The 54,266-nt window shown below is 35.3% G+C and overlaps 14 non-coding genes across 14 annotated transcripts; 7 read left to right on the top strand and 7 right to left on the bottom strand.

Annotated features, from left to right (window-relative positions):
* Positions 1–3,009: 3,009 nt before the first annotated feature.
* On the bottom strand, positions 3,010–3,081 carry Trnap-ugg (transfer RNA proline (anticodon UGG)). The gene has a single exon. It is a non-coding gene; the product is annotated as a tRNA-Pro (tRNA).
* Positions 3,082–4,513: 1,432 nt separating this feature from the next.
* On the top strand, positions 4,514–4,584 carry Trnag-gcc (transfer RNA glycine (anticodon GCC)). Its single transcript has one exon. It is a non-coding gene; the product is annotated as a tRNA-Gly (tRNA).
* A 6,520-nt stretch (positions 4,585–11,104) lies between these two features.
* Positions 11,105–11,176, bottom strand: Trnap-ugg (transfer RNA proline (anticodon UGG)). Its single transcript has one exon. It is a non-coding gene; the product is annotated as a tRNA-Pro (tRNA).
* A 1,433-nt stretch (positions 11,177–12,609) lies between these two features.
* Trnag-gcc (transfer RNA glycine (anticodon GCC)) lies at positions 12,610–12,680 on the top strand. Its single transcript has one exon. It is a non-coding gene; the product is annotated as a tRNA-Gly (tRNA).
* Positions 12,681–19,207: 6,527 nt separating this feature from the next.
* Trnap-ugg (transfer RNA proline (anticodon UGG)) lies at positions 19,208–19,279 on the bottom strand. Its single transcript has one exon. It is a non-coding gene; the product is annotated as a tRNA-Pro (tRNA).
* A 1,432-nt stretch (positions 19,280–20,711) lies between these two features.
* On the top strand, positions 20,712–20,782 carry Trnag-gcc (transfer RNA glycine (anticodon GCC)). The gene has a single exon. It is a non-coding gene; the product is annotated as a tRNA-Gly (tRNA).
* Positions 20,783–27,306: 6,524 nt separating this feature from the next.
* On the bottom strand, positions 27,307–27,378 carry Trnap-ugg (transfer RNA proline (anticodon UGG)). The gene has a single exon. It is a non-coding gene; the product is annotated as a tRNA-Pro (tRNA).
* Positions 27,379–28,810: 1,432 nt separating this feature from the next.
* Positions 28,811–28,881, top strand: Trnag-gcc (transfer RNA glycine (anticodon GCC)). The gene has a single exon. It is a non-coding gene; the product is annotated as a tRNA-Gly (tRNA).
* Positions 28,882–35,410: 6,529 nt separating this feature from the next.
* Positions 35,411–35,482, bottom strand: Trnap-ugg (transfer RNA proline (anticodon UGG)). The gene has a single exon. It is a non-coding gene; the product is annotated as a tRNA-Pro (tRNA).
* A 1,433-nt stretch (positions 35,483–36,915) lies between these two features.
* Trnag-gcc (transfer RNA glycine (anticodon GCC)) lies at positions 36,916–36,986 on the top strand. Its single transcript has one exon. It is a non-coding gene; the product is annotated as a tRNA-Gly (tRNA).
* Positions 36,987–43,511: 6,525 nt separating this feature from the next.
* Positions 43,512–43,583, bottom strand: Trnap-ugg (transfer RNA proline (anticodon UGG)). The gene has a single exon. It is a non-coding gene; the product is annotated as a tRNA-Pro (tRNA).
* A 1,433-nt stretch (positions 43,584–45,016) lies between these two features.
* Positions 45,017–45,087, top strand: Trnag-gcc (transfer RNA glycine (anticodon GCC)). Its single transcript has one exon. It is a non-coding gene; the product is annotated as a tRNA-Gly (tRNA).
* Positions 45,088–51,604: 6,517 nt separating this feature from the next.
* On the bottom strand, positions 51,605–51,676 carry Trnap-ugg (transfer RNA proline (anticodon UGG)). The gene has a single exon. It is a non-coding gene; the product is annotated as a tRNA-Pro (tRNA).
* Positions 51,677–53,109: 1,433 nt separating this feature from the next.
* Positions 53,110–53,180, top strand: Trnag-gcc (transfer RNA glycine (anticodon GCC)). The gene has a single exon. It is a non-coding gene; the product is annotated as a tRNA-Gly (tRNA).
* Positions 53,181–54,266: the final 1,086 nt, after the last annotated feature.

Below are 54,266 nucleotides of genomic sequence, written 5' to 3'. Positions count from 1 at the left end.
TTCACCGAAAGCATAACTTAGGAAGAAAATTATAATATATTCAATTGAATTCGAATCGCAATTATGCGACTATTTATTTCAATTGAAACCTTTAAAGGGAGGAAATCACTGGCCGCACATGGTGTCTGAAGCCATACACTGCATTATACTCCTCATCAAGAGCAGAAGACTTCTTCCAGGACATGGTGATTATCACAATTTTTGCACGATCAGTTGCGTTCAAAACATTTAAAAGAACGGAAACATGGTACTTATTGGAAATGTAACACGTGCAGTTACATACAAAGCCAGTGAATGAACAGGAGCCGTGGTGATGCATAGTTATAGCAGAAACAGTTGCATTTGAAAATCCGAGAAACAGAATAAACTCTCTAGCCGAAGATGTTACCTACTTATGATATTGATCAAGTGGTAGTCAGTATTTATCACCTTCAGACACACACAATAAGAGAACGGGAGTAAAATGAAATTTGTTGATTTTGAAATAAGGACAGACCAAGTTTCATGAAAATGTCTTACAATTTTAGAGCGAACTAACTGAAGACATTTTATTCTTAATTCTTACTGATTATATGGACAGACATACATTCGCAGAGTAAATGTGAATTTTTTTGAACATCAAAGTTTTCCTAATTTGACTTACTTGTTCATCTTTGAACTGCAACGATAAAACACTTAATTGACCATATGCCTTTTGTATGGTTTCGCTTTCTAATAAACCGAACACTTGATTGAAAATTCAGGCGTGAATATGCTTTGGCGCATCATCTTAAATTAGTATCATATACTTTCTTTAAAACATAATCTGGACACTAGAATAGTTTTAAAGGAGATTCATCAATTGTTACGTAAAATACTTTTCCAATAAGTCGTACGTTCAGGAGCATTGTCAAATTCCCAATACATATCTCCCACACGATTTGTAACAATCAACAACATTTAATGACGTTTGCTTGTTGCTTTTCGTGAAATAGGTTAGAAAATCAAGAAAGTGGGTAAACTGAGACTTGATGTTTTAAGAAGAATAAAGATTCTCAACAAGAAAAATCACAACCTACCAATTACGTTCTTTGCTGATCCCCGGTCGAGTCATACCAAAGACTTACAAAATGCTACTAACAGCTGCCTCGCTTCACGCTCAGCATTAAGAGGTTAGTGTTAGGACTGGTCCGCCTGGTGTCAGGATAATATGACTGGGTTGGACATCATGCTACATGTCTGCGGCATGATGCCCCAGTACTAGACATAACTATAATCTGTCGCACTGCGGACATCGTAGCGATATGACTGATAGATTATTAAAGCTACGTTAAAAATCCAAATCACACACACACACACACACACACACACGCAGACGCACACATGTTCTTTGCTGGTTTTAATCGACGTTCTTATTTTTTCTTCTTTCCATTCCTTACAACCTTACACAACAAAAGATAACAATTACGTTATTTGTTAGTTTCAATCGATGTTCAGCATATGAATCAAAGTTTGCAAGAGAATATTTGTGTGAATATTTGTGTGATTTGCAACAACAATTTCCTGATGCGTTTCAAAGTTACACTTTGAATAGAGCTTACAAAGGAAATGAAAATATAAGGAGCATTTTGGGCGAGATCCAGTCTTCCGAGTATCGACAAGCCTGGTTTTTAAAAGTGTAAATCGAATGGTAGTAAGTGGTGAATGTTTCTAATTAATTCAGACCTAGCAATTAACGTTAAAACAAAATCAAAATTGTAAAGTTAAAAATATAGTTCATATGATGCGTAAACCATGTTTTATGTGATGTATTGTTTAAACTGTATAAAGAGAATGCAGAGGAAACCAAAAGGCATTTAATTTATTTACTTTTAATGAACATTCTGCGGGACCATTATGGTACATAGATTCATTCGCATCTATCTGTCTGTCTCTATGTATAACTGTATGTCTGCTTCAATCTCAATCCATTGTAAACCTGTCTGCCTGTTTGTCTGCCTATATGTCTATTGTATTGCCTGTTCAAGTATTTTGATTCTCTTGATGGGTATCTTCCTTCGTTGGAATGATGAAATATATATCTATATATCAATCTATCGATTGACCGATAGCTTTATTCCGTCTATATATCTTGATGGGCATGCTCCTTTTTGAGAATGAGTACATTTCATACACAACTAGTAAAGTTTCAAAATCTTAGTCTTTCGTCATCATTAAACTATTCAATTTGTTTCAGAACAAGAAGACAGAATAACTTCAAATTACTTTTGTTTTTACATTCATCGCCAGGCTTTCTTCTCCAGTTACTTGTCGACATTATGTCCAAATAATGAAGATAATGACCCAAATATAAGTCCTTCCTCCAAGGACAAAAAAAGCTGTCGCAAATGACCAAAGGAAAAACTGATTTTAATGAATTTTAATCATTATTGCATAGGATAAGAAGGAACTTAGTGTCACTATAAAGTGTTTTTTATTTCTCTTAGTTTTCTCTGACGATGGTGTTTTCTGACATATGTAATTGTGGTTAAGATTAGTCTTTCTTGTATACATAAACTGGTTCTCTAAATTCAAGAATGAAACTATGCAATCAAAACTGGCAGAAGTTAAATAATTATTAGCATACATTTTGATAAGGATGTCTAAAACAAACTTTTTCTGTATGGGTGTGGAGGTTAATTTTGTTCAGAGGAAGATAAGAGTGCAATGAAAAACTATGCTAATCCACTGGTCCATACAGTAGTTATATTTGTTCAAGAATTTCAGTACATCCTCTGAAGCTGAAGTTGTAAATGGGGTTCTGGGAAGTTAACTTCCAATTAATTGTACTTGACTAACTATATGAAAACCTATTTCAAGTTTTGGAGAAATGACAATTCACCAGCGTTTCCGAAATGAATCCGTCAAAAGTATTGCATTTACACGAATAATTGAAAATGAAATATTTCACTCATGGCTGTCCCGAGAGATTGCTTCAACCATTTACCAGGATACTACAAAATGAGTATTAACTTTCATTTCCAAAATGGTGGGCTCGTCCGGGATTTGAACCCGGGACCTCTCGCACCCAAAGCGAGAATCATACCCCTAGACCAACGAGCCTCACATGGGAAATAATCGTGCCATTATCCGCCTTTATATTTGTCCTGCATACGAGCCGCTACCTTATCGACAGCTTGATATCAGTGCGCTGCTGTTACTCAGATCCTTGCACATGAAAAGATTATATCATAGATGAAACGTACATATTTCATTTCCTTGTGTACATTTCATGCACAAATAGTATTGTTTCGAAATATCAGTCTTTTGATATCATTTACTATTCAGTTTGCTTCAAAGCTAATCTCCCAAATCTATGAGACATACACATATAAGTCCTTCTTCCAAGGAGAAAAAACTGTCGCAAATGACCCATGATCAAACTAAATTTAATGAATTTTAATAATCTTTGCATCATTTAAGACCAGATGATAGGAAGGAACTTAATGTTCCTATAAAGTGTTTTCTTTTTCTCTCTTAGTTTTCTCTGAAGAGGGTGTTTTGTAATATATGTAATTTATGGATGACATTATTCATTGTTGTATACACAGACTGGTTCTCTAAATTCAAGACCGAAACTATGCAATCAAGCTGATTGTTGTTGTGGGTAACACATGAAAAGTAATTAGTTGACTTTGTTTAGACTAACATGCTTTAAGATAAAGTCGATTTCCGATGACGAAGACATATTTAGAATTAAAATGATATTTATTTGCATGCTTCTAAATGAAATCCAACTCATCTGAATTTTACTGTTGATAATAATCAAGAGTTTCAGATCTACATAATATTAATTGCTGCCGATAGACCCTTGGACAATCCGTTGATCAAACAGCATTCTCCATTCGCCGGCGTCCCCGTTTGACACTTGCATTATGCATGAAGATGAATGCATGCTGATGTATGTCGATGGAAGCCAAATTTGCCATTCTAGTCGACGGTCATACCATTAATTTGACAGTTGATTTTCACAACAACAAAAAAGATAATTCCAGTAGGCGGATTAGGCAAGGTTCGTTTTAGGTTCTCTCTAAGCAGCACATTCATCTTTCGTTAAAGATATGATAGGAAATCTGTACAAATATTATGAATTCGTCCATCAATATTTTGCTTAAAAACCAATTCCGGATAGACTTTGTTCTATTTACAACCTCCTTGAAAACGAATACCGTTTTCTACTAAAATGCATCTTGTGGATAGATGTGAGATGAAATTCAAGCAGACAAGACCTTTGAAGAGACTAGCAAGTGAGAAATCATGTGGCTGTCTCCAATTTAGAAAGTGCTTCAATCCAAGTAATCTACGCCGTTTCAGAATCAAATAAAGAGATGTGTTGTGTCGGTTTATTCTAACAGCATGCATTGTAACCCCATAGGCAGTCAATCAATAAATCAACGCCTACTGAATTAGATGACACAGACATGTAAATGACATTAGGCAGTTAAGGTAAAGACACGGTGGGGAGATAGGCCCTTACGAAGCAAGGGAATAATGTGCATCGGTGGTTCAGTGGTAGAATGCTCGCCTGCCACGCGGGCGGCCCGGGTTCGATTCCCGGCCGATGCAAATTTTTTTTATATAGTTTTAGAATGTTTGCATAATCCAATATTTGTAATAACTCTTTTTGCCCTAGTCTAATTTTCGCTCACTTTTGTGTTTTATGCCAACTCCACAACTGAAATCGGAACAGTCCTTGAATCAGAAGCTTGGATGTCTCACACTGAGTGTCCCTCGCTTCCCGGAAAAAAACATGGATGTTGGTGCAAAACAGCTTTCCATTACAGTGGGACAGATCCTTATCTTGTCTATAAGGAGTTTCTAATTGGAACTGTAGGAAGAGCGTAATAACCTTCATTTTTCAGTCAGAGGTTAATCTTTAAATCCGGATGACGATGCCTATCGCCCTTAATTATTTTAACACAAGAACATTTCAGTGTACTGAACGTGTTATTATCATTTACTTTATGACACTAGAATACTCTTTTAGAGATGTCTTCAATTTATTTCAACATTTATGTCTGTCTGTAAACCTCGTTTCACGTTTGACCTTCTCCAGCCAACTTTGACTCGAATTTCATTGAACTGATTTCAAATCCAGACTGAAAGGAATGATACTAAGTTCCCATTCACAATGTTTTTGTGTTATTTACAGATTACTGTATCAAACGATCATTGACCTCTCTCTCTCCCTCTCTCTCTCTCCCTCGCACTCTCTCTCTCTCTCTCTCTTTCTCTCTCTCTCTCTCGTTCGTTATCACACAAGAGTTCAAAGTTTATGCCTGCACAATGTCATATGTGGGAAAGTCATCATTGGAGATGTAAATGTTTAGATGATCAACCTGTCATGGGTTTCATTACATTTCAGAGGACAACAAATAGAACTATAATCAGCCTGCAATTTCAAAACTCTACAACGTCATTAAGAATAAATGTACGACATACTGTTATATCTACAATTACACCGTTTGAAAGATAAACTATATCCTCATGCGCAAACATGCACGCACGCAAACATACATATATGTGTAAACAACATACAATCATTTTTTTTAAAAAGGCAAACTGTTATCTATACTGTATTTCTACTGTGTGATTGAAGTTTCTCCTTAATTGCGGGTAGGAGATTGGGCCTATCTGAATAATGTCTTTTTTATCAATAACATATTGAAGGCTTATTGTGTATATGGTTGTAGATTATAAAGTAAGATTATTAATTTTGTATGAAAACATCTTTATTTGGATTTGAGCTCAGATCATTAGTTTTTCCTCAGGAAATCCTGGTGTACCAGATATTTGGCATGTTCTTTACTAAACCTTTAGTATTATACATGATCTTGCTGCCAGCGTTGAATATTATAGTAAACGAAACAAATATATTTGCAGTAGATGCATTAGGCAAAGTTGATTGCAGGTTTTATCTAAGCAATACACGAAACTTTAGGATAGGAAAACTGTACCAATAGTGCGAATTGCGTCCATTAATGTCTTGCTTACAAACTAATTCAGGAGGGATTTTATTTGATTCACAACCTCCTTAGAAATGAACACCATTTCTCTACTTGCATGTGTCTTGTAGAAAGATCTAAGAGCCATATATATACAGACGCTGGCGGCCTTCATTTGATTGCAAGTCGATGAAAGGGTACTTTTACGTTCAGAATGTGTGCATGGTCCTAAATTGTACTAGCGTTTCTCGCTGTAACCTAATTGTCGCTCACTTATGTTTTGTATGCCAACGCCACAACTTAAAGTCTTCCATCAGGAGATGGGGTTTCTCACACAGAATGTCCCTCGTTTGATAGATGCCCCGTGAATCCAAAATCAAAAGCAATTATTTTGTCATTGAGGATGTATTAAACTGCATGCCATAGCATTCATAGAACTGTAAGCCTGAGAATGTGCAGAAATGCATTTCTGTCTATCGAAACAAAAGCACACCTGATGTTTCTATCCAGAACTCAAACCTGAGTAAATCATAAAATAGGGAGTTGCAAAATTAATGCTAAAACAGTTCTCTGGCAATCAAGAAGTCTAGTAAAAGTAATGCCACCAATGTCTTTCATCAGTACATTTTGGAATTAGAGCTACAATGAAATGATTTTGCAATATTATCAGCCTATTACAAACCCAGTTTGAAGTGAGACAGAAATGTGACTCGGATTGAATCTTGAAAAGGTAAATAAAAGTCAGACGGAAACTTGCCGAAAACATGGAAGTCAGACGATATTTTTGAATAGTAAATGGAAATCAGACGAAGTCTTGGTAAAGTATGTTTAGGTAGATTTCTGAACACAAGGGAATTCGACTGCTGTATTCCGAATTCAATACCAAGGTATTGTTATATTTATCCGAAAAGTCACAAACGGGTCTAGAACTGGACTATGCCAAGCGAAGTTCGGACAAGTGGCACATTGTTTCAGATTGTTCAAGACAGACTGAGCGTGTTGCCGAGCGGATTTATTTTAATCGAAACACTTTGGCGCAGAAACACTATCCATATTTTAAAGATACAAATGATTTCCTGGAAAAAACTGACCAAACTTACAGCCTCTTAAAACTGTATACTTGGAGAAAGAAAAGTGTGCAACGGCCATAAATTACCATTTTTGTACGTTAGGTGTATTGAGGATAGTTTCCTCGTTTGGACCCATGTGGAGGAAAAATAGTTTCCTGACTGGATAAAACAACCAACATTCATCAATTAAAATTAAAACGAAAAAGAAATGGAATAAGGAGTAGATTTCCTAAATTTGACATTATACAACAGAATAAACTTGCAAACGGGAATAATCGGGACATTAGGATATATTTAAAGGAGATTCATCAATTGTTACGTTAAATACCTTTCCTGTAAAGCATGGGTTCAGGAGCATTGTTAATTCCAAACACATATTTCCCACACGATTTTGCAACATCAACAAGATTTAATGACGCTTGTTCGATGTATTTCGAGAAATAAGTTGAAAAATCAAGCAAGTGGTTAAACAGAGACCTGAAGTTTTAAGAAGAATAAATATTCTCAACAAAAGAAAACTAACAATTTCGTTTTTTGTTAGTTATATTCGACGTTCTTAGTTTTTCTCCTTTATATTCCATACAACTTTACAAAACAAAAAATAACAATTACGATCTATGTTGGTTTCAGTCCACGTTCTTTTTTTCTTTTACATTCCTTAAAAGCTTGCAAAACAAATGTAACAAGTACGTTCTTTGTTGGTTAAAGTCGATCTTCTTTTTTTCTTTCTTACATTCTTTACAAGCTTACAAATTAAAACTAACAATTATGTTCTTTTTTGGTTTCAATCGACGTTCCGCATCTGCAAGATGACTTATTGTTGTTACAGCTCTGTGAAGATAACAATTCCAAAATGTTGCACCGTATAATTGTAAATATAACTTTATCAAGCATATTTATTCTTAATAGGGTTGTCAACTTTTGAAAGCTGAGGCTGATTGAAGTCCTGAAGATTGATCTCTGAAAGGTAAAGAAATGCAAGACAGGTTGATCATCTAGCCATCTACAACTACAAATATAACTTCCCAACATATGTCACATACACAACGAGAAAACACCGATATTATTTTCACCGAAAGCATAACTTAGGAAGAAAATTATAATATATTCAATTGAATTCGAATCGCAATTATGCGACTATTTATTTCAATTGAAACCTTTAAAGGGAGGAAATCACTGGCCGCACATGGTGTCTGAAGCCATACACTGCATTATACTCCTCATCAAGAGCAGAAGATTTCTTCCAGGACATGGTGATTATCACAATTTTTGCACGATCAGTTGCGTTCAAAACATTTAAAAGAACGGAAACATGGTACTTATTGGAAATGTAACACGTGCAGTTACATACGAAGCCAGTGAATGAACAGGAGCCGTGGTGATGCATAGTTATAGCAGAAACAGTTGCATTTGAAAATCCGAGAAACAGAATAAACTCTCTAGCCGAAGATGTTACCTACTTATGATATTGATCAAGTGGTAGTCAGTATTTATCACCTTCAGACACACACAATAAGAGAACGGGAGTAAAATGAAATTTGTTGATTTTGAAATAAGGACAGACCAAGTTTCATGAAAATGTCTTACAATTTTAGAGCGAACTAACTGAAGACATTTTATTCTTAATTCTTACTGATTATATGGACAGACATACATTCGCAGAGTAAATGTGAATTTTTTTGAACATCAAAGTTTTCCTAATTTGACTTACTTGTTCATCTTTGAACTGCAACGATAAAACACTTAATTGACCATATGCCTTTTGTATGGTTTCGCTTTCTAATGAACCGAACACTTGATTGAAAATTCAGGCGTGAATATGCTTTGGCGCATCATCTTAAATTAGTATCATATACTTTCTTTAAAACATAATCTGGACACTAGAATAGTTTTAAAGGAGATTCATCAATTGTTACGTAAAATACTTTTCCAATAAGTCGTACGTTCAGGAGCATTGTCAAATTCCCAATACATATCTCCCACACGATTTGTAACAATCAACAACATTTAATGACGTTTGCTTGTTGCTTTTCGTGAAATAGGTTAGAAAATCAAGAAAGTGGGTAAACTGAGACTTGATGTTTTAAGAATAATAAAGATTCTCAACAAGAAAAATCACAACCTACCAATTACGTTCTTTGCTGATCCCCGGTCGAGTCATACCAAAGACTTACAAAATGCTACTAACAGCTGCCTCGCTTCACGCTCAGCATTAAGAGGTTAGTGTTAGGACTGGTCCGCCTGGTGTCAGGATAATATGACTGGGTTGGACATCATGCTACATGTCTGCGGCATGATGCCCCAGTACTAGATATAACTATAATCTGTCGCACTGCGGACATCGTAGCGATATGACTGATAGATTATTAAAGCTACGTTAAAAATCCAAATCACACACACACACACACACGCAGACGCACACATGTTCTTTGCTGGTTTTAATCGACGTTCTTATTTTTTCTTCTTTCCATTCCTTACAACCTTACACAACAAAAGATAACAATTACGTTATTTGTTAGTTTCAATCGATGTTCAGCATATGAATCAAAGTTTGCAAGAGAATATTTGTGTGAATATTTGTGTGATTTGCAACAACAATTTCCTGATGCGTTTCAAAGTTACACTTTGAATAGAGCTTACAAAGGAAATGAAAATATAAGGAGCATTTTGGGCGAGATCCAGTCTTCCGAGTATCGACAAGCCTGGTTTTTAAAAGTGTAAATCGAATGGTAGTAAGTGGTGAATGTTTCTAATTAATTCAGACCTAGCAATTAACGTTAAAACAAAATCAAAATTGTAAAGTTAAAAATATAGTTCATATGATGCGTAAACCATGTTTTATGTGATGTATTGTTTAAACTGTATAAAGAGAATGCAGAGGAAACCAAAAGGCATTTAATTTATTTACTTTTAATGAACATTCTGCGGGACCATTATGGTACATAGATTCATTCGCATCTATCTGTCTGTCTCTATGTATAACTGTATGTCTGCTTCAATCTCAATCCATTGTAAACCTGTCTGCCTGTTTGTCTGCCTATATGTCTATTGTATTGCCTGTTCAAGTATTTTGATTCTCTTGATGGGTATTTTCCTTCGTTGGAATGATGAAATATATATCTATATATCAATCTATCGATTGACCGATAGCTTTATTCCGTCTATATATCTTGATGGGCATGCTCCTTTTTGAGAATGAGTACATTTCATACACAACTAGTAAAGTTTCAAAATCTTAGTCTTTCGTCATCATTAAACTATTCAATTTGCTTCAGAACAAGAAGACAGAATAACTTCAAATTACTTTTGTTTTTACATTCATCGCCAGGCTTTCTTCTCCAGTTACTTGTCGACATTATGTCCAAATAATGAAGATAATGACCCAAATATAAGTCCTTCCTCCAAGGACAAAAAAAAAACTGTCGCAAATGACCAAAGGAAAAACTGATTTTAATGAATTTTAATCATTATTGCATAGGATAAGAAGGAACTTAGTGTCACTATAAAGTGTTTTTTATTTCTCTTAGTTTTCTCTGACGATGGTGTTTTCTGACATATGTAATTGTGGTTAAGATTAGTCTTTCTTGTATACATAAACTGGTTCTCTAAATTCAAGAATGAAACTATGCAATCAAAACTGGCAGAAGTTAAATAATTATTAGCATACATTTTGATAAGGATGTCTAAAACAAACTTTTTCTGTATGGGTGTGGAGGTTAACTTTGTTCAGAGGAAGATAAGAGTGCAATGAAAAACTATGCTAATCCACTGGTCCATACAGTAGTTATATTTGTTCAAGAATTTCAGTACATCCTCTGAAGCTGAAGTCGTAAATGGGGTTCTGGGAAGTTAACTTCCAATTAATTGTACTTGACTAACTATATGAAAACCTATTTCAAGTTTTGGAGAAATGACAATTCACCAGCGTTTCCGAAATGAATCCGTCAAAAGTATTGCATTTACACGAATAATTGAAAATGAAATATTTCACTCATGGCTGTCCCGAGAGATTGCTTCAACCATTTACCAGGATACTACAAAATGAGTATTAACTTTCATTTCCAAAATGGTGGGCTCGTCCGGGATTTGAACCCGGGACCTCTCGCACCCAAAGCGAGAATCATACCCCTAGACCAACGAGCCTCACATGGGAAATAATCGTGCCATTATCCGCCTTTATATTTGTCCTGCATACGAGCCGCTACCTTATCGACAGCTTGATATCAGTGCGCTGCTGTTACTCAGATCCTTGCACATGAAAAGATTATATCATAGATGAAACGTACATATTTCATTTCCTTGTGTACATTTCATGCACAAATAGTATTGTTTCGAAATATCAGTCTTTTGATATCATTTACTATTCAGTTTGCTTCAAAGCTAATCTCCCAAATCTATGAGACATACACATATAAGTCCTTCTTCCAAGGAGAAAAAACTGTCGCAAATGACCCATGATCAAACTAAATTTAATGAATTTTAATAATCTTTGCATCATTTAAGACCAGATGATAGGAAGGAACTTAATGTTCTTATAAAGTGTTTTCTTTTTCTCTCTTAGTTTTCTCTGAAGAGGGTGTTTTGTAATATATGTAATTTATGGATGACATTATTCATTGTTGTATACACAGACTGGTTCTCTAAATTCAAGACCGAAACTATGCAATCAAGCTGATTGTTGTTGTGGGTAACAAATGAAAAGTAATTAGTTGACTTTGTTTAGACTAACATGCTTTAAGATAAAGTCGATTTCCGATGACGAAGACATATTTAGAATTAAAATGATATTTTATTTGCATGCTTCTAAATGAAATCCAACTCATCTGAATTTTACTGTTGATAATAATCAAGAGTTTCAGATCTACATAATATTAATTGCTGCCGATAGACCCTTGGACAATTCGTTGATCAAACAGCATTCTCCATTCGCCGGCGTCCCCGTTTGACACTTGCATTATGCATAAAGATGAATGCATGCTGATGTATGTCGATGGAAGCCAAATTTGCCATTCTAGTCGACGGTCATACCATTAATTTGACAGTTGATTTTCACAACAACAAAAAAGATAATTCCAGTAGGTGGATTAGGCAAGGTTCGTTTTAGGTTCTCTCTAAGCAGCACATTCATCTTTCGTTAAAGATATGATAGGAAATCTGTACAAATATTATGAATTCGTCCATCAATATTTTGCTTAAAAACCAATTCCGGATAGACTTTGTTCTATTTACAACCTCCTTGAAAACGAATACCGTTTTCTACTAAAATGCATCTTGTGGATAGATGTGAGATGAAATTCAAGCAGACAAGACCTTTGAAGAGACTAGCAAGTGAGAAATCATGTGGCTGTCTCCAATTTAGAAAGTGCTTCAATCCAAGTAATCTACGCCGTTTCAGAATCAAATAAAGAGATGTGTTGTGTCGGTTTATTCTAACAGCATGCATTGTAACCCCATAGGCAGTCAATCAATAAATCAACGCCTACTGAATTAGATGACACAGACATGTAAATGACATTAGGCAGTTAAGGTAAAGACACGGTGGGGAGATAGGCCCTTACGAAGCAAGGGAATAATGTGCATCGGTGGTTCAGTGGTAGAATGCTCGCCTGCCACGCGGGCGGCCCGGGTTCGATTCCCGGCCGATGCAAATTTTTTTTATATAGTTTTAGAATGTTTGCATAATCCAATATTTGTAATAACTCTTTTTGCCCTAGTCTAATTTTCGCTCACTTTTGTGTTTTATGCCAACTCCACAACTGAAATCGGAACAGTCCTTGAATCAGAAGCTTGGATGTCTCACACTGAGTGTCCCTCGCTTCCCGGAAAAAAACATGGATGTTGGTGCAAAACAGCTTTCCATTACAGTGGGACAGATCCTTATCTTGTCTATAAGGAGTTTCTAATTGGAACTGTAGGAAGAGCGTAATAACCTTCATTTTTCAGTCAGAGGTTAATCTTTAAATCCGGATGACGATGCCTATCGCCCTTAATTATTTTAACACAAGAACATTTCAGTGTACTGAACGTGTTATTATCATTTACTTTATGACACTAGAATACTCTTTTAGAGATGTCTTCAATTTATTTCAACATTTATGTCTGTCTGTAAACCTCGTTTCACGTTTGACCTTCTCCAGCCAACTTTGACTCGAATTTCATTGAACTGATTTCAAATCCAGACTGAAAGGAATGATACTAAGTTCCCATTCACAATGTTTTTGTGTTATTTACAGATTACTGTATCAAACGATCATTGACCTCTCTCTCTCCCTCTCTCTCTCTCCCTCTCTCTCCCTCGCACTCTCTCTCTCTCTCTCTCTCTCTCTCTCTCGTTCGTTATCACACAAGAGTTCAAAGTTTATGCCTGCACAATGTCATATGTAGGAAAGTCATCATTGGAGATGTAAATGTTTAGATGATCAACCTGTCATGGGTTTCATTACATTTCAGAGGACAACAAATAGAACTATAATCAGCCTGCAATTTCAAAACTCTACAACGTCATTAAGAATAAATGTACGACATACTGTTATATCTACAATTACACCGTTTGAAAGATAAACTATATCCTCATGCGCAAACATGCACGCACGCAAACATACATATATGTGTAAACAACATACAATCATTTTTTTTAAAAGGCAAACTGTTATCTATACTGTATTTCTACTGTGTGATTGAAGTTTCTCCTTAATTGCGGGTAGGAGATTGGGCCTATCTGAATAATGTCTTTTTTATCAATAACATATTGAAGGCTTATTGTGTATATGGTTGTAGATTATAAAGTAAGATTATTAATTTTGTATGAAAACATCTTTATTTGGATTTCAGATCAGATCATTAGTTTTTCCTCAGGAAATCCTGGTGTACCAGATATTTGGCATGTTGTTTACTAAACCTTTAGTATTATACATGATCTTGCTGCCAGCGTTGAATATTATAGTAAACGAAACAAATATATTTGCAGTAGATGCATTAGGCAAAGTTGATTGCAGGTTTTATCTAAGCAATACACGAAACTTTAGGATAGGAAAACTGTACCAATAGTGCGAATTGCGTCCATTAATGTCTTGCTTACAAACTAATTCAGGAGGGATTTTATTTGATTCACAACCTCCTTAGAAATGAACACCATTTCTCTACTTGCATGTGTCTTGTAGAAAGATCTAAGAGCCATATATATACAGACGCTGGCGGCCTTCATTTGATTGCAAGTCGATGAAAGGGTACTTTTACGTTCAGAATGTGTGCATGGTCCTAAATTGTACTAGCGTTTTTCGCTGTAACCTAATTGTCGCTCACTTATGTTTTGTATGCCAACGCCACAACTTAAAGTCTTCCATCAGGAGATGGGGTTTCTCACACAGAATGTCCCTCGTTTGATAGATGCCCCGTGAATCCAAAATCAAAAGCAATTATTTTGTCATTGAGGATGTATTAAACTGCATGCCATAGCATTCATAGAACTGTATGCCTGAGAATGTGCAGAAATGCATTTCTGTCTATCGAAACAAAAGCACACCTGATGTTTCTATCCAGAACTCAAACCTGAGTAAATCATAAAATAGGGAGTTGCAAAATTAATGCTAAAACAGTTCTCTGGCAATCAAGAAGTCTAGTAAAAGTAATGCCACCAATGTCTTTCATCAGTACATTTTGGAATTAGAGCTACAACGAAATGATTTTGCAATATTATCAGCCTATTACAAACCCAGTTTGAAGTGAGACAGAAATGTGACTCGGATTGAATCTCGAAAAGGTAAATAAAAGTCAGACGGAAACTTGCCGAAAACATGGAAGTCCGACGATATTTTTGAATAGTAAATGGAAATCAGACGAAGTCTTGGTAAAGTATGTTTAGGTAGATTTCTGAACACAAGGGAATTCGACTGCTGTATTCCGAATTCAATACCAAGGTATTGTTATATTTATCCGAAAAGTCACAAACGGGTCTAGAACTGGACTATGCCAAGCGAAGTTCGGACAAGTGGCACATTGTTTCAGATTGTTCAAGACAGACTGAGCGTGTTGCCGAGCGGATTTATTTTAATCGAAACACTTTGGCGCAGAAACACTATCCATATTTTAAAGATACAAATGATTTCCTGGAAAAAACTGACCAAACTTACAGCCTCTTAAAACTGTATACTTGGAGAAAGAAAAGTGTGCAACGGCCATAAATTACCATTTTTGTACGTTAGGTGTATTGAGGATAGTTTCCTCGTTTGGACCCATGTGGAGGAAAAATAGTTTCCTGACTGGATAAAACAACCAACATTCATCAATTAAAATTAAAACGAAAAAGAAATGGAATAAGGAGTAGATTTCCTAAATTTGACATTATACAACAGAATAAACTTGCAAACGGGAATAATCGGGACATTAGGATATATTTAAAGGAGATTCATCAATTGTTACGTTAAATACCTTTCCTGTAAGGCATGGGTTCAGGAGCATTGTTAATTCCAAACACATATTTCCCACACGATTTTGCAACATCAACAAGATTTAATGACGCTTGTTCGATGTATTTCGAGAAATAAGTTGAAAAATCAAGCAAGTGGTTAAACAGAGACCTGAAGTTTTAAGAAGAATAAATATTCTCAACAAAAGAAAACTAACAATTTCGTTTTTTGTTAGTTATATTCGACGTTCTTAGTTTTTCTCCTTTATATTCCATACAACTTTACAAAACAAAAAATAACAATTACGATCTATGTTGGTTTCAGTCCACGTTCTTTTTTTCTTTTACATTCCTTAAAAGCTTGCAAAACAAATGTAACAAGTACGTTCTTTGTTGGTTAAAGTCGATCTTCTTTTTTTCTTTCTTACATTCTTTACAAGCTTACAAATTAAAACTAACAATTATGTTCTTTTTTGGTTTCAATCGACGTTCCGCATCTGCAAGATTACTTATTGTTGTTACAGCTCTGTGAAGATAACAATTCCAAAATGTTGCACCGTATAATTGTAAATATAACTTTATCAAGCATATTTATTCTTAATAGGGTTGTCAACTTTTGAAAGCTGAGGCTGATTGAAGTCCTGAAGATTGATCTCTGAAAGGTAAAGAAATGCAAGACAGGTTGATCATCTAGCCATCTACAACTACAAATATAACATCCCAACATATGTCACATACACAATGAGAAAACACCGATATTATTTTCACCGAAAGCATAACTTAGGAAGAAAATTATAATATATTCAATTGAATTCGAATCGCAATTATGCGACTATTTATTTCAATTGAAACCTTTAAAGGGAGGAAATCACTGGCCGCACATGGTGTCTGAAGCCATACACTGCATTATACTCCTCATCAAGAGCAGAAGACTTCTTCCAGGACATGGTGATTATCACAATTTTTGCACGATCAGTTGCGTTCAAAACATTTAAAAGAACGGAAACATGGTACTTATTGGAAATGTAACACGTGCAGTTACATACAAAGCCAGTGAATGAACAGGAGCCGTGGTGATGCATAGTTATAGCAGAAACAGTTGCATTTGAAAATCCGAGAAACAGAATAAACTCTCTAGCCGAAGATGTTACCTACTTATGATATTGATCAAGTGGTAGTCAGTATTTATCACCTTCAGACACACACAATAAGAGAACGGGAGTAAAATGAAATTTGTTGATTTTGAAATAAGGACAGACCAAGTTTCATGAAAATGTCTTACAATTTTAGAGCGAACTAACTGAAGACATTTTATTCTTAATTCTTACTGATTATATGGACAGACATACATTCGCAGAGTAAATGTGAATTTTTTTGAACATCAAAGTTTTCCTAATTTGACTTACTTGTTCATCTTTGAACTGCAACGATAAAACACTTAATTGACCATATGCCTTTTGTATGGTTTCGCTTTCTAATAAACCGAACACTTGATTGAAAATTCAGGCGTGAATATGCTTTGGCGCATCATCTTAAATTAGTATCATATACTTTCTTTAAAACATAATCTGGACACTAGAATAGTTTTAAAGGAGATTCATCAATTGTTACGTAAAATACTTTTCCAATAAGTCGTACGTTCAGGAGCATTGTCAAATTCCCAATACATATCTCCCACACGATTTGTAACAATCAACAACATTTAATGACGTTTGCTTGTTGCTTTTCGTGAAATAGGTTAGAAAATCAAGAAAGTGGGTAAACTGAGACTTGATGTTTTAAGAAGAATAAAGATTCTCAACAAGAAAAATCACAACCTACCAATTACGTTCTTTGCTGATCCCCGGTCGAGTCATACCAAAGACTTACAAAATGCTACTAACAGCTGCCTCGCTTCACGCTCAGCATTAAGAGGTTAGTGTTAGGACTGGTCCGCCTGGTGTCAGGATAATATGACTGGGTTGGACATCATGCTACATGTCTGCGGCATGATGCCCCAGTACTAGACATAACTATAATCTGTCGCACTGCGGACATCGTAGCGATATGACTGATAGATTATTAAAGCTACGTTAAAAATCCAAATCACACACACACACACACACACACACGCAGACGCACACATGTTCTTTGCTGGTTTTAATCGACGTTCTTATTTTTTCTTCTTTCCATTCCTTACAACCTTACACAACAAAAGATAACAATTACGTTATTTGTTAGTTTCAATCGATGTTCAGCATATGAATCAAAGTTTGCAAGAGAATATTTGTGTGAATATTTGTGTGATTTGCAACAACAATTTCCTGATGCGTTTCAAAGTTACACTTTGAATAGAGCTTACAAAGGAAATGAAAATATAAGGAGCATTTTGGGCGAGATCCAGTCTTCCGAGTATCGACAAGCCTGGTTTTTAAAAGTGTAAATCGAATGGTAGTAAGTGGTGAATGTTTCTAATTAATTCAGACCTAGCAATTAACGTTAAAACAAAATCAAAATTGTAAAGTTAAAAATATAGTTCATATGATGCGTAAACCATGTTTTATGTGATGTATTGTTTAAACTGTATAAAGAGAATGCAGAGGAAACCAAAAGGCATTTAATTTATTTACTTTTAATGAACATTCTGCGGGACCATTATGGTACATAGATTCATTCGCATCTATCTGTCTGTCTCTATGTATAACTGTATGTCTGCTTCAATCTCAATCCATTGTAAACCTGTCTGCCTGTTTGTCTGCCTATATGTCTATTGTATTGCCTGTTCAAGTATTTTGATTCTCTTGATGGGTATCTTCCTTCGTTGGAATGATGAAATATATATCTATATATCAATCTATCGATTGACCGATAGCTTTATTCCGTCTATATATCTTGATGGGCATGCTCCTTTTTGAGAATGAGTACATTTCATACACAACTAGTAAAGTTTCAAAATCTTAGTCTTTCGTCATCATTAAACTATTCAATTTGTTTCAGAACAAGAAGACAGAATAACTTCAAATTACTTTTGTTTTTACATTCATCGCCAGGCTTTCTTCTCCAGTTACTTGTCGACATTATGTCCAAATAATGAAGATAATGACCCAAATATAAGTCCTTCCTCCAAGGACAAAAAAAGCTGTCGCAAATGACCAAAGGAAAAACTGATTTTAATGAATTTTAATCATTATTGCATAGGATAAGAAGGAACTTAGTGTCACTATAAAGTGTTTTTTATTTCTCTTAGTTTTCTCTGACGATGGTGTTTTCTGACATATGTAATTGTGGTTAAGATTAGTCTTTCTTGTATACATAAACTGGTTCTCTAAATTCAAGAATGAAACTATGCAATCAAAACTGGCAGAAGTTAAATAATTATTAGCATACATTTTGATAAGGATGTCTAAAACAAACTTTTTCTGTATGGGTGTGGAGGTTAATTTTGTTCAGAGGAAGATAAGAGTGCAATGAAAAACTATGCTAATCCACTGGTCCATACAGTAGTTATATTTGTTCAAGAATTTCAGTACATCCTCTGAAGCTGAAGTTGTAAATGGGGTTCTGGGAAGTTAACTTCCAATTAATTGTACTTGACTAACTATATGAAAACCTATTTCAAGTTTTGGAGAAATGACAATTCACCAGCGTTTCCGAAATGAATCCGTCAAAAGTATTGCATTTACACGAATAATTGAAAATGAAATATTTCACTCATGGCTGTCCCGAGAGATTGCTTCAACCATTTACCAGGATACTACAAAATGAGTATTAACTTTCATTTCCAAAATGGTGGGCTCGTCCGGGATTTGAACCCGGGACCTCTCGCACCCAAAGCGAGAATCATACCCCTAGACCAACGAGCCTCACATGGGAAATAATCGTGCCATTATCCGCCTTTATATTTGTCCTGCATACGAGCCGCTACCTTATCGACAGCTTGATATCAGTGCGCTGCTGTTACTCAGATCCTTGCACATGAAAAGATTATATCATAGATGAAACGTACATATTTCATTTCCTTGTGTACATTTCATGCACAAATAGTATTGTTTCGAAATATCAGTCTTTTGATATCATTTACTATTCAGTTTGCTTCAAAGCTAATCTCCCAAATCTATGAGACATACACATATAAGTCCTTTTTCCAAGGAGAAAAAACTGTCGCAAATGACCCATGATCAAACTAAATTTAATGAATTTTAATAATCTTTGCATCATTTAAGACCAGATGATAGGAAGGAACTTAATGTTCCTATAAAGTGTTTTCTTTTTCTCTCTTAGTTTTCTCTGAAGAGGGTGTTTTGTAATATATGTAATTTATGGATGACATTATTCATTGTTGTATACACAGACTGGTTCTCTAAATTCAAGACCGAAACTATGCAATCAAGCTGATTGTTGTTGTGGGTAACACATGAAAAGTAATTAGTTGACTTTGTTTAGACTAACATGCTTTAAGATAAAGTCGATTTCCGATGACGAAGACATATTTAGAATTAAAATGATATTTATTTGCATGCTTCTAAATGAAATCCAACTCATCTGAATTTTACTGTTGATAATAATCAAGAGTTTCAGATCTACATAATATTAATTGCTGCCGATAGACCCTTGGACAATCCGTTGATCAAACAGCATTCTCCATTCGCCGGCGTCCCCGTTTGACACTTGCATTATGCATGAAGATGAATGCATGCTGATGTATGTCGATGGAAGCCAAATTTGCCATTCTAGTCGACGGTCATACCATTAATTTGACAGTTGATTTTCACAACAACAAAAAAGATAATTCCAGTAGGCGGATTAGGCAAGGTTCGTTTTAGGTTCTCTCTAAGCAGCACATTCATCTTTCGTTAAAGATATGATAGGAAATCTGTACAAATATTATGAATTCGTCCATCAATATTTTGCTTAAAAACCAATTCCGGATAGACTTTGTTCTATTTACAACCTCCTTGAAAACGAATACCGTTTTCTACTAAAATGCATCTTGTGGATAGATGTGAGATGAAATTCAAGCAGACAAGACCTTTGAAGAGACTAGCAAGTGAGAAATCATGTGGCTGTCTCCAATTTAGAAAGTGCTTCAATCCAAGTAATCTACGCCGTTTCAGAATCAAATAAAGAGATGTGTTGTGTCGGTTTATTCTAACAGCATGCATTGTAACCCCATAGGCAGTCAATCAATAAATCAACGCCTACTGAATTAGATGACACAGACATGTAAATGACATTAGGCAGTTAAGGTAAAGACACGGTGGGGAGATAGGCCCTTACGAAGCAAGGGAATAATGTGCATCGGTGGTTCAGTGGTAGAATGCTCGCCTGCCACGCGGGCGGCCCGGGTTCGATTCCCGGCCGATGCAAATTTTTTTTATATAGTTTTAGAATGTTTGCATAATCCAATATTTGTGATAACTCTTTTTGCCCTAGTCTAATTTTCGCTCACTTTTGTGTTTTATGCCAACTCCACAACTGAAATCGGAACAGTCCTTGAATCAGAAGCTTGGATGTCTCACACTGAGTGTCCCTCGCTTCCCGGAAAAAAACATGGATGTTGGTGCAAAACAGCTTTCCATTACAGTGGGACAGATCCTTATCTTGTCTATAAGGAGTTTCTAATTGGAACTGTAGGAAGAGCGTAATAACCTTCATTTTTCAGTCAGAGGTTAATCTTTAAATCCGGATGACGATGCCTATCGCCCTTAATTATTTTAACACAAGAACATTTCAGTGTACTGAACGTGTTATTATCATTTACTTTATGACACTAGAATACTCTTTTAGAGATGTCTTCAATTTATTTCAACATTTATGTCTGTCTGTAAACCTCGTTTCACGTTTGACCTTCTCCAGCCAACTTTGACTCGAATTTCATTGAACTGATTTCAAATCCAGACTGAAAGGAATGATACTAAGTTCCTATTCACAATGTTTTTGTGTTATTTACAGATTACTGTATCAAACGATCATTGACCTCTCTCTCTCCCTCTCTCTCTCTCCCTCGCACTCTCTCTCTCTCTCTCTTTCTCTCTCTCTCTCTCGTTCGTTATCACACAAGAGTTCAAAGTTTATGCCTGCACAATGTCATATGTGGGAAAGTCATCATTGGAGATGTAAATGTTTAGATGATCAACCTGTCATGGGTTTCATTACATTTCAGAGGACAACAAATAGAACTATAATCAGCCTGCAATTTCAAAACTCTACAACGTCATTAAGAATAAATGTACGACATACTGTTATATCTACAATTACACCGTTTGAAAGATAAACTATATCCTCATGCGCAAACATGCACGCACGCAAACATACATATATGTGTAAACAACATACAATCATTTTTTTTAAAAAGGCAAACTGTTATCTATACTGTATTTCTACTGTGTGATTGAAGTTTCTCCTTAATTGCGGGTAGGAGATTGGGCCTATCTGAATAATGTCTTTTTTATCAATAACATATTGAAGGCTTATTGTGTATATGGTTGTAGATTATAAAGTAAGATTATTAATTTTGTATGAAAACATCTTTATTTGGATTTGAGCTCAGATCATTAGTTTTTCCTCAGGAAATCCTGGTGTACCAGATATTTGGCATGTTCTTTACTAAACCTTTAGTATTATACATGATCTTGCTGCCAGCGTTGAATATTATAGTAAACGAAACAAATATATTTGCAGTAGATGCATTAGGCAAAGTTGATTGCAGGTTTTATCTAAGCAATACACCAAACTTTAGGATAGGAAAACTGTACCAATAGTGCGAATTGCGTCCATTAATGTCTTGCTTACAAACTAATTCAGGAGGGATTTTATTTGATTCACAACCTCCTTAGAAATGAACACCATTTCTCTACTTGCATGTGTCTTGTAGAAAGATCTAAGAGCCATATATATACAGACGCTGGCGGCCTTCATTTGATTGCAAGTCGATGAAAGGGTACTTTTACGTTCAGAATGTGTGCATGGTCCTAAATTGTACTAGCGTTTCTCGCTGTAACCTAATTGTCGCTCACTTATGTTTTGTATGCCAACGCCACAACTTAAAGTCTTCCATCAGGAGATGGGGTTTCTCACACAGAATGTCCCTCGTTTGATAGATGCCCCGTGAATCCAAAATCAAAAGCAATTATTTTGTCATTGAGGATGTATTAAACTGCATGCCATAGCATTCATAGAACTGTATGCCTGAGAATGTGCAGAAATGCATTTCTGTCTATCGAAACAAAAGCACACCTGATGTTTCTATCCAGAACTCAAACCTGAGTAAATCATAAAATAGGGAGTTGCAAAATTAATGCTAAAACAGTTCTCTGGCAATCAAGAAGTCTAGTAAAAGTAATGCCACCAATGTCTTTCATCAGTACATTTTGGAATTAGAGCTACAATGAAATGATTTTGCAATATTATCAGCCTATTACAAACCCAGTTTGAAGTGAGACAGAAATGTGACTCGGATTGAATCTTGAAAAGGTAAATAAAAGTCAGACGGAAACTTGCCGAAAACATGGAAGTCAGACGATATTTTTGAATAGTAAATGGAAATCAGACGAAGTCTTGGTAAAGTATGTTTAGGTAGATTTCTGAACACAAGGGAATTCGACTGCTGTATTCCGAATTCAATACCAAGGTATTGTTATATTTATCCGAAAAGTCACAAACGGGTCTAGAACTGGACTATGCCAAGCGAAGTTCGGACAAGTGGCACATTGTTTCAGATTGTTCAAGACAGACTGAGCGTGTTGCCGAGCGGATTTATTTTAATCGAAACACTTTGGCGCAGAAACACTATCCATATTTTAAAGATACAAATGATTTCCTGGAAAAAACTGACCAAACTTACAGCCTCTTAAAACTGTATACTTGGAGAAAGAAAAGTGTGCAACGGCCATAAATTACCATTTTTGTACGTTAGGTGTATTGAGGATAGTTTCCTCGTTTGGACCCATGTGGAGGAAAAATAGTTTCCTGACTGGATAAAACAACCAACATTCATCAATTAAAATTAAAACGAAAAAGAAATGGAATAAGGAGTAGATTTCCTAAATTTGACATTATACAACAGAATAAACTTGCAAACGGGAATAATCGGGACATTAGGATATATTTAAAGGAGATTCATCAATTGTTACGTTAAATACCTTTCCTGTAAAGCATGGGTTCAGGAGCATTGTTAATTCCAAACACATATTTCCCACACGATTTTGCAACATCAACAAGATTTAATGACGCTTGTTCGATGTATTTCGAGAAATAAGTTGAAAAATCAAGCAAGTGGTTAAACAGAGACCTGAAGTTTTAAGAAGAATAAATATTCTCAACAAAACAAAACTAACAATTTCGTTTTTTGTTAGTTATATTCGACGTTCTTAGTTTTTCTCCTTTATATTCCATACAACTTTACAAAACAAAAAATAACAATTACGATCTATGTTGGTTTCAGTCCACGTTCTTTTTTTCTTTTACATTCCTTAAAAGCTTGCAAAACAAATGTAACAAGTACGTTCTTTGTTGGTTAAAGTCGATCTTCTTTTTTTCTTTCTTACATTCTTTACAAGCTTACAAATTAAAACTAACAATTATGTTCTTTTTTGGTTTCAATCGACGTTCCGCATCTGCAAGATGACTTATTGTTGTTACAGCTCTGTGAAGATAACAATTCCAAAATGTTGCACCGTATAATTGTAAATATAACTTTATCAAGCATATTTATTCTTAATAGGGTTGTCAACTTTTGAAAGCTGAGGCTGATTGAAGTCCTGAAGATTGATCTCTGAAAGGTAAAGAAATGCAAGACAGGTTGATCATCTAGCCATCTACAACTACAAATATAACTTCCCAACATATGTCACATACACAATGAGAAAACACCGATATTATTTTCACCGAAAGCATAACTTAGGAAGAAAATTATAATATATTCAATTGAATTCGAATCGCAATTATGCGACTATTTATTTCAATTGAAACCTTTAAAGGGAGGAAATCACTGGCCGCACATGGTGTCTGAAGCCATACACTGCATTATACTCCTCATCAAGAGCAGAAGATTTCTTCCAGGACATGGTGATTATCACAATTTTTGCACGATCAGTTGCGTTCAAAACATTTAAAAGAACGGAAACATGGTACTTATTGGAAATGTAACACGTGCAGTTACATACGAAGCCAGTGAATGAACAGGAGCCGTGGTGATGCATAGTTATAGCAGAAACAGTTGCATTTGAAAATCCGAGAAACAGAATAAACTCTCTAGCCGAAGATGTTACCTACTTATGATATTGATCAAGTGGTAGTCAGTATTTATCACCTTCAGACACACACAATAAGAGAACGGGAGTAAAATGAAATTTGTTGATTTTGAAATAAGGACAGACCAAGTTTCATGAAAATGTCTTACAATTTTAGAGCGAACTAACTGAAGACATTTTATTCTTAATTCTTACTGATTATATGGACAGACATACATTCGCAGAGTAAATGTGAATTTTTTTGAACATCAAAGTTTTCCTAATTTGACTTACTTGTTCATCTTTGAACTGCAACGATAAAACACTTAATTGACCATATGCCTTTTGTATGGTTTCGCTTTCTAATGAACCGAACACTTGATTGAAAATTCAGGCGTGAATATGCTTTGGCGCATCATCTTAAATTAGTATCATATACTTTCTTTAAAACATAATCTGGACACTAGAATAGTTTTAAAGGAGATTCATCAATTGTTACGTAAAATACTTTTCCAATAAGTCGTACGTTCAGGAGCATTGTCAAATTCCCAATACATATCTCCCACACGATTTGTAACAATCAACAACATTTAATGACGTTTGCTTGTTGCTTTTCGTGAAATAGGTTAGAAAATCAAGAAAGTGGGTAAACTGAGACTTGATGTTTTAAGAATAATAAAGATTCTCAACAAGAAAAATCACAACCTACCAATTACGTTCTTTGCTGATCCCCGGTCGAGTCATACCAAAGACTTACAAAATGCTACTAACAGCTGCCTCGCTTCACGCTCAGCATTAAGAGGTTAGTGTTAGGACTGGTCCGCCTGGTGTCAGGATAATATGACTGGGTTGGACATCATGCTACATGTCTGCGGCATGATGCCCCAGTACTAGATATAACTATAATCTGTCGCACTGCGGACATCGTAGCGATATGACTGATAGATTATTAAAGCTACGTTAAAAATCCAAATCACACACACACACACACACACACAAGCAGACGCACACATGTTCTTTGCTGGTTTTAATCGACGTTCTTATTTTTTCTTCTTTCCATTCCTTACAACCTTACACAACAAAAGATAACAATTACGTTATTTGTTAGTTTCAATCGATGTTCAGCATATGAATCAAAGTTTGCAAGAGAATATTTGTGTGAATATTTGTGTGATTTGCAACAACAATTTCCTGATGCGTTTCAAAGTTACACTTTGAATAGAGCTTACAAAGGAAATGAAAATATAAGGAGCATTTTGGGCGAGATCCAGTCTTCCGAGTATCGACAAGCCTGGTTTTTAAAAGTGTAAATCGAATGGTAGTAAGTGGTGAATGTTTCTAATTAATTCAGACCTAGCAATTAACGTTAAAACAAAATCAAAATTGTAAAGTTAAAAATATAGTTCATATGATGCGTAAACCATGTTTTATGTGATGTATTGTTTAAACTGTATAAAGAGAATGCAGAGGAAACCAAAAGGCATTTAATTTATTTACTTTTAATGAACATTCTGCGGGACCATTATGGTACATAGATTCATTCGCATCTATCTGTCTGTCTCTATGTATAACTGTATGTCTGCTTCAATCTCAATCCATTGTAAACCTGTCTGCCTGTTTGTCTGCCTATATGTCTATTGTATTGCCTGTTCAAGTATTTTGATTCTCTTGATGGGTATTTTCCTTCGTTGGAATGATGAAATATATATCTATATATCAATCTATCGATTGACCGATAGCTTTATTCCGTCTATATATCTTGATGGGCATGCTCCTTTTTGAGAATGAGTACATTTCATACACAACTAGTAAAGTTTCAAAATCTTAGTCTTTCGTCATCATTAAACTATTCAATTTGCTTCAGAACAAGAAGACAGAATAACTTCAAATTACTTTTGTTTTTACATTCATCGCCAGGCTTTCTTCTCCAGTTACTTGTCGACATTATGTCCAAATAATGAAGATAATGACCCAAATATAAGTCCTTCCTCCAAGGACAAAAAAAAAACTGTCGCAAATGACCAAAGGAAAAACTGATTTTAATGAATTTTAATCATTATTGCATAGGATAAGAAGGAACTTAGTGTCACTATAAAGTGTTTTTTATTTCTCTTAGTTTTCTCTGACGATGGTGTTTTCTGACATATGTAATTGTGGTTAAGATTAGTCTTTCTTGTATACATAAACTGGTTCTCTAAATTCAAGAATGAAACTATGCAATCAAAACTGGCAGAAGTTAAATAATTATTAGCATACATTTTGATAAGGATGTCTAAAACAAACTTTTTCTGTATGGGTGTGGAGGTTAACTTTGTTCAGAGGAAGATAAGAGTGCAATGAAAAACTATGCTAATCCACTGGTCCATACAGTAGTTATATTTGTTCAAGAATTTCAGTACATCCTCTGAAGCTGAAGTCGTAAATGGGGTTCTGGGAAGTTAACTTCCAATTAATTGTACTTGACTAACTATATGAAAACCTATTTCAAGTTTTGGAGAAATGACAATTCACCAGCGTTTCCGAAATGAATCCGTCAAAAGTATTGCATTTACACGAATAATTGAAAATGAAATATTTCACTCATGGCTGTCCCGAGAGATTGCTTCAACCATTTACCAGGATACTACAAAATGAGTATTAACTTTCATTTCCAAAATGGTGGGCTCGTCCGGGATTTGAACCCGGGACCTCTCGCACCCAAAGCGAGAATCATACCCCTAGACCAACGAGCCTCACATGGGAAATAATCGTGCCATTATCCGCCTTTATATTTGTCCTGCATACGAGCCGCTACCTTATCGACAGCTTGATATCAGTGCGCTGCTGTTACTCAGATCCTTGCACATGAAAAGATTATATCATAGATGAAACGTACATATTTCATTTCCTTGTGTACATTTCATGCACAAATAGTATTGTTTCGAAATATCAGTCTTTTGATATCATTTACTATTCAGTTTGCTTCAAAGCTAATCTCCCAAATCTATGAGACATACACATATAAGTCCTTCTTCCAAGGAGAAAAAACTGTCGCAAATGACCCATGATCAAACTAAATTTAATGAATTTTAATAATCTTTGCATCATTTAAGACCAGATGATAGGAAGGAACTTAATGTTCCTATAAAGTGTTTTCTTTTTCTCTCTTAGTTTTCTCTGAAGAGGGTGTTTTGTAATATATGTAATTTATGGATGACATTATTCATTGTTGTATACACAGACTGGTTCTCTAAATTCAAGACCGAAACTATGCAATCAAGCTGATTGTTGTTGTGGGTAACACATGAAAAGTAATTAGTTGACTTTGTTTAGACTAACATGCTTTAAGATAAAGTCGATTTCTGATGACGAAGACATATTTAGAATTAAAATGATATTTATTTGCATGCTTCTAAATGAAATCCAACTCATCTGAATTTTACTGTTGATAATAATCAAGAGTTTCAGATCTACATAATATTAATTGCTGCCGATAGACCCTTGGACAATCCGTTGATCAAACAGCATTCTCCATTCGCCGGCGTCCCCGTTTGACACTTGCATTATGCATAAAGATGAATGCATGCTGATGTATGTCGATGGAAGCCAAATTTGCCATTCTAGTCGACGGTCATACCATTAATTTGACAGTTGATTTTCACAACAACAAAAAAGATAATTCCAGTAGGCGGATTAGGCAAGGTTCGTTTTAGGTTCTCTCTAAGCAGCACATTCATCTTTCGTTAAAGATATGATAGGAAATCTGTACAAATATTATGAATTCGTCCATCAATATTTTGCTTAAAAACCAATTCCGGATAGACTTTGTTCTATTTACAACCTCCTTGAAAACGAATACCGTTTTCTACTAAAATGCATCTTGTGGATAGATGTGAGATGAAATTCAAGCAGACAAGACCTTTGAAGAGACTAGCAAGTGAGAAATCATGTGGCTGTCTCCAATTTAGAAAGTGCTTCAATCCAAGTAATCTACGCCGTTTCAGAATCAAATAAAGAGATGTGTTGTGTCGGTTTATTCTAACAGCATGCATTGTAACCCCATTGGCAGTCAATCAATAAATCAACGCCTACTGAATTAGATGACACAGACATGTAAATGACATTAGGCAGTTAAGGTAAAGACACGGTGGGGAGATAGGCCCTTACGAAGCAAGGGAATAATGTGCATCGGTGGTTCAGTGGTAGAATGCTCGCCTGCCACGCGGGCGGCCCGGGTTCGATTCCCGGCCGATGCAAATTTTTTTTATATAGTTTTAGAATGTTTGCATAATCCAATATTTGTAATAACTCTTTTTGCCCTAGTCTAATTTTCGCTCACTTTTGTGTTTTATGCCAACTCCACAACTGAAATCGGAACAGTCCTTGAATCAGAAGCTTGGATGTCTCACACTGAGTGTCCCTCGCTTCCCGGAAAAAAACATGGATGTTGGTGCAAAACAGCTTTCCATTACAGTGGGACAGATCCTTATCTTGTCTATAAGGAGTTTCTAATTGGAACTGTAGGAAGAGCGTAATAACCTTCATTTTTCAGTCAGAGGTTAATCTTTAAATCCGGATGACGATGCCTATCGCCCTTAATTATTTTAACACAAGAACATTTCAGTGTACTGAACGTGTTATTATCATTTACTTTATGACACTAGAATACTCTTTTAGAGATGTCTTCAATTTATTTCAACATTTATGTCTGTCTGTAAACCTCGTTTCACGTTTGACCTTCTCCAGCCAACTTTGACTCGAATTTCATTGAACTGATTTCAAATCCAGACTGAAAGGAATGATACTAAGTTCCTATTCACAATGTTTTTGTGTTATTTACAGATTACTGTATCAAACGATCATTGACCTCTCTCTCTCCCTCTCTCTCTCTCCCTCTCTCTCCCTCGCACTCTCTCTCTCTCTCTCTCTCTCTCTCTCTCGTTCGTTATCACACAAGAGTTCAAAGTTTATGCCTGCACAATGTCATATGTAGGAAAGTCATCATTGGAGATGTAAATGTTTAGATGATCAACCTGTCATGGGTTTCATTACATTTCAGAGGACAACAAATAGAACTATAATCAGCCTGCAATTTCAAAACTCTACAACGTCATTAAGAATAAATGTACGACATACTGTTATATCTACAATTACACCGTTTGAAAGATAAACTATATCCTCATGCGCAAACATGCACGCACGCAAACATACATATATGTGTAAACAACATACAATCATTTTTTTTAAAAGGCAAACTGTTATCTATACTGTATTTCTACTGTGTGATTGAAGTTTCTCCTTAATTGCGGGTAGGAGATTGGGCCTATCTGAATAATGTCTTTTTTATCAATAACATATTGAAGGCTTATTGTGTATATGGTTGTAGATTATAAAGTAAGATTATTAATTTTGTATGAAAACATCTTTATTTGGATTTCAGATCAGATCATTAGTTTTTCCTCAGGAAATCCTGGTGTACCAGATATTTGGCATGTTGTTTACTAAACCTTTAGTATTATACATGATCTTGCTGCCAGCGTTGAATATTATAGTAAACGAAACAAATATATTTGCAGTAGATGCATTAGGCAAAGTTGATTGCAGGTTTTATCTAAGCAATACACCAAACTTTAGGATAGGAAAACTGTACCAATAGTGCGAATTGCGTCCATTAATGTCTTGCTTACAAACTAATTCAGGAGGGATTTTATTTGATTCACAACCTCCTTAGAAATGAACACCATTTCTCTACTTGCATGTGTCATGTAGAAAGATCTAAGAGCCATATATATACAGACGCTGGCGGCCTTCATTTGATTGCAAGTCGATGAAAGGGTACTTTTACGTTCAGAATGTGTGCATGGTCCTAAATTGTACTAGCGTTTTTCGCTGTAACCTAATTGTCGCTCACTTATGTTTTGTATGCCAACGCCACAACTTAAAGTCTTCCATCAGGAGATGGGGTTTCTCACACAGAATGTCCCTCGTTTGATAGATGCCCCGTGAATCCAAAATCAAAAGCAATTATTTTGTCATTGAGGATGTATTAAACTGCATGCCATAGCATTCATAGAACTGTATGCCTGAGAATGTGCAGAAATGCATTTCTGTCTATCGAAACAAAAGCACACCTGATGTTTCTATCCATAACTCAAACCTGAGTAAATCATAAAATAGGGAGTTGCAAAATTAATGCTAAAACAGTTCTCTGGCAATCAAGAAGTCTAGTAAAAGTAATGCCACCAATGTCTTTCATCAGTACATTTTGGAATTAGAGCTACAACGAAATGATTTTGCAATATTATCAGCCTATTACAAACCCAGTTTGAAGTGAGACAGAAATGTGACTCGGATTGAATCTTGAAAAGGTAAATAAAAGTCAGACGGAAACTTGCCGAAAACATGGAAGTCCGACGATATTTTTGAATAGTAAATGGAAATCAGACGAAGTCTTGGTAAAGTATGTTTAGGTAGATTTCTGAACACAAGGGAATTCGACTGCTGTATTCCGAATTCAATACCAAGGTATTGTTATATTTATCCGAAAAGTCACAAACGGGTCTAGAACTGGACTATGCCAAGCGAAGTTCGGACAAGTGGCACATTGTTTCAGATTGTTCAAGACAGACTGAGCGTGTTGCCGAGCGGATTTATTTTAATCGAAACACTTTGGCGCAGAAACACTATCCATATTTTAAAGATACAAATGATTTCCTGGAAAAAACTGACCAAACTTACAGCCTCTTAAAACTGTATACTTGGAGAAAGAAAAGTGTGCAACGGCCATAAATTACCATTTTTGTACGTTAGGTGTATTGAGGATAGTTTCCTCGTTTGGACCCATGTGGAGGAAAAATAGTTTCCTGACTGGATAAAACAACCAACATTCATCAATTAAAATTAAAACGAAAAAGAAATGGAATAAGGAGTAGATTTCCTAAATTTGACATTATACAACAGAATAAACTTGCAAACGGGAATAATCGGGACATTAGGATATATTTAAAGGAGATTCATCAATTGTTACGTTAAATACCTTTCCTGTAAGGCATGGGTTCAGGAGCATTGTTAATTCCAAACACATATTTCCCACACGATTTTGCAACATCAACAAGATTTAATGACGCTTGTTCGATGTATTTCGAGAAATAAGTTGAAAAATCAAGCAAGTGGTTAAACAGAGACCTGAAGTTTTAAGAAGAATAAATATTCTCAACAAAAGAAAACTAACAATTTCGTTTTTTGTTAGTTATATTCGACGTTCTTAGTTTTTCTCCTTTATATTCCATACAACTTTACAAAACAAAAAATAACAATTACGATCTATGTTGGTTTCAGTCCACGTTCTTTTTTTCTTTTACATTCCTTAAAAGCTTGCAAAACAAATGTAACAAGTACGTTCTTTGTTGGTTAAAGTCGATCTTCTTTTTTTCTTTCTTACATTCTTTACAAGCTTACAAATTAAAACTAACAATTATGTTCTTTTTTGGTTTCAATCGACGTTCCGCATCTGCAAGATTACTTATTGTTGTTACAGCTCTGTGAAGATAACAATTCCAAAATGTTGCACCGTATAATTGTAAATATAACTTTATCAAGCATATTTATTCTTAATAGGGTTGTCAACTTTTGAAAGCTGAGGCTGATTGAAGTCCTGAAGATTGATCTCTGAAAGGTAAAGAAATGCAAGACAGGTTGATCATCTAGCCATCTACAACTACAAATATAACATCCCAACATATGTCACATACACAATGAGAAAACACCGATATTATTTTCACCGAAAGCATAACTTAGGAAGAAAATTATAATATATTCAATTGAATTCGAATCGCAATTATGCGACTATTTATTTCAATTGAAACCTTTAAAGGGAGGAAATCACTGGCCGCACATGGTGTCTGAAGCCATACACTGCATTATACTCCTCATCAAGAGCAGAAGACTTCTTCCAGGACATGGTGATTATCACAATTTTTGCACGATCAGTTGCGTTCAAAACATTTAAAAGAACGGAAACATGGTACTTATTGGAAATGTAACACGTGCAGTTACATACAAAGCCAGTGAATGAACAGGAGCCGTGGTGATGCATAGTTATAGCAGAAACAGTTGCATTTGAAAATCCGAGAAACAGAATAAACTCTCTAGCCGAAGATGTTACCTACTTATGATATTGATCAAGTGGTAGTCAGTATTTATCACCTTCAGACACACACAATAAGAGAACGGGAGTAAAATGAAATTTGTTGATTTTGAAATAAGGACAGACCAAGTTTCATGAAAATGTCTTACAATTTTAGAGCGAACTAACTGAAGACATTTTATTCTTAATTCTTACTGATTATATGGACAGACATACATTCGCAGAGTAAATGTGAATTTTTTTGAACATCAAAGTTTTCCTAATTTGACTTACTTGTTCATCTTTGAACTGCAACGATAAAACACTTAATTGACCATATGCCTTTTGTATGGTTTCGCTTTCTAATAAACCGAACACTTGATTGAAAATTCAGGCGTGAATATGCTTTGGCGCATCATCTTAAATTAGTATCATATACTTTCTTTAAAACATAATCTGGACACTAGAATAGTTTTAAAGGAGATTCATCAATTGTTACGTAAAATACTTTTCCAATAAGTCGTACGTTCAGGAGCATTGTCAAATTCCCAATACATATCTCCCACACGATTTGTAACAATCAACAACATTTAATGACGTTTGCTTGTTGCTTTTCGTGAAATAGGTTAGAAAATCAAGAAAGTGGGTCAACTGAGACTTGATGTTTTAAGAAGAATAAAGATTCTCAACAAGAAAAATCACAACCTACCAATTACGTTCTTTGCTGATCCCCGGTCGAGTCATACCAAAGACTTACAAAATGCTACTAACAGCTGCCTCGCTTCACGCTCAGCATTAAGAGGTTAGTGTTAGGACTGGTCCGCCTGGTGTCAGGATAATATGACTGGGTTGGACATCATGCTACATGTCTGCGGCATGATGCCCCAGTACTAGACATAACTATAATCTGTCGCACTGCGGACATCGTAGCGATATGACTGATAGATTATTAAAGCTACGTTAAAAATCCAAATCACACACACACACACACACACACACGCAGACGCACACATGTTCTTTGCTGGTTTTAATCGACGTTCTTATTTTTTCTTCTTTCCATTCCTTACAACCTTACACAACAAAAGATAACAATTACGTTATTTGTTAGTTTCAATCGATGTTCAGCATATGAATCAAAGTTTGCAAGAGAATATTTGTGTGAATATTTGTGTGATTTGCAACAACAATTTCCTGATGCGTTTCAAAGTTACACTTTGAATAGAGCTTACAAAGGAAATGAAAATATAAGGAGCATTTTGGGCGAGATCCAGTCTTCCGAGTATCGACAAGCCTGGTTTTTAAAAGTGTAAATCGAATGGTAGTAAGTGGTGAATGTTTCTAATTAATTCAGACCTAGCAATTAACGTTAAAACAAAATCAAAATTGTAAAGTTAAAAATATAGTTCATATGATGCGTAAACCATGTTTTATGTGATGTATTGTTTAAACTGTATAAAGAGAATGCAGAGGAAACCAAAAGGCATTTAATTTATTTACTTTTAATGAACATTCTGCGGGACCATTATGGTACATAGATTCATTCGCATCTATCTGTCTGTCTCTATGTATAACTGTATGTCTGCTTCAATCTCAATCCATTGTAAACCTGTCTGCCTGTTTGTCTGCCTATATGTCTATTGTATTGCCTGTTCAAGTATTTTGATTCTCTTGATGGGTATTTTCCTTCGTTGGAATGATGAAATATATATCTATATATCAATCTATCGATTGACCGATAGCTTTATTCCGTCTATATATCTTGATGGGCATGCTCCTTTTTGAGAATGAGTACATTTCATACACAACTAGTAAAGTTTCAAAATCTTAGTCTTTCGTCATCATTAAACTATTCAATTTGCTTCAGAACAAGAAGACAGAATAACTTCAAATTACTTTTGTTTTTACATTCATCGCCAGGCTTTCTTCTCCAGTTACTTGTCGACATTATGTCCAAATAATGAAGATAATGACCCAAATATAAGTCCTTCCTCCAAGGACAAAAAAAAAACTGTCGCAAATGACCAAAGGAAAAACTGATTTTAATGAATTTTAATCATTATTGCATAGGATAAGAAGGAACTTAGTGTCACTATAAAGTGTTTTTTATTTCTCTTAGTTTTCTCTGACGATGGTGTTTTCTGACATATGTAATTGTGGTTAAGATTAGTCTTTCTTGTATACATAAACTGGTTCTCTAAATTCAAGAATGAAACTATGCAATCAAAACTGGCAGAAGTTAAATAATTATTAGCATACATTTTGATAAGGATGTCTAAAACAAACTTTTTCTGTATGGGTGTGGAGGTTAACTTTGTTCAGAGGAAGATAAGAGTGCAATGAAAAACTATGCTAATCCACTGGTCCATACAGTAGTTATATTTGTTCAAGAATTTCAGTACATCCTCTGAAGCTGAAGTCGTAAATGGGGTTCTGGGAAGTTAACTTCCAATTAATTGTACTTGACTAACTATATGAAAACCTATTTCAAGTTTTGGAGAAATGACAATTCACCAGCGTTTCCGAAATGAATCCGTCAAAAGTATTGCATTTACACGAATAATTGAAAATGAAATATTTCACTCATGGCTGTCCCGAGAGATTGCTTCAACCATTTACCAGGATACTACAAAATGAGTATTAACTTTCATTTCCAAAATGGTGGGCTCGTCCGGGATTTGAACCCGGGACCTCTCGCACCCAAAGCGAGAATCATACCCCTAGACCAACGAGCCTCACATGGGAAATAATCGTGCCATTATCCGCCTTTATATTTGTCCTGCATACGAGCCGCTACCTTATCGACAGCTTGATATCAGTGCGCTGCTGTTACTCAGATCCTTGCACATGAAAAGATTATATCATAGATGAAACGTACATATTTCATTTCCTTGTGTACATTTCATGCACAAATAGTATTGTTTCGAAATATCAGTCTTTTGATATCATTTACTATTCAGTTTGCTTCAAAGCTAATCTCCCAAATCTATGAGACATACACATATAAGTCCTTCTTCCAAGGAGAAAAAACTGTCGCAAATGACCCATGATCAAACTAAATTTAATGAATTTTAATAATCTTTGCATCATTTAAGACCAGATGATAGGAAGGAACTTAATGTTCTTATAAAGTGTTTTCTTTTTCTCTCTTAGTTTTCTCTGAAGAGGGTGTTTTGTAATATATGTAATTTATGGATGACATTATTCATTGTTGTATACACAGACTGGTTCTCTAAATTCAAGACCGAAACTATGCAATCAAGCTGATTGTTGTTGTGGGTAACAAATGAAAAGTAATTAGTTGACTTTGTTTAGACTAACATGCTTTAAGATAAAGTCGATTTCCGATGACGAAGACATATTTAGAATTAAAATGATATTTTATTTGCATGCTTCTAAATGAAATCCAACTCATCTGAATTTTACTGTTGATAATAATCAAGAGTTTCAGATCTACATAATATTAATTGCTGCCGATAGACCCTTGGACAATTCGTTGATCAAACAGCATTCTCCATTCGCCGGCGTCCCCGTTTGACACTTGCATTATGCATAAAGATGAATGCATGCTGATGTATGTCGATGGAAGCCAAATTTGCCATTCTAGTCGACGGTCATACCATTAATTTGACAGTTGATTTTCACAACAACAAAAAAGATAATTCCAGTAGGTGGATTAGGCAAGGTTCGTTTTAGGTTCTCTCTAAGCAGCACATTCATCTTTCGTTAAAGATATGATAGGAAATCTGTACAAATATTATGAATTCGTCCATCAATATTTTGCTTAAAAACCAATTCCGGATAGACTTTGTTCTATTTACAACCTCCTTGAAAACGAATACCGTTTTCTACTAAAATGCATCTTGTGGATAGATGTGAGATGAAATTCAAGCAGACAAGACCTTTGAAGAGACTAGCAAGTGAGAAATCATGTGGCTGTCTCCAATTTAGAAAGTGCTTCAATCCAAGTAATCTACGCCGTTTCAGAATCAAATAAAGAGATGTGTTGTGTCGGTTTATTCTAACAGCATGCATTGTAACCCCATAGGCAGTCAATCAATAAATCAACGCCTACTGAATTAGATGACACAGACATGTAAATGACATTAGGCAGTTAAGGTAAAGACACGGTGGGGAGATAGGCCCTTACGAAGCAAGGGAATAATGTGCATCGGTGGTTCAGTGGTAGAATGCTCGCCTGCCACGCGGGCGGCCCGGGTTCGATTCCCGGCCGATGCAAATTTTTTTTATATAGTTTTAGAATGTTTGCATAATCCAATATTTGTAATAACTCTTTTTGCCCTAGTCTAATTTTCGCTCACTTTTGTGTTTTATGCCAACTCCACAACTGAAATCGGAACAGTCCTTGAATCAGAAGCTTGGATGTCTCACACTGAGTGTCCCTCGCTTCCCGGAAAAAAACATGGATGTTGGTGCAAAACAGCTTTCCATTACAGTGGGACAGATCCTTATCTTGTCTATAAGGAGTTTCTAATTGGAACTGTAGGAAGAGCGTAATAACCTTCATTTTTCAGTCAGAGGTTAATCTTTAAATCCGGATGACGATGCCTATCGCCCTTAATTATTTTAACACAAGAACATTTCAGTGTACTGAACGTGTTATTATCATTTACTTTATGACACTAGAATACTCTTTTAGAGATGTCTTCAATTTATTTCAACATTTATGTCTGTCTGTAAACCTCGTTTCACGTTTGACCTTCTCCAGCCAACTTTGACTCGAATTTCATTGAACTGATTTCAAATCCAGACTGAAAGGAATGATACTAAGTTCCTATTCACAATGTTTTTGTGTTATTTACAGATTACTGTATCAAACGATCATTGACCTCTCTCTCTCCCTCTCTCTCTCTCCCTCGCACTCTCTCTCTCTCTCTCTTTCTCTCTCTCTCTCTCGTTCGTTATCACACAAGAGTTCAAAGTTTATGCCTGCACAATGTCATATGTGGGAAAGTCATCATTGGAGATGTAAATGTTTAGATGATCAACCTGTCATGGGTTTCATTACATTTCAGAGGACAACAAATAGAACTATAATCAGCCTGCAATTTCAAAACTCTACAACGTCATTAAGAATAAATGTACGACATACTGTTATATCTACAATTACACCGTTTGAAAGATAAACTATATCCTCATGCGCAAACATGCACGCACGCAAACATACATATATGTGTAAACAACATACAATCATTTTTTTTAAAAAGGCAAACTGTTATCTATACTGTATTTCTACTGTGTGATTGAAGTTTCTCCTTAATTGCGGGTAGGAGATTGGGCCTATCTGAATAATGTCTTTTTTATCAATAACATATTGAAGGCTTATTGTGTATATGGTTGTAGATTATAAAGTAAGATTATTAATTTTGTATGAAAACATCTTTATTTGGATTTGAGCTCAGATCATTAGTTTTTCCTCAGGAAATCCTGGTGTACCAGATATTTGGCATGTTGTTTACTAAACCTTTAGTATTATACATGATCTTGCTGCCAGCGTTGAATATTATAGTAAACGAAACAAATATATTTGCAGTAGATGCATTAGGCAAAGTTGATTGCAGGTTTTATCTAAGCAATACACCAAACTTTAGGATAGGAAAACTGTACCAATAGTGCGAATTGCGTCCATTAATGTCTTGCTTACAAACTAATTCAGGAGGGATTTTATTTGATTCACAACCTCCTTAGAAATGAACACCATTTCTCTACTTGCATGTGTCTTGTAGAAAGATCTAAGAGCCATATATATACAGACGCTGGCGGCCTTCATTTGATTGCAAGTCGATGAAAGGGTACTTTTACGTTCAGAATGTGTGCATGGTCCTAAATTGTACTAGCGTTTCTCGCTGTAACCTAATTGTCGCTCACTTATGTTTTGTATGCCAACGCCACAACTTAAAGTCTTCCATCAGGAGATGGGGTTTCTCACACAGAATGTCCCTCGTTTGATAGATGCCCCGTGAATCCAAAATCAAAAGCAATTATTTTGTCATTGAGGATGTATTAAACTGCATGCCATAGCATTCATAGAACTGTATGCCTGAGAATGTGCAGAAATGCATTTCTGTCTATCGAAACAAAAGCACACCTGATGTTTCTATCCAGAACTCAAACCTGAGTAAATCATAAAATAGGGAGTTGCAAAATTAATGCTAAAACAGTTCTCTGGCAATCAAGAAGTCTAGTAAAAGTAATGCCACCAATGTCTTTCATCAGTACATTTTGGAATTAGAGCTACAATGAAATGATTTTGCAATATTATCAGCCTATTACAAACCCAGTTTGAAGTGAGACAGAAATGTGACTCGGATTGAATCTTGAAAAGGTAAATAAAAGTCAGACGGAAACTTGCCGAAAACATGGAAGTCCGACGATATTTTTGAATAGTAAATGGAAATCAGACGAAGTCTTGGTAAAGTATGTTTAGGTAGATTTCTGAACACAAGGGAATTCGACTGCTGTATTCCGAATTCAATACCAAGGTATTGTTATATTTATCCGAAAAGTCACAAACGGGTCTAGAACTGGACTATGCCAAGCGAAGTTCGGACAAGTGGCACATTGTTTCAGATTGTTCAAGACAGACTGAGCGTGTTGCCGAGCGGATTTATTTTAATCGAAACACTTTGGCGCAGAAACACTATCCATATTTTAAAGATACAAATGATTTCCTGGAAAAAACTGACCAAACTTACAGCCTCTTAAAACTGTATACTTGGAGAAAGAAAAGTGTGCAACGGCCATAAATTACCATTTTTGTACGTTAGGTGTATTGAGGATAGTTTCCTCGTTTGGACCCATGTGGAGGAAAAATAGTTTCCTGACTGGATAAAACAACCAACATTCATCAATTAAAATTAAAACGAAAAAGAAATGGAATAAGGAGTAGATTTCCTAAATTTGACATTATACAACAGAATAAACTTGCAAACGGGAATAATCGGGACATTAGGATATATTTAAAGGAGATTCATCAATTGTTACGTTAAATACCTTTCCTGTAAAGCATGGGTTCAGGAGCATTGTTAATTCCAAACACATATTTCCCACACGATTTTGCAACATCAACAAGATTTAATGACGCTTGTTCGATGTATTTCGAGAAATAAGTTGAAAAATCAAGCAAGTGGTTAAACAGAGACCTGAAGTTTTAAGAAGAATAAATATTCTCAACAAAACAAAACTAACAATTTCGTTTTTTGTTAGTTATATTCGACGTTCTTAGTTTTTCTCCTTTATATTCCATACAACTTTACAAAACAAAAAATAACAATTACGATCTATGTTGGTTTCAGTCCACGTTCTTTTTTTCTTTTACATTCCTTAAAAGCTTGCAAAACAAATGTAACAAGTACGTTCTTTGTTGGTTAAAGTCGATCTTCTTTTTTTCTTTCTTACATTCTTTACAAGCTTACAAATTAAAACTAACAATTATGTTCTTTTTTGGTTTCAATCGACGTTCCGCATCTGCAAGATGACTTATTGTTGTTACAGCTCTGTGAAGATAACAATTCCAAAATGTTGCACCGTATAATTGTAAATATAACTTTATCAAGCATATTTATTCTTAATAGGGTTGTCAACTTTTGAAAGCTGAGGCTGATTGAAGTCCTGAAGATTGATCTCTGAAAGGTAAAGAAATGCAAGACAGGTTGATCATCTAGCCATCTACAACTACAAATATAACTTCCCAACATATGTCACATACACAACGAGAAAACACCGATATTATTTTCACCGAAAGCATAACTTAGGAAGAAAATTATAATATATTCAATTGAATTCGAATCGCAATTATGCGACTATTTATTTCAATTGAAACCTTTAAAGGGAGGAAATCACTGGCCGCACATGGTGTCTGAAGCCATACACTGCATTATACTCCTCATCAAGAGCAGAAGATTTCTTCCAGGACATGGTGATTATCACAATTTTTGCACGATCAGTTGCGTTCAAAACATTTAAAAGAACGGAAACATGGTACTTATTGGAAATGTAACACGTGCAGTTACATACGAAGCCAGTGAATGAACAGGAGCCGTGGTGATGCATAGTTATAGCAGAAACAGTTGCATTTGAAAATCCGAGAAACAGAATAAACTCTCTAGCCGAAGATGTTACCTACTTATGATATTGATCAAGTGGTAGTCAGTATTTATCACCTTCAGACACACACAATAAGAGAACGGGAGTAAAATGAAATTTGTTGATTTTGAAATAAGGACAGACCAAGTTTCATGAAAATGTCTTACAATTTTAGAGCGAACTAACTGAAGACATTTTATTCTTAATTCTTACTGATTATATGGACAGACATACATTCGCAGAGTAAATGTGAATTTTTTTGAACATCAAAGTTTTCCTAATTTGACTTACTTGTTCATCTTTGAACTGCAACGATAAAACACTTAATTGACCATATGCCTTTTGTATGGTTTCGCTTTCTAATGAACCGAACACTTGATTGAAAATTCAGGCGTGAATATGCTTTGGCGCATCATCTTAAATTAGTATCATATACTTTCTTTAAAACATAATCTGGACACTAGAATAGTTTTAAAGGAGATTCATCAATTGTTACGTAAAATACTTTTCCAATAAGTCGTACGTTCAGGAGCATTGTCAAATTCCCAATACATATCTCCCACACGATTTGTAACAATCAACAACATTTAATGACGTTTGCTTGTTGCTTTTCGTGAAATAGGTTAGAAAATCAAGAAAGTGGGTCAACTGAGACTTGATGTTTTAAGAAGAATAAAGATTCTCAACAAGAAAAATCACAACCTACCAATTACGTTCTTTGCTGATCCCCGGTCGAGTCATACCAAAGACTTACAAAATGCTACTAACAGCTGCCTCGCTTCACGCTCAGCATTAAGAGGTTAGTGTTAGGACTGGTCCGCCTGGTGTCAGGATAATATGACTGGGTTGGACATCATGCTACATGTCTGCGGCATGATGCCCCAGTACTAGACATAACTATAATCTGTCGCACTGCGGACATCGTAGCGATATGACTGATAGATTATTAAAGCTACGTTAAAAATCCAAATCACACACACACACACACACACACACGCAGACGCACACATGTTCTTTGCTGGTTTTAATCGACGTTCTTATTTTTTCTTCTTTCCATTCCTTACAACCTTACACAACAAAAGATAACAATTACGTTATTTGTTAGTTTCAATCGATGTTCAGCATATGAATCAAAGTTTGCAAGAGAATATTTGTGTGAATATTTGTGTGATTTGCAACAACAATTTCCTGATGCGTTTCAAAGTTACACTTTGAATAGAGCTTACAAAGGAAATGAAAATATAAGGAGCATTTTGGGCGAGATCCAGTCTTCCGAGTATCGACAAGCCTGGTTTTTAAAAGTGTAAATCGAATGGTAGTAAGTGGTGAATGTTTCTAATTAATTCAGACCTAGCAATTAACGTTAAAACAAAATCAAAATTGTAAAGTTAAAAATATAGTTCATATGATGCGTAAACCATGTTTTATGTGATGTATTGTTTAAACTGTATAAAGAGAATGCAGAGGAAACCAAAAGGCATTTAATTTATTTACTTTTAATGAACATTCTGCGGGACCATTATGGTACATAGATTCATTCGCATCTATCTGTCTGTCTCTATGTATAACTGTATGTCTGCTTCAATCTCAATCCATTGTAAACCTGTCTGCCTGTTTGTCTGCCTATATGTCTATTGTATTGCCTGTTCAAGTATTTTGATTCTCTTGATGGGTATTTTCCTTCGTTGGAATGATGAAATATATATCTATATATCAATCTATCGATTGACCGATAGCTTTATTCCGTCTATATATCTTGATGGGCATGCTCCTTTTTGAGAATGAGTACATTTCATACACAACTAGTAAAGTTTCAAAATCTTAGTCTTTCGTCATCATTAAACTATTCAATTTGCTTCAGAACAAGAAGACAGAATAACTTCAAATTACTTTTGTTTTTACATTCATCGCCAGGCTTTCTTCTCCAGTTACTTGTCGACATTATGTCCAAATAATGAAGATAATGACCCAAATATAAGTCCTTCCTCCAAGGACAAAAAAAAAAACTGTCGCAAATGACCAAAGGAAAAACTGATTTTAATGAATTTTAATCATTATTGCATAGGATAAGAAGGAACTTAGTGTCACTATAAAGTGTTTTTTATTTCTCTTAGTTTTCTCTGACGATGGTGTTTTCTGACATATGTAATTGTGGTTAAGATTAGTCTTTCTTGTATACATAAACTGGTTCTCTAAATTCAAGAATGAAACTATGCAATCAAAACTGGCAGAAGTTAAATAATTATTAGCATACATTTTGATAAGGATGTCTAAAACAAACTTTTTCTGTATGGGTGTGGAGGTTAACTTTGTTCAGAGGAAGATAAGAGTGCAATGAAAAACTATGCTAATCCACTGGTCCATACAGTAGTTATATTTGTTCAAGAATTTCAGTACATCCTCTGAAGCTGAAGTCGTAAATGGGGTTCTGGGAAGTTAACTTCCAATTAATTGTACTTGACTAACTATATGAAAACCTATTTCAAGTTTTGGAGAAATGACAATTCACCAGCGTTTCCGAAATGAATCCGTCAAAAGTATTGCATTTACACGAATAATTGAAAATGAAATATTTCACTCATGGCTGTCCCGAGAGATTGCTTCAACCATTTACCAGGATACTACAAAATGAGTATTAACTTTCATTTCCAAAATGGTGGGCTCGTCCGGGATTTGAACCCGGGACCTCTCGCACCCAAAGCGAGAATCATACCCCTAGACCAACGAGCCTCACATTTAAAATAATCGTGCCATTATCCGCCTTTATATTTGTCCTGCATACGAGCCGCTACCTTATCGACAGCTTGATATCAGTGCGCTGCTGTTACTCAGATCCTTGCACATGAAAAGATTATATCATAGATGAAACGTACATATTTCATTTCCTTGTGTACATTTCATGCACAAATAGTATTGTTTCGAAATATCAGTCTTTTGATATCATTTACTATTCAGTTTGCTTCAAAGCTAATCTCCCAAATCTATGAGACATACACATATAAGTCCTTCTTCCAAGGAGAAAAAACTGTCGCAAATGACCCATGATCAAACTAAATTTAATGAATTTTAATAATCTTTGCATCATTTAAGACCAGATGATAGGAAGGAACTTAATGTTCTTATAAAGTGTTTTCTTTTTCTCTCTTAGTTTTCTCTGAAGAGGGTGTTTTGTAATATATGTAATTTATGGATGACATTATTCATTGTTGTATACACAGACTGGTTCTCTAAATTCAAGACCGAAACTATGCAATCAAGCTGATTGTTGTTGTGGGTAACAAATGAAAAGTAATTAGTTGACTTTGTTTAGACTAACATGCTTTAAGATAAAGTCGATTTCCGATGACGAAGACATATTTAGAATTAAAATGATATTTTATTTGCATGCTTCTAAATGAAATCCAACTCATCTGAATTTTACTGTTGATAATAATCAAGAGTTTCAGATCTACATAATATTAATTGCTGCCGATAGACCCTTGGACAATTCGTTGATCAAACAGCATTCTCCATTCGCCGGCGTCCCCGTTTGACACTTGCATTATGCATAAAGATGAATGCATGCTGATGTATGTCGATGGAAGCCAAATTTGCCATTCTAGTCGACGGTCATACCATTAATTTGACAGTTGATTTTCACAACAACAAAAAAGATAATTCCAGTAGGTGGATTAGGCAAGGTTCGTTTTAGGTTCTCTCTAAGCAGCACATTCATCTTTCGTTAAAGATATGATAGGAAATCTGTACAAATATTATGAATTCGTCCATCAATATTTTGCTTAAAAACCAATTCCGGATAGACTTTGTTCTATTTACAACCTCCTTGAAAACGAATACCGTTTTCTACTAAAATGCATCTTGTGGATAGATGTGAGATGAAATTCAAGCAGACAAGACCTTTGAAGAGACTAGCAAGTGAGAAATCATGTGGCTGTCTCCAATTTAGAAAGTGCTTCAATCCAAGTAATCTACGCCGTTTCAGAATCAAATAAAGAGATGTGTTGTGTCGGTTTATTCTAACAGCATGCATTGTAACCCCATAGGCAGTCAATCAATAAATCAACGCCTACTGAATTAGATGACACAGACATGTAAATGACATTAGGCAGTTAAGGTAAAGACACGGTGGGGAGATAGGCCCTTACGAAGCAAGGGAATAATGTGCATCGGTGGTTCAGTGGTAGAATGCTCGCCTGCCACGCGGGCGGCCCGGGTTCGATTCCCGGCCGATGCAAATTTTTTTTATATAGTTTTAGAATGTTTGCATAATCCAATATTTGTAATAACTCTTTTTGCCCTAGTCTAATTTTCGCTCACTTTTGTGTTTTATGCCAACTCCACAACTGAAATCGGAACAGTCCTTGAATCAGAAGCTTGGATGTCTCACACTGAGTGTCCCTCGCTTCCCGGAAAAAAACATGGATGTTGGTGCAAAACAGCTTTCCATTACAGTGGGACAGATCCTTATCTTGTCTATAAGGAGTTTCTAATTGGAACTGTAGGAAGAGCGTAATAACCTTCATTTTTCAGTCAGAGGTTAATCTTTAAATCCGGATGACGATGCCTATCGCCCTTAATTATTTTAACACAAGAACATTTCAGTGTACTGAACGTGTTATTATCATTTACTTTATGACACTAGAATACTCTTTTAGAGATGTCTTCAATTTATTTCAACATTTATGTCTGTCTGTAAACCTCGTTTCACGTTTGACCTTCTCCAGCCAACTTTGACTCGAATTTCATTGAACTGATTTCAAATCCAGACTGAAAGGAATGATACTAAGTTCCTATTCACAATGTTTTTGTGTTATTTACAGATTATTGTATCAAACGATCATTGACCTCTCTCTCTCCCTCTCTCTCTCTCCCTCGCACTCTCTCTCTCTCTCTCTTTCTCTCTCTCTCTCTCGTTCGTTATCACACAAGAGTTCAAAGTTTATGCCTGCACAATGTCATATGTGGGAAAGTCATCATTGGAGATGTAAATGTTTAGATGATCAACCTGTCATGGGTTTCATTACATTTCAGAGGACAACAAATAGAACTATAATCAGCCTGCAATTTCAAAACTCTACAACGTCATTAAGAATAAATGTACGACATACTGTTATATCTACAATTACACCGTTTGAAAGATAAACTATATCCTCATGCGCAAACATGCACGCACGCAAACATACATATATGTGTAAACAACATACAATCATTTTTTTTAAAAAGGCAAACTGTTATCTATACTGTATTTCTACTGTGTGATTGAAGTTTCTCCTTAATTGCGGGTAGGAGATTGGGCCTATCTGAATAATGTCTTTTTTATCAATAACATATTGAAGGCTTATTGTGTATATGGTTGTAGATTATAAAGTAAGATTATTAATTTTGTATGAAAACATCTTTATTTGGATTTGAGCTCAGATCATTAGTTTTTCCTCAGGAAATCCTGGTGTACCAGATATTTGGCATGTTCTTTACTAAACCTTTAGTATTATACATGATCTTGCTGCCAGCGTTGAATATTATAGTAAACGAAACAGATATATTTGCAGTAGATGCATTAGGCAAAGTTGATTGCAGGTTTTATCTAAGCAATACACCAAACTTTAGGATAGGAAAACTGTACCAATAGTGCGAATTGCGTCCATTAATGTCTTGCTTACAAACTAATTCAGGAGGGATTTTATTTGATTCACAACCTCCTTAGAAATGAACACCATTTCTCTACTTGCATGTGTCTTGTAGAAAGATCTAAGAGCCATATATATACAGACGCTGGCGGCCTTCATTTGATTGCAAGTCGATGAAAGGGTACTTTTACGTTCAGAATGTGTGCATGGTCCTAAATTGTACTAGCGTTTCTCGCTGTAACCTAATTGTCGCTCACTTATGTTTTGTATGCCAACGCCACAACTTAAAGTCTTCCATCAGGAGATGGGGTTTCTCACACAGAATGTCCCTCGTTTGATAGATGCCCCGTGAATCCAAAATCAAAAGCAATTATTTTGTCATTGAGGATGTATTAAACTGCATGCCATAGCATTCATAGAACTGTATGCCTGAGAATGTGCAGAAATGCATTTCTGTCTATCGAAACAAAAGCACACCTGATGTTTCTATCCAGAACTCAAACCTGAGTAAATCATAAAATAGGGAGTTGCAAAATTAATGCTAAAACAGTTCTCTGGCAATCAAGAAGTCTAGTAAAAGTAATGCCACCAATGTCTTTCATCAGTACATTTTGGAATTAGAGCTACAATGAAATGATTTTGCAATATTATCAGCCTATTACAAACCCAGTTTGAAGTGAGACAGAAATGTGACTCGGATTGAATCTTGAAAAGGTAAATAAAAGTCAGACGGAAACTTGCCGAAAACATGGAAGTCCGACGATATTTTTGAATAGTAAATGGAAATCAGACGAAGTCTTGGTAAAGTATGTTTAGGTAGATTTCTGAACACAAGGGAATTCGACTGCTGTATTCCGAATTCAATACCAAGGTATTGTTATATTTATCCGAAAAGTCACAAACGGGTCTAGAACTGGACTATGCCAAGCGAAGTTCGGACAAGTGGCACATTGTTTCAGATTGTTCAAGACAGACTGAGCGTGTTGCCGAGCGGATTTATTTTAATCGAAACACTTTGGCGCAGAAACACTATCCATATTTTAAAGATACAAATGATTTCCTGGAAAAAACTGACCAAACTTACAGCCTCTTAAAACTGTATACTTGGAGAAAGAAAAGTGTGCAACGGCCATAAATTACCATTTTTGTACGTTAGGTGTATTGAGGATAGTTTCCTCGTTTGGACCCATGTGGAGGAAAAATAGTTTCCTGACTGGATAAAACAACCAACATTCATCAATTAAAATTAAAACGAAAAAGAAATGGAATAAGGAGTAGATTTCCTAAATTTGACATTATACAACAGAATAAACTTGCAAACGGGAATAATCGGGACATTAGGATATATTTAAAGGAGATTCATCAATTGTTACGTTAAATACCTTTCCTGTAAAGCATGGGTTCAGGAGCATTGTTAATTCCAAACACATATTTCCCACACGATTTTGCAACATCAACAAGATTTAATGACGCTTGTTCGATGTATTTCGAGAAATAAGTTGAAAAATCAAGCAAGTGGTTAAACAGAGACCTGAAGTTTTAAGAAGAATAAATATTCTCAACAAAACAAAACTAACAATTTCGTTTTTTGTTAGTTATATTCGACGTTCTTAGTTTTTCTCCTTTATATTCCATACAACTTTACAAAACAAAAAATAACAATTACGATCTATGTTGGTTTCAGTCCACGTTCTTTTTTTCTTTTACATTCCTTAAAAGCTTGCAAAACAAATGTAACAAGTACGTTCTTTGTTGGTTAAAGTCGATCTTCTTTTTTTCTTTCTTACATTCTTTACAAGCTTACAAATTAAAACTAACAATTATGTTCTTTTTTGGTTTCAATCGACGTTCCGCATCTGCAAGATGACTTATTGTTGTTACAGCTCTGTGAAGATAACAATTCCAAAATGTTGCACCGTATAATTGTAAATATAACTTTATCAAGCATATTTATTCTTAATAGGGTTGTCAACTTTTGAAAGCTGAGGCTGATTGAAGTCCTGAAGATTGATCTCTGAAAGGTAAAGAAATGCAAGACAGGTTGATCATCTAGCCATCTACAACTACAAATATAACTTCCCAACATATGTCACATACACAACGAGAAAACACCGATATTATTTTCACCGAAAGCATAACTTAGGAAGAAAATTATAATATATTCAATTGAATTCGAATCGCAATTATGCGACTATTTATTTCAATTGAAACCTTTAAAGGGAGGAAATCACTGGCCGCACATGGTGTCTGAAGCCATACACTGCATTATACTCCTCATCAAGAGCAGAAGATTTCTTCCAGGACATGGTGATTATCACAATTTTTGCACGATCAGTTGCGTTCAAAACATTTAAAAGAACGGAAACATGGTACTTATTGGAAATGTAACACGTGCAGTTACATACGAAGCCAGTGAATGAACAGGAGCCGTGGTGATGCATAGTTATAGCAGAAACAGTTGCATTTGAAAATCCGAGAAACAGAATAAACTCTCTAGCCGAAGATGTTACCTACTTATGATATTGATCAAGTGGTAGTCAGTATTTATCACCTTCAGACACACACAATAAGAGAACGGGAGTAAAATGAAATTTGTTGATTTTGAAATAAGGACAGACCAAGTTTCATGAAAATGTCTTACAATTTTAGAGCGAACTAACTGAAGACATTTTATTCTTAATTCTTACTGATTATATGGACAGACATACATTCGCAGAGTAAATGTGAATTTTTTTGAACATCAAAGTTTTCCTAATTTGACTTACTTGTTCATCTTTGAACTGCAACGATAAAACACTTAATTGACCATATGCCTTTTGTATGGTTTCGCTTTCTAATGAACCGAACACTTGATTGAAAATTCAGGCGTGAATATGCTTTGGCGCATCATCTTAAATTAGTATCATATACTTTCTTTAAAACATAATCTGGACACTAGAATAGTTTTAAAGGAGATTCATCAATTGTTACGTAAAATACTTTTCCAATAAGTCGTACGTTCAGGAGCATTGTCAAATTCCCAATACATATCTCCCACACGATTTGTAACAATCAACAACATTTAATGACGTTTGCTTGTTGCTTTTCGTGAAATAGGTTAGAAAATCAAGAAAGTGGGTAAACTGAGACTTGATGTTTTAAGAATAATAAAGATTCTCAACAAGAAAAATCACAACCTACCAATTACGTTCTTTGCTGATCCCCGGTCGAGTCATACCAAAGACTTACAAAATGCTACTAACAGCTGCCTCGCTTCACGCTCAGCATTAAGAGGTTAGTGTTAGGACTGGTCCACCTGGTGTCAGGATAATATGACTGGGTTGGACATCATGCTACATGTCTGCGGCATGATGCCCCAGTACTAGACATAACTATAATCTGTCGCACTGCGGACATCGTAGCGATATGACTGATAGATTATTAAAGCTACGTTAAAAATCCAAATCACACACACACACACACACGCAGACGCACACATGTTCTTTGCTGGTTTTAATCGACGTTCTTATTTTTTCTTCTTTCCATTCCTTACAACCTTACACAACAAAAGATAACAATTACGTTATTTGTTAGTTTCAATCGATGTTCAGCATATGAATCAAAGTTTGCAAGAGAATATTTGTGTGAATATTTGTGTGATTTGCAACAACAATTTCCTGATGCGTTTCAAAGTTACACTTTGAATAGAGCTTACAAAGGAAATGAAAATATAAGGAGCATTTTGGGCGAGATCCAGTCTTCCGAGTATCGACAAGCCTGGTTTTTAAAAGTGTAAATCGAATGGTAGTAAGTGGTGAATGTTTCTAATTAATTCAGACCTAGCAATTAACGTTAAAACAAAATCAAAATTGTAAAGTTAAAAATATAGTTCATATGATGCGTAAACCATGTTTTATGTGATGTATTGTTTAAACTGTATAAAGAGAATGCAGAGGAAACCAAAAGGCATTTAATTTATTTACTTTTAATGAACATTCTGCGGGACCATTATGGTACATAGATTCATTCGCATCTATCTGTCTGTCTCTATGTATAACTGTATGTCTGCTTCAATCTCAATCCATTGTAAACCTGTCTGCCTGTTTGTCTGCCTATATGTCTATTGTATTGCCTGTTCAAGTATTTTGATTCTCTTGATGGGTATTTTCCTTCGTTGGAATGATGAAATATATATCTATATATCAATCTATCGATTGACCGATAGCTTTATTCCGTCTATATATCTTGATGGGCATGCTCCTTTTTGAGAATGAGTACATTTCATACACAACTAGTAAAGTTTCAAAATCTTAGTCTTTCGTCATCATTAAACTATTCAATTTGCTTCAGAACAAGAAGACAGAATAACTTCAAATTACTTTTGTTTTTACATTCATCGCCAGGCTTTCTTCTCCAGTTACTTGTCGACATTATGTCCAAATAATGAAGATAATGACCCAAATATAAGTCCTTCCTCCAAGGACAAAAAAAAACTGTCGCAAATGACCAAAGGAAAAACTGATTTTAATGAATTTTAATCATTATTGCATAGGATAAGAAGGAACTTAGTGTCACTATAAAGTGTTTTTTATTTCTCTTAGTTTTCTCTGACGATGGTGTTTTCTGACATATGTAATTGTGGTTAAGATTAGTCTTTCTTGTATACATAAACTGGTTCTCTAAATTCAAGAATGAAACTATGCAATCAAAACTGGCAGAAGTTAAATAATTATTAGCATACATTTTGATAAGGATGTCTAAAACAAACTTTTTCTGTATGGGTGTTGAGGTTAACTTTGTTCAGAGGAAGATAAGAGTGCAATGAAAAACTATGCTAATCCACTGGTCCATACAGTAGTTATATTTGTTCAAGAATTTCAGTACATCCTCTGAAGCTGAAGTCGTAAATGGGGTTCTGGGAAGTTAACTTCCAATTAATTGTACTTGACTAACTATATGAAAACCTATTTCAAGTTTTGGAGAAATGACAATTCACCAGCGTTTCCGAAATGAATCCGTCAAAAGTATTGCATTTACACGAATAATTGAAAATGAAATATTTCACTCATGGCTGTCCCGAGAGATTGCTTCAACCATTTACCAGGATACTACAAAATGAGTATTAACTTTCATTTCCAAAATGGTGGGCTCGTCCGGGATTTGAACCCGGGACCTCTCGCACCCAAAGCGAGAATCATACCCCTAGACCAACGAGCCTCACATGGGAAATAATCGTGCCATTATCCGCCTTTATATTTGTCCTGCATACGAGCCGCTACCTTATCGACAGCTTGATATCAGTGCGCTGCTGTTACTCAGATCCTTGCACATGAAAAGATTATATCATAGATGAAACGTACATATTTCATTTCCTTGTGTACATTTCATGCACAAATAGTATTGTTTCGAAATATCAGTCTTTTGATATCATTTACTATTCAGTTTGCTTCAAAGCTAATCTCCCAAATCTATGAGACATACACATATAAGTCCTTCTTCCAAGGAGAAAAAACTGTCGCAAATGACCCATGATCAAACTAAATTTAATGAATTTTAATAATCTTTGCATCATTTAAGACCAGATGATAGGAAGGAACTTAATGTTCTTATAAAGTGTTTTCTTTTTCTCTCTTAGTTTTCTCTGAAGAGGGTGTTTTGTAATATATGTAATTTATGGATGACATTATTCATTGTTGTATACACAGACTGGTTCTCTAAATTCAAGACCGAAACTATGCAATCAAGCTGATTGTTGTTGTGGGTAACAAATGAAAAGTAATTAGTTGACTTTGTTTAGACTAACATGCTTTAAGATAAAGTCGATTTCCGATGACGAAGACATATTTAGAATTAAAATGATATTTTATTTGCATGCTTCTAAATGAAATCCAACTCATCTGAATTTTACTGTTGATAATAATCAAGAGTTTCAGATCTACATAATATTAATTGCTGCCGATAGACCCTTGGACAATTCGTTGATCAAACAGCATTCTCCATTCGCCGGCGTCCCCGTTTGACACTTGCATTATGCATAAAGATGAATGCATGCTGATGTATGTCGATGGAAGCCAAATTTGCCATTCTAGTCGACGGTCATACCATTAATTTGACAGTTGATTTTCACAACAACAAAAAAGATAATTCCAGTAGGTGGATTAGGCAAGGTTCGTTTTAGGTTCTCTCTAAGCAGCACATTCATCTTTCGTTAAAGATATGATAGGAAATCTGTACAAATATTATGAATTCGTCCATCAATATTTTGCTTAAAAACCAATTCCGGATAGACTTTGTTCTATTTACAACCTCCTTGAAAACGAATACCGTTTTCTACTAAAATGCATCTTGTGGATAGATGTGAGATGAAATTCAAGCAGACAAGACCTTTGAAGAGACTAGCAAGTGAGAAATCATGTGGCTGTCTCCAATTTAGAAAGTGCTTCAATCCAAGTAATCTACGCCGTTTCAGAATCAAATAAAGAGATGTGTTGTGTCGGTTTATTCTAACAGCATGCATTGTAACCCCATAGGCAGTCAATCAATAAATCAACGCCTACTGAATTAGATGACACAGACATGTAAATGACATTAGGCAGTTAAGGTAAAGACACGGTGGGGAGATAGGCCCTTACGAAGCAAGGGAATAATGTGCATCGGTGGTTCAGTGGTAGAATGCTCGCCTGCCACGCGGGCGGCCCGGGTTCGATTCCCGGCCGATGCAAATTTTTTTTATATAGTTTTAGAATGTTTGCATAATCCAATATTTGTAATAACTCTTTTTGCCCTAGTCTAATTTTCGCTCACTTTTGTGTTTTATGCCAACTCCACAACTGAAATCGGAACAGTCCTTGAATCAGAAGCTTGGATGTCTCACACTGAGTGTCCCTCGCTTCCCGGAAAAAAACATGGATGTTGGTGCAAAACAGCTTTCCATTACAGTGGGACAGATCCTTATCTTGTCTATAAGGAGTTTCTAATTGGAACTGTAGGAAGAGCGTAATAACCTTCATTTTTCAGTCAGAGGTTAATCTTTAAATCCGGATGACGATGCCTATCGCCCTTAATTATTTTAACACAAGAACATTTCAGTGTACTGAACGTGTTATTATCATTTACTTTATGACACTAGAATACTCTTTTAGAGATGTCTTCAATTTATTTCAACATTTATGTCTGTCTGTAAACCTCGTTTCACGTTTGACCTTCTCCAGCCAACTTTGACTCGAATTTCATTGAACTGATTTCAAATCCAGACTGAAAGGAATGATACTAAGTTCCCATTCACAATGTTTTTGTGTTATTTACAGATTACTGTATCAAACGATCATTGACCTCTCTCTCTCCCTCTCTCTCTCTCCCTCGCACTCTCTCTCTCTCTCTCTTTCTCTCTCTCTCTCTCTCTCTCTCTCTCTCTCTCTCTCTCTCTCTCTCTCTCTCGTTCGTTATCACACAAGAGTTCAAAGTTTATGCCTGCACAATGTCATATGTAGGAAAGTCATCATTGGAGATGTAAATGTTTAGATGATCAACCTGTCATGGGTTTCATTACATTTCAGAGGACAACAAATAGAACTATAATCAGCCTGCAATTTCAAAACTCTACAACGTCATTAAGAATAAATGTACGACATACTGTTATATCTACAATTACACCGTTTGAAAGATAAACTATATCCTCATGCGCAAACATGCACGCACGCAAACATACATATATGTGTAAACAACATACAATCATTTTTTTTAAAAAGGCAAACTGTTATCTATACTGTATTTCTACTGTGTGATTGAAGTTTCTCCTTAATTGCGG

Source organism: Sinohyriopsis cumingii, chromosome 13, assembly GCF_028554795.1.
Source record: "Sinohyriopsis cumingii isolate HCF-2022 chromosome 13, ASM2855479v2, whole genome shotgun sequence".
NCBI classification, from domain to species: Eukaryota; Metazoa; Mollusca; class Bivalvia; order Unionida; family Unionidae; genus Sinohyriopsis; species Sinohyriopsis cumingii.
This window is presented reverse-complemented; position numbering and strand designations above follow the sequence as displayed.